At 37.7% G+C, this 72,089-nt stretch overlaps 1 pseudogene; it reads right to left on the minus strand.

Annotated features, from left to right (window-relative positions):
* Nucleotides 1–20,165: 20,165 nt before the first annotated feature.
* Nucleotides 20,166–42,462, minus strand: LOC124958205 (homeobox protein B-H1-like; annotated as a pseudogene).
* Between the last annotated feature and the right edge of the window lie 29,627 nt (nt 42,463–72,089).

A 72,089-nucleotide genomic window follows, 5' to 3' on the forward strand; every position in this document is an offset into this window, starting at 1 on the left:
TAGAGACTCTATCAGAGAATGGACTTATTATAAGAACAAGTGGATACCTTGCAAGAACTTTTGGGACTGGGATGCGTTTATTCCCTGAGAGCTGCTTTGTGTTACCCGTATTGTAACTCCATTGGGACGTATATTGTTTCTGTATTTAATATGGCTATAAGGTTCCTCTTCTGTTTATAGATTTGTCAAACAGTGGGCAAGCTTAGGAGCTATGGTGGTACCCCTCTGCCTTGGCCTTCTTCTCTTCATTCGTTTTGGCATGCATCTGCAAGCTAGCCAATAGAGAGATCAAATTATTTTTCATCAGGCCGTGACCGCCCTAAAGGCCGACAGCCCCCCATTAGTATGGCTCTTGATGCTGGATCGGTAGTCAAAGACGGGTAATGAAGGAGGTGGCTGTGTACCGACCTAAGACAGGAGCTGCAGCATGCTCTTCAGGCTCTGATGACGGGTAAGGACATATGCTGACCACTCAGCCTAAGACAGACACGGTCCCGAGCCTTAGTTTAATATTAAAGAAGGGGGATCTGTGGGGGTTCCCGGGACCCCCAGCCTTGGGCATGGTCAAGATGGCGCCTGACGCTGAGCCAAAAGCGGCCAGCTATACAGTAAACAACCAGCGAATTCCAATGATTGGCTAGTTAACGATGTGACTAGAGCATGCCCCCCTCGTGTACCCATCCTGTGCCTGCAGCTGTCCGCGTTTATCTCGTGTACTCTCCCCTGATTGATTGAAGTGTATATAAGCCTGGTGGGTGGGAGAGCGAGGGGGGAACGGAACGGATGGGGAACGGAACGGACGGAGCGGAAGCGGCGGCGGCGGTGGTGACAGCGGCGGCAGCAGCAGCGGCTGGAGCTGAGCTGGAAGGAGGGAGTACGCGGGAGTGGAAGAAGCTGGGAAAAGGGAAGCTGGGAGTGCGCAGAAGCTAGGGGTAAGAGAAGTGTAGGAAAGGAACTGTGCACAATAAACTTCCAAAGCTTCAGACATTTGTCGTGTCTCTCTCTGCGGCCAGAGGGGACCCGATACTGTATGGTGATACAAATATTGAAATGTATTAAAAAGGGACAAGTGAATTTCATAAGATATTAGAACATTTCCTTCTAAATATAAGAAGGAAAACTGAGTAGAAAATCTAGAATGCTTCTCAGGACATATTTAACAATTCGGAGTGTGAGAAACGAATTCAAATTTGCAGATGAATTTCAAATGCATACATACTAACCATAGATTTTTAAATTCTCAATTATCTTTCAGGAAATTTAGAATCAGCAATTTTTTAATTTTACTTTTTAATATACTGCAATTTTTGTGAAGTGCTGTTCTCTTTAGTGATTTATAGGAGAATGCCAAAGTTTAAAATGCTCAGCATGTAGTTGCTAAACAGAATGGATAAATGTGTGAATAAGCTCAACCTTGCTGGACATGTGGTATATAGTTCAAATTTGCATCAATATTCCTATAATTCACCTTGCAAGATTACACGTGATCCTGGCTCAAGCTGTCATACCATTTTGCTCTCCCCACCTGTTCAAGGACAGCACTCCTGCAGCTGTAGTCCCACTGCATCATCAGTCATTCCATCTTTACTGTACTTTCCCAAGATCATACAAACATACCATAGTATATCTCACTTTAAATAAAACTGAACCTTATATTTCCTTATAACTGCCATGCTGTTTCCCTGCTCCCATTTACTCTACAAATCCACAATGAATGTATTGGTTTCTACTTATTATCTCTTAAACTCACACCAGTAAGGCTTTTTGCCCAAAAACCAGTCATTGTGAAAGTCACAGATGACTCTCATGTGGTAAGTGCAATTTTCATTCTCAGGTAGTATCCTACTCAAATAAGCAAAACAATTGGCACAGTTGATTTACCTTCCTCTTGAAATATTTTCCCACTTACTGATCTTTATGTGTTCTCTTTTCCGCTGTTCAGATGCTTTATCTCATGACTCATTCTTCGTTCCTTCTTCTCCTGACTTCCCAGCTTTGGTCGGCCATGGTCCCAGTCCTCTGAACCATCTTTTACACATGTTCCCATCCTAGGTAAGAGTGTGACCTCTCTTGATTAAGTAACATTTAGGTTTTTAATCTGATGACAACTAAATATAAATCTTCAACCCAGAGCTCTCTCCTGAATTCTCTCTCACCAAAGGGTGTTTACCATGTCAAAATTACGACAGTTCCATTCTTCAGTTAATCAGGTTCCAAACCACCCAGTCCTCCCTGACCTTCATCTTGCTCTGATACTCCACTTTCTGTTCATCTTCCTCTCCTATCAATTGCCATCCATGAGGTTTAAACTTTTCAAAGCTCTTAATCTGGGCTTTGCAATAGTCTCCATCTGCTTTCCCTATTGCTACCTTGTTCCATCCTCTCCATTCTCCTCAAGGAAGCCAGAATGATTCTCTTTAAAGAATAAGTCAAATCATATAACAATTATCTCAGGCCACTCCAATGTCTCCCACCTCTAATAATTTAGGAAACTTACAACAACCTACAAGATTCTGCATGATGTAATTCCCTGAGAACTCACAGATACCATCTCCTACTAATTCTTTACTCACTTTGCTCCAGTCATGAGGCCCAACTTTATATTCAGCAAACATGCTGAATCTACTTCTGACTCAGGGCCTTTGCATTTGCTGTGCCCTTTGATACAACAATATTTTCCTAAAGTGTTTGGTTTTTTTTTTTTTGTCACTTTCTTTCTGTCAATGTTTCTGAACAAATGTGACATTATTAGTGAAGTCTTACTGTAGCATCTGAGAATAATATGCTATAGTTCTCTCTTCTTCTTTACCATTACTAGCTTCTCTTCACAGCATCCATTACATCTCGTGTATCATATACTCATGTGTTTACCCCTTCTGTCTGCCTCCCTAACATACAATGTATAGGCTGATGACTGTTCACCCTTTGTTTCATTGCTGTATGCTCAGTGCCTGAAACAGTGAATAGTGCATACTAAATGTCCATTAAAGATACTTGAACTTTGCATGTTATGAATAAGTAAAATGAAAAAAGAACTTTGTGGCACAGTGCAAGAGCCATCAATCAATATTTAAAAATTCTATAATGAAATTTTTTTGTGGGACAGATTTTCCACCAGCAATGTAGCAATATAACAATATAGCTATCAAAATTTTCACATCCACTTACCATGTCTATGAGGACAAAACTTGAGATTTTGGGGTATTATTCACCACCTCACTCTACACAATTCTCTGATTCTAAACCAGGATTAACTACAGAAAAATTGCTGTGAAAATCAACATGGTTCTTCAGTATTTGGAGTTTATGAATATCTTGAAAAGAGCATTAACTGACAATTGCTATGAATTTATTTACTGTGTATGCAGTAGTTTTGAATTCCCTCCTACTTTCTTGTGTTTGTGATTTTACTATTGTGCACCCATATTTGCTGGAAATTTCTCTACAAAGACATCCAGGTTTCAAGATGACCTCCACCCTTCCACCTGGTGATATCATTCACCTCCATGTCTATATTACAGTGTTTATCCCAGAGGACTGAATCTGATTTTTCCTGGAACTCTAGGAAATATATCAAAAGGATAGCTTGGGATGCAAACATTCAGGCTACATGCACACATGGGGGTGTAGATGCCTCTGAAACACTAGGCAGGAAGACCTTATTTGTTTATTAATCCCCTATCCAGTGCCCACAAGATACTGTCTATTCTTTCAGTTAATGACTTTCCTCAAGGCATTTCTGATTCCCAGATTATAGGGGAGCAGTTTCTTTTCTGGTTCAGCACATAGCCCAAGTAAGAGATTTAGCCCATCACCCCTCTCTCTACCTCTTCCTTCATATTTCATACACAGAAACACTAACAAAACCCTTGGACATACTTCCATCCGGGTGTTTTGGCAATCCCCCTACCTTTACTTTCCTGGGTGGATGTACTTTCTTCGTGGCTATTTTCAAATGATTTTCCTACTTTTTTTGCAGTCTCCTTCACTCTTTAGAATGGTATTTTAACATTTTTTTAGTTTTTATTTTTGAAATTTAAACTACATTTCTATCTCCTTAAACACTTATCATTTCTTTAAGGTGAAAATATTAGAAATCCTTCTTCCTAGCTTTTTGAAATAGAGTCTATTATTGTCATCTATAGTCAACCTTCTTGTGCAATGCAATTGCACACCAGAAATCCCTGCCCCTATCTGACAGCAATTTAATACCCATTCATCAGCCTTTCCCCTCCCTCTCTCCCACCCACTCCCAACACTTATGGTGGCCACCATTCTACCCTTGACTTCTGTGCAATCAACTTTTTAGATTTCATGTATGAGTGAAATCATTCAGTACTTGTCTTTTGTGCCAGTCTATTTCCCTTAATAGTAATCTCCAGTGTCATCTATGATGCAGAAGGCAAGATTTCATTATTTTTATGACTGAATATTATTCCATTATGCATATATGCCCCATTTTATCCTCTCAGAAGTTGATGGGCACTTTGGTTGTTTCCATTTTTTGGCTATTCTGAATACCGAGTGCTGTGGTAGCATGGAACAGCAGATAATGCTTTGAAATTTTGATTTTTATTTCCTTTGATATATACTGAGTAGTGATATTGCAAGATCATATGGTGGTTCTATTTATAATTTTCCCATATTGTTATTGGTGCATTCTAATTATGCATAATGGTTGGATTTGTTGCTATAAATGTGTACATGTATGTGATATAAAAATATTATTTGGCCAATATCATTCCCAAGTGTTTCCCATTTTCCTCCCCTCCTCCCTTCCCCTAGTTGTTTTCCTCTACTGATATCCCTTTGATATCCAGGATATATTCCCACCTTTCTTTTTCTTTTTCCTCTCTAGCTCCCACATATGACAGAAAGCATGTGAATCTTGACTTTATGAGTTTGGTTTATTTCGCTTAAGCATAATGTTCTCAAGCACCATTCAGATTCCTGTAAGTGACATAATTTTATTCTTCTTCATAGATGAATGAAATTTTATTATGCATATATTTCCATGTTCTTTAACCGTTCATCCTTTGACAGACAACTATGCCGGTTCCATAGTTTGGCTATTTTAAATCATGCTCTATAAACATAGGTGGGCATGTATCACTATGGTATGTTGACTTTGATCTTTAGGATAAATACTGAAGAGTGGGTGGTGTAGGTGGGTCATATGGTGGTTCCATTTCTAGTGTTTTGGGGGAACCTCCATACTGACAACCAGAATGGTTGTACTAGTAGTGTAAAAGTGTTCCATTTCTTATTGTTTTTATGCTTGATGTTTGCCATTGTAACTGGTGTGAGATGAAATCTCAGTATACTTTTGATTTGCATTTCCCTAATCACTAGAGTTGTTGAACATTTTAAAATATATTTTTAATGTGTTTGTTATCCATTTGTTTTTCTTTTTTGGAGAAATGTTCATTTACACATTTACTATTATTTGTATTTTTTGGTGTTAAGTTTTTAAAATTCTTTATATGTTCTGGATATAAATTCTCTGTCAAAAGAGTGGCTGGCAAAGATTTCCTACCATTCTTAGCTTCTTTCTTCACATCCTTTACTTGCTGTGCAGAAGCTTTTGCATTCAATGCCATTCCACTTATTAATTCTTCATATTATTTCTAGAGATTTAGAAGTACTATTGAGGAAATTGTCTGCACCTGTATACAGGAATACTGACCCTATGTTTTCTTCATGGAATTGCATAAATTCTGGTCTAATTTCTAGGTCTTTGATTAATTTTGAGTTAATTTTTTTTTGCAGAGTGAGAGACTTAAGGATCTAATATAATTTTTCTAAATACAGATTACCAGTTTTTCCAGCACCATTTGTTAAAGAGACTGTCTTTCTCTAATACATGTTTTTTGGCACCTTTGTCAAGAATCAGCTCACTGTAGATGTGTGGATTTGTTTCTGTGTCTTCTCTTCTGTCTCATTGATCTAGGTATGTGTTTTTATGCCAGTGCCATGCAGTTTTCGTTACTGTGACTGTGTAGTGTAATTTGAAGTGATGTATTGTGATCCCTCCATCATTGCTTTTTTGGTTTAGAATTGCTTAGGCTTTTCTGGCTCTTCTGTTTTTCCCAATGACTTCAAGACTGCTTTTCTCTAGTTCTGTGAATGTCATAATTTTAATAGGGATTTCATTGAATTTGTATATTGCTTTAGGTAATATGTTCTTTTAATGATATTTCTAATTCTAGTTATTAAAGGAAACTGCATACTGTTTTCCATGATGGGTGTACTAATTTACATTTCCACTGACAGCGTGAAAGGACTCCTTTTTCTTCACATCTTCACCAGCACTGTTATATTCTGTCCTTTTGATAATAGCCATTTTTATTGGAGTGAGATAGTATTTCATTGTAGTTTTGATTTGCCTTTCTCTGGTGTTTAGTGATATCAGGTATTTTTTCTCGGACCTGTTGACCACTTGTGCATTTTCTTAAAGAAATATATTGTTAGGTCTATTGCCCATTTTAATCAGTTATTTATTAATTTATTGCTATTTAGATTTTTAGTGTTTTATCTATTCTGGATATTAACCTCTGTCATATATATATATATATATATATATATATATATATATGTATATATATATTTATAGTTTGGAAATATTTTCTCTCATTGAATAGGTTGTCTCTTTATTGTGTTGACTTTTTTTTATCATGTAGAACATTTTGGTTTGATACAATTCCATTTGTCTACTTTTGCTTTTGTTTCCTGTGCTTTTGGTATTTTTTTTCCAAAAGTTTCCTTGCTCATTCCAGTGTCCTGAAACATTTCCCCATTTTTTTCTAGTTGTTTCATATTTTCACAAGCTGTGTTTAAGATTTTAATCTGCTTTGTGCTGATTATTTCACCAGTGAGGGATAGGAATGGGTTCATCCTTCTGCACATGGATTCAATTTTTCCAGTACCTTTTATTAAAAAGACTAGTCTTTTTCCAATGCATCAACTGAGTACCCTTGATGAAAATCAGTTGGCTGTAGATGGTTGGATTTACCTTTAGGGTCTCTATTTTGTTCTGTTGATCAGTTTGTCTGCTTTTATGCCAAGATCATGTAGTTTTGTTTTCTCCACTTTTGTGGAATATTTTGAAGTCAAGTAGTATTAACCTCCTGCTTTGTTCTTTGAAAGATAGGTTTGACTAGTCAGAGCTTTTTTTCCTGGTTTCATACAGATTTTGTGATTTTGTTTTAATTTGTTAGAAATGACATTGAATTTGTAAATTACTTTGGGTAGAATGGACATTTTAACAATATTGGTACTTCCAATCCATATAAATGGGATATCTATCCATTTTATCTTTTTTTTTCATTTCCTTTTATTAACAACTTATGATTTTCATTGTGGGCATCTTTCAGAAGACAGCTAAACTTATTCCTAGGCATTTTGTTTTACTTAATGTGTTGTAGCTATTATAAATGATGTTTTCTTGACTTCTATTTCAGATAATTCATATTGGCATATCTCAGTGATAATCATTCTTACATGTTGATATTGTGTATGCAACCTTGCAGAATTCAATCCCCTGTTTTTCTTATTTATTTCTAGTTGAATTGTATTGTTGTCAGAAAAGAAATTCAATCTAATTTTATTTTTTTAAAAATGTATTAAACCTTGATTTGCAGTCTATCAAATGATCTAGAGGATGTTCCATGTGATGATAAGAATGCAGATTCTGCAGCTGTTGGATGGAATGCTTTGTAGCTATTCATTAGGTCCATTTGGTCTAGGGTGCAATTGAACTTTGCCATTTCTTTGTTGATTCTTTTTGGATGCTGAAAATGTGGTGCTAAAGTCCCTAGTTATTATTGTATTGAAATCTATCTTTCCATAGAGGTCTACAGAGATTTGAGTGCTCCCTGTGGGTGTGTATGTTTGGGAATATCCTTTTTATTTTACTTTTTTTGTTCAATTGACCTTTTTATCATTATATAATAACCTGTCTCATCTAATTATATTGAATTTAAAGTATATTTTGTGTGAGATATGCATGGTTACCCCTGCTTTTTTCTATGCCATTGGCATAGATAACTGTGGGGGTTCCTGGGACCCCCAGCCTTGGGCATGGTCAAGATGGCGCCTGACGCTGAGCCAAAAGCGGCCAGCTATACAGTAAACAACCAGCGAATTCCAATGATTGGCTAGTTAACGATGTGACTAGAGCATGCCCCCCTCGTGTACCCATCCTATGCTTGCAGCTGTCTGCGTTTATCTCGTGTACTCTCCCCTGATTGGTTGAAGTGTATATAAGCCTGGTGGGTGGGAGAGCGAGGGGGGAGAAGCTGAGGAAGAGGCAGAAGCGGCGGGGATGGAAGAAGCGGAAGAAGCGGCGGCGGCGGCAGAGGCTGGAGCTGAGCTGGAAGCTGGGAGTACGCGGGAGCTGGAAGAAGCTGGGAGAAGGGAAGCTGGGAGTGCGCAGAAGCTAGGGGTAAGAGAAGCGTAGGAGAGGGACTGTGCACAATAAACTTCCAAAGCTTCAAGACATTTGTCGTGTCTCTCTCTGCGGCCAGAGGGGACGCGATAACTGGTGCCGAAACCCGGGAAGATGAAGCCTTATAAAAGAAAACAAGGTAAGATATTTGAAAAAAAATTTTTTTGTATACAAGTTAAACCGGTTATAAAAAAAAGGGTGTCAGGATGCGCCATTGGTGGTCCTGGGGACACGCGGAGTGCGGTCCGGTTGAAAGGTATCGGGATCCTGACGCGTAGAACGCGGGTATCGGGACGCGCCATCAGCGGTCCTGACGCGTAGAACGCGGGTTGAAGGGTATCGGGATCCTGACGCGTAGAACGCAGGTCGGGGGGTATCGGGACACGCCATTAGCGGTCCTGACGCGTGGAACGCGGTCTAATTAAAGTGAAAGTAGAAACACGTTTGAAGCGGTCCAATTAGGTAGTACGTGAAAAGCCGCTATAAAAATTTTAATGCGCACTTGATAGTTTTCCTTTCAGTAATCTCGTTGCTCCTGGCAGCTAGGCCACTGTTTGTTATTGTAATTGCCATAACTAAAGCTATTCAAATTAGTAACAATGGGGTCTGAATGCAGCAACCCCTCAGGGAACCATTAAAAAACAATGGGACGCCATTAAAAGGAAAAAAAAAAAAAAAAAAAAAAAAAAAAAAAAAAAAACACAGCTAAAGTAAAAAAAGCTGCTTAGTGTGCCACAAGGGGGATCTTCATGAACAGGATCTAATAGTAACAGAAAAGAACGCTTAAAGAGAATGAAGTGAGGAAAAATTGAGTGGTGGTGACCTAGAAAATAATTGCTCAAAAAATCTAAGAACAAGGGAAAAAAGGGAATTAAGTCTAACACAAAGAACCCCCAAAAGGAATAACCAAGTGGTAGTGAAAACTTAGGAACAAGGGGAAAAGGTAGGAGAAACCTAAGCCTAATAGAAAGAGCTTCAAAATCTGTCGAACCTGCCCGTATTTGAGGAGCAAATGGAGATACCATCAACCATTAGAAAAAACGTTAAAGAGGCAGTTAAGACTATGCAGAGCAGTGTTATTTGGAGAACAATGGCTAATTGGAGAGCTCAGCTGTTGAAACTGCTTGCAGAAACATAGTGGCAAGGTTTCCCGATAGAAATGTTAATAGGAGAAGGCCAATACGTTTCAATAGATGCACAAAATCAGCAGCAAGGAGATAATGCCCTAACAAAAGATAAGAGATAACTATAGTAAAATCTGTTACACCTTATGCCCCAGGGTTATGTCTAAGATGCAGAAGAGGAAGTCATCGGAATAGTGCCTGTCAGCCTATTAGAGATAGGGAGGATAATTTCCTAGGGTCGAATCCTGAACTTCAAAAAAACGGGAGACAGGGCCCTCCCCGGGGCCCGCAACAAATATACGGGGTAATTCAACAAGTTCCCCGACGGTGGTATCCTCCCACAGAGAAGGGGAGCGCAGAGCCACCTCAGGAAGTGCCGGATTGGACATCTGTGCCACCTCCAGACTCATACTAACCCCAGATATGGGGGTGCAGATGATTGATACTGATTGGCATGAAAAAATCCCACAGAACAGTGTAGGACTATTACTAGGTAGAGGTTCCTCAATGCTAAAAGGACTCATAGTACACCCAGGGGTTATTGATCCTGATTTCACTGGACAAATAAAAGCCTTGGTCTCTTCACCAAAAGGAATTACGGTCATCTCTCCAGGGGATCGCATTGCACAAATGCTTATATTGCCCAGTCGACATTCCTTGTGGCCCAGTGAAAATACAAATAAAAGACAAGGAGGTTTTGGATCAACAGGAACCACTTTAATAAACCTTACTATGGATATGGGACAGAGGCCCCTCCTAAAATTAAGAGTGGGAAATATGGAATTTACAGGTTTATTAGATACGGGAGCAGACAAAAGTATTATTAGCGCAATGGTCTGGCCAAAGCACTGGCCATTGATCACAGCAGCTCAGAGCTTGAGAGGCTTAGGAGTAGCAGAAAGCCCCAAAGTGCTTCCTCATTATCATGGAAAGATACAGAGGGACACACAGGAATATTTCAGCCATATGTCTGTAATGTTCCTATTAGCCTATGGGGACGAGACGTCCTGCAGCAAATGGATATGAAACTCACCACTGACCAGATTTACCAAGGGACTCCTGTAAGAAATATGTTACAAAATATGAATTATGATGATAAAAAAGGATTAGGAAGACATAGCCAAGGATCTACCCAACCACTGCCTTTACTTCCACCAAAAAATGATTCTCGTGGATTGGGTTTTTCCTAGGGGCCACTGATAAACCATCAATCCCTATAATATGGAAAGATGATAAGCCTCGCTGGATTCCACAGTGGCCCCTAACAAAAGAAAAGCTAGAGGCAGCTCATAAGTTAGTACAAGAGCAGGTACAAGCAGGTCATTTACAACATTCTACCTCTCCTTGGAATACTCCAATATTCTTAACAAAGAAAAAATCAGGAAAATGGAGGTTATTACATGATTTAAGAGCCATAAACGAACAAATGTACCCTATGGGACCCATCCAATGTGGACTCCCTCTTGTCACTGCACTACCAAAAAATTGGCCTACTATTATTCTGGATTTAAAGGATTGCTTTTTCTCTATACCCTTACACAAAAATGATTGTTGGAGATTTGCTTTTACTTTGCCCTCTCTTAATCACACTCAGCCTGACCAGAGATTCGAATGGACTGTGTTGCCTCAAGGTATGGCTAACAGTCCTACTATATGTCAAATATACGTAGATAAAGCATTAACAACTACTAGATAAAAGTTTAAGAGATTGTTGATTTATCATTATATGGATGACATACTTATTTGCCATCCAGAAAAAGAAGTTTTGTTAGAAGCATTACAATTTATAACTCAAGCATTAGAAAAGAGAGGACTAACGATAGCCCCTGAAAAATTACAATTAGAGGAGATCCAAGAATATCTGGGTACAAGGCTCACTGCTACTACAGTCAGACCAATAAGGTTGACCATCAGGACAGATCAATTGAATACCTTGAATGATCTTCAGAAACTCTTAGGTGACATTAACTGGATCAGATCCTATTTAAAATTATCCACAGGGGAATTAAAACCTTTATTCGATATATTAAAAGGTAATCCTGACTTGAATTCCCCTAGGAAACTTACTCCCGAAGCACGGATATCCTTACAGCTAGTAGAGAATAGACTTCAGCAGTGTTACGTTGATCGTTGTGATCCTACTCAACCATTAAGTTTAATCATAATCTCAGAGAAGCATACCCCTTTTGGCATAGTTTGGCAAGGAGGACCTCTGCAAAGTGTAAATCTCCCTAGCTCTCCGGCTAAAACATTGCAATCATATCCCCAAGCTATTGCCCAGGTAATATTCAAGGGAATAGAATCTTGCATTACTGTTTTTGGAATCCATCCGTCTATTATTATAACTCCTTATTCCACTCAGCAAATTAAATGGCTAATTAATAATGATGATGATTGGTCAGTATTATATTGTTCCACTTCAGCTCAGTTCGATAACCATTATCCCCAACATCCCTGGATTCAATTCTGTAAAAATACTCCCATAGTTTTTCCAAAAGTGACTAGTGTCCAGCCTCTTAAAGACTGTGTAACCATTTTTACTGATGGCTCCAAAAATGGAGTAGGTGCAGTACTTATCGGTAAACAACTTCACACCATAATAGTTCCACCCAACTCCGCACAGGTTACTGAACTTGCAACTGTAATATTAGCCTTTAAATTAGCAGATAATCAGCCATTCAATCTTTTATCTGATAGCTTATATATCGTTAACGCTTTACAGGTTCTTGAAACGGTACCCCATATTTCTTCCATGTCCACGGTAGCTTCTTACTTTACTACGCTACAAAACCTTATCCTACAGTGTAAACATCTATTCTATGTAGGACATATTAGAGCTCATTCTAATTTACCAGGACCTTTGGCCAATGCTAATGACTTGGTAGATATGGCCACCAAATCAATTTTTGTTTTTTCCATAGAGGAACAGGCAAAACTCTTTCATGAAAAATTTCATGTAAATTCCACTACTTTGAGCAGAAAATTTCCTATATCTAAATGTATGGCTCGACAAATAGTAAAAAATTGTCAACATTGTGCTCCTTTAATCCCAGTACAATCCTTTGGAGTTAACCCTAGGGGACTGCTGCCTGGTCATATTTGGCAGATGGATGTAACCCATATTTCTGAATTTGGTACTGTTAAGTATGTACATGTGTCAGTAGACACTGCTTCAGGGGTCATTATGGCTTCCGCTCATTCTGGAGAAAAGGTAATAGATGTCATTCAACACTGCCTACAAGCATTTGCTGGCTGGGGCATACCTAAAGTTATTAAAACAGATAATGGTCCTGCTTATACTTCCAAAAGCTTCCGGTTGTTTTTACAATCATTTAACATCCAATCAGTCACTGGCATCCCCTATAATCCTCAGGGACAAGGCATTGTGGAAAGAGCACATCTTACTTTAAAAAATTGTCTAAATAAACAAAAAGGGGGAATAGGAGCCTCCTACAAGTCTCCTAAAGATAAACTTAATTTAGTTCTTTTCATTCTAAATTTCTTAACTCTGGATAGGGACGGCCATTCTGCAGCTGATTGACATTATAATCCCCATAATACTCCTCAAGTATGGGCAAAATGGAAAGATATCCTGACAGGTTGTTGGAAAGGACCGGATCCAGTCCTTCGTTGGGTCCGAGGGTCTGTTTGTATTTTCCCACAGGATCAACAGACTCCAGTCTGGATTCCAGAAAGGCTAATCAGAGTTTTACAGCATGCAAGTGATGCTGTTCCTCCTCGCAGTAGCGAGTCTGAGCCTTCCTCCAATAACAAAAACTCAGACGGAAAGGCAAACCCGGAACCTATGGGCCATTGTTAGCCTGGCCATATTTTTCATTTCTGACTAACATATTTCTTATCCTTCCTTTTCTTGCTTTTCACCAATTTCTCTACAAGTCTGTCAATTCTACTGATGATTTTTCAGGTCGTGCTGTTTTTGGTGACAAGGATATTTCTAGCCTTTCTTTGCTTTAACAGGAGGAATTTCTGCACTTTGCCGTTGGAATCATACTACAAATCGGACCCAGAGTAGAGCAACTCGTTCTGCTGACCCTAGCTGTGATATTGCTTTTCCTCCCACGTCAGCTTGTGTATTTCCTCCCTGTTATGTTTCTGCCAACTAACATTTCTAATAACACCTCTTAACTGTTCACTAACTGTGTGCTATCTCTCACAATGCTGGAATGGTTCTTTTGTCATCCGTGCAATTTGCACATTTCTATCTTCCTACCAGTCCTAGTTTCTGTTGCAGATATAGAATTGCCAGTGCTATTATCAAGAAACAGAAGAGGCTTTGACATTGCAACAGCCATGATCATTGCCACCACAGTCCTTGCAGTAGCAGCATTGACACAACCATAACAACGATCATTCGGCCGAGAATGCAGCTGCAGCCTTACAGACCATAGAGACTCTATCAGAGAATGGACTCATTATAAGAACAAGTGGATACCCTGCAAGAACTTTTGGGACTGGGATGCATTTATTCCCTGAGAGCTGCTTTGTTTTACCCATATTGTAACTCTATTGGGATGTATATTGTTTCTGTATTTAATATGGCTATATGGTTTTTCTTCTGTTTATAGATTTGTCAAACAGCGGGCAAGCTTAGGAGCTATGGTGGTACTCCTCTGCCTTGGCCTTCTTCTCTTTATTCGTTTTGGCATGCATCTACGAGCTAGCCAATAGAGAGATCAAATTATTTTTCATCAGGCCATGACCGCCCTAAAGGCCGACAGCCCCCCATTAGTATGGCTCTTGATGCTGGACCGGTAGTCAAGGACGGGTAATGAAGGAGGTGGCTGTGTACCGACCTAAGACAGGAGCTGCAGCATGCTCTGCAGGCTCTGATGACGGGTAAGGACATATGCTGACCACTCAGCCTAAGACAGACACGGTCCCGAGCCTTAGTTTAATATTAAAGAAGGGGGATCTGTGGGGGTTCCCGGGACCCCCAGCCTTGGGCATGGTCAAGATGGCGCCTGACGCTGAGCCAAAAGTGGCCAGTTATACAGTAAACAACCAGCGAATTCCAATGATTGGCTAGTTAACGATGTGACTAGAGCATGCCCCCCTCGTGTACCCATCCTATGCTTGCAGCTGTCCGCATTTATCTCGTGTACTCTCCCCTGATTGGTTGAAGTGTATATAAGCCTGGTGGGTGGGAGAGCGAGGGGGGAGAAACTGAGGAAGAGGCAGAAGCGGCGGGGACGGAAGAAGCGGAAGAAGCGGCGGCAGCGGCAGAGGCTGGAGCTGAGCTGGAAGCTGGGAGTACGCGGGAGCTGGAAGAAGCTGGGAGAAGGGAAGCTGGGAGTGCGCAGAAGCTAGGGGTAAGAGAAGCGTAGGAGAGGAACTGTGCACAATAAACTTCCAAAGCTTCAAGACATTTGTCGTGTCTCTCTCTGCGGCCAGAGGGGACGCGATAGATAACCTTATTCTGCCCCTTCATTTTCAATCTGTGCATATCTTTCAAGGTGAAACAAATATAGTTGAGACTTGCTTTTTTATTTATTTATTCACTTTATGCCTTTTAATTGGAGAACTAAGTCAATTTACATTTAAGGTTTTCATCAATAGGTAAAGTCTTACTACAGTTATTTTGTAATTAATTTCTAGTTTATCATAATCCTTCCCCCCCTCACTATCTTATAGTCCTCATTTTTGGTTAAGTGATTTACTCTGGTCATGCATTTTTATTCATTGCAAAAACACCTTTCAATTTTAACAAGCTATTTTGAAGTAATAGAATTTAACAAGGCCATAAAGATTAAAAAAAAAGGAAAATACATTAATAAAAACTCCATAGTTACACTGTATTTCCCCCCATTTTGATTTTTGATGTCACATTTTATATCTCTTTATATTGTCTATCACCTATTATATAAACATAGTCATTACTTTTAGTTTTTGGTGCTTTTAGTCTTTTTCCTAAACATATGAAAGGTTCCATACTATATTTACATAGAAGAGCTTTGAATTTTTAGTGTTTTATGCAATTCAATAATTTTTTACTGAGCAATGTGTTTTTTTTTTTTTTTTAGTTTGAAGAAATCACTTCAATATTTGTGTGAGTGTGTGTGTGTGTGTGTGTGTGTGTGTGTGTGTGTGTATGGGCAGGTTTGTAGATACATTCTCTCAGTTCTTGTTTGTCTGGGAATGTCCTTTTTCCTCCTTCTTTTCTAAAGGATAGCTTTTCTCAGTATAGTACTATTAGTTGTTCAGATTTTTCCCTTTAAATGTTTGAATATCTGATGCCACTCTCTTCTGGCTTACAAGCTTTTGTTGAGAAGTCTAGTTTCAGGAAAATTGGGAAACACTTATGTTTATTTGTTCTTTTTATCTTGTAGTTTTTCTTCAAGTTAGTTATTCATTGCTGTGACCACGATATCTGAGAAAAACAACTTAAAGGGGAAAAGATTTATTAGGATTCACTGTTTTAGAGGTCTCTGTCCATGTTCAATTGGCTCCAATGCTTTGGACCTGGAGCTTTGCCTAGCATCGTGGTGGAAGTATGTGGTAGAGTAAAGTTGCTCACCTCATGGCAGCTAGGAAGCAGAGAGAGGAAGGCCCAGAAGAAAATACCTTTCCAGGCCATGCCCCCAAGGATCCACTTCCTTTAACTTGTTCCATCTTCTATAGTTTCCATGATCTCTCAGTAGTGTCATCAAATTATTAATTTATTAATGTATTAACCCACTAATGAGGTTAAAGTTCTCATGATCCAATCATTTCATAAAGATCCCACCTCTGAACATTTCCACACTGGGGTCCACACCATCAACACACCAACGCTTGGGGTCACATTCCATGATCCAAATCATAACACTTCAAGAATCTTCTCTTTCACATGTAAGATCTTGATTATAAGATGTTGTAGTTGTACACACGGTTGAGGTAAGTTGAACTAGCGGCTTTTTATCTTCATATACTTGGATACACGTATTGTTCTCTAGGTTTTGGGAGTTTTCTGTTATAATCACTTTGCAGAAGCTGTGTATCCTTTGGGTATGCTCCATTCTCTTGAACCCCAATAATCTGAATATTTGCTTTTTAAATGTTGCTCCAAAGTTCCCATAAACTTTCTTCATTCTTCTTCATTCCTCTATTTTTTTCTTCTTTGTATATTTCACTAACCTTTATTCAAGCTCACTAATTCTCTTTTCTGTTTAGTCTATTCTGTTCTCTTTTTAATTTTGGTGAGTGCATTTTTCACTTTCAGGATTTCTGTACTTTATGATTACTTTAAACTTTTCATTAAGTTTCCCCATTGAAGTATGGAATCATTTCTCCGTGTTTTCTTTAAGCTCATTGCATTTCCTATAATAACAAAACATTTTAAATTCTCTACCCAATTTCACACATGTTGGTTACTATTATATGGCTGATTTTGGTGGCTTATTTGACTGTTAGATGAGGTGATGTTTCCCCGAACATTCTTGATACTTATTGGAGTTTTACTTCATCTGAGCATTGAGGGATTAGATATTTAGTTTAGTCTTTGTAACCTCAGTGTTTGTACCTGTCTTTTCACAAATTCTAAGCAGGATGCTGATTTTCTCTGAACCTGTAGTCATTTCCACTATTTAAGCACTAGATGGTGGCCTATATCTGGGTTTTCTGAGTCTGCTATTACTGTTTTGTTGCTGTTTCAGCACTAGATGGCAATCCAAGTCCAGGTTCATCCCAATCTGCAGTTGCTATTTTGTTGAGCATGAACTAGGGAAATACCTAAAGTGTAGTCTGTCCTTACGAACCTCTCTGAAACGGAGTATGCCTCATCCAGTCACCAGCCTGTGACTGAGAATTCTGTCCAGTCATGGGAAAAATTAATCCGGAGTAACCGGCCCCAAGCTCCTACGCCACAACTCTGATTCAAATTGCCATAATGTCATGTCGAATCCTGAGTCTACCTCTCCAAAGAAGCACTGACATAGCACTAAGGCCCACACTACTCTGAGCTATCTACCATTGAATTTAACTTGTTGCTCAAGACTGATATAACCAGCCACAGGTGTTGAGGACTATGCCATGCGGACTATGCCAAGATGGTGCCTGGCAGCCAGCCAGAAGTTGTTTTGATCACATTGGCGGTGAGGAAGTCGGTTAACATAGACACAGTCAAGTGCTTTATCATTGGCCGTATTCAAGTAAGTCCACGCACACAACACGTACACATGTGTTCCCGAGTGCTCCTGCTCCTGCCTGCTCATTTTGACCTTTGCCATGATTGGGCAGTTGGCTCCTTGCCTGATCTCGCTTAACTGGCGTGGCCCTACCCTCTGCCTCTTGGAGGGAATATAAGTGGGCAGTAGGCAGAAGGCAGAAAGCAGCAGCAGCAGTAGGCAGAAAGCAGCAGGCAGGTGGCAGATCGCAGAGCGAAGGACTAAGAATGTGCCTCTAGGCCGCAGTACTCCGGACGCACCACTAAGAAGCACCTCTGATAGATAGCACCTTTAGCACGCACCTCTAGCATGCACCTTTAGTTTGCAGGATGCAGGATGCACCTCTAAGAAGAAGCAGCAGAACTCTAAGAAGAAGTAGATCTCTGAAAGCGTAGCAAGTCTCTTTTCCTCTAAGCAGTCTTTCTCCCTCTCAAAGCCTTTCTTCCTCTAAAATCAAGCAAGCCTCTTTTCCTCTATAATCTAGAGAATAAGCAAGCAAACAAGGAAGCAGCACAGTAATAGAAATAGTTTATTTCCAGTCCACCTCTGATAAATACCCGCAAGACTGTTGCTGCAGGAGGTAACAAATGCTCATGGGATTGTTGCTGTGGGTGGCGACAACAGGTGATACTGCCTCTGCCTGAATCTGGACTGTTCCATAGGCTTCATTCACGGGAACTGGCTGGGAATAGGAAGCTATTAGATCTTTCCAATACTAGGTATTGATACCACTCTTTACCGGTGACGAGTCCTGCTTCCTCAGGTGTTGAAGTATAACGCCGGAGAAGCACGCCGAGGCAAATGTAGAGTGGAAAATGCAGCTTTATTAAAGAAAAGTAAAAGCAGACTTCTCCCTGGCGGAAGAAGGGGACCCAAAGGCGGAATCCATGGGATGAGCAAGTCTTGTCCTTTTTATGGGTTTTATTCTCCCATTCTTTCTTCCTTATCTCTTCCCTTCCTGCCTACCAGATTAGGTCTGGTTTTGCAGGTGAGATGTAAAAAGTGAGAAGGGGATGGGGCAGGGGGAAGGTCAAAGTGATTCAGACAGGCAAGGGCCCAGGGGGCATTAATCAGCATCTTCCTGCCTGTAGTCTCTGACAAGAGCAGGTAAATTTGGTTATCAATGGGTTCTGCAGGTCCATGACATTCCATTCTCCCATGGCAGTCTCCAACTTCCAGAGGCAGATGACTTTATGGCCTCCATTTTCTTGATCTGACCCGATTTCCTATTTCTACACTAACTGCCTGTCCCCAATTCTGGCTTCAGTATCATCAATATATCACTGAGTGACAAGGGCAAGTCATGTGCCTACTACTTTGTGTTACTCCCAGTAAATGGTGTTTTGCTCTGCACCATGCTGCCCACTTTTGGGAACTATTGGTGAAGACAGTTCCTTGGCCACCAAGGCTGATAATCAAGTTGGATTACACCAGTGTCATAGCCTCAAAGACCACACAGCCTACAAAGTGCAAGCAGAAAAACATTGTAGCTCTCTGTGTTGCAGGCTGAAATCCAAATTCACCTCACTAGCATGCAAATCTCTACCTGATGCCAAAGCCAGTGTAGAGGTTCCATGTTCAAGCACTGTCCTGGGTATAGTAACCTTTGTTTTCTGAGAGATACTGGGTCTCACTGCAGTAAATCGGACATTGAGTTCCTTTGTGGCAGTGTGTTAGCATCCCTGCCCTGGTATCCAGTGGGTGGAGCATTATTCCCTCCTCTGCTGCCCAAAATTGGAGGAGGAGTGGTAAAGGCAGCTCTTTCTATGCGAAGCTAAAGTAGTTCTAGCGGCTCTGTCTGTGAGTGGTGGCCTTGGGGCAGGAGTTGTGGGGCTCTGCCCAGCTCTGGCTTTCACCTTGCAGGCCTAGTGTTAAATTTCAATTCTGAGCCCTGAACTTGCTCCCTTCTCCCTCCTTCAAGCAGGGGACATCTCTCTCCACAACTCCTACACAACTCTTCCTAGCACAGACTTCTGGGCTGTTCAGAAAAATACAGTACCCATTCTCCCCAGAATAACCTATGCGGTCTGTTAGAAACAGCACTGTGCCCAAGTCCGAATCTTAAATGAAGACCTAGAGGTGTTGTTTTATGCATTTTAAAAATAGACCATTTCACTGCGGCAGTGTGTGCACCATGGGCTCAGCTCTCTCCAGCTTTGTTCAGGACTTGGGAGACTGAATTTGAGTCAATAACCAAGTATCACACGGGAAACACCGAGAAGGGAAAGTCCTTCCTCTCTGAGTGAGTTGGACTCTAAGAAGACTAAATGCTAGGTGCGAGTAGCTGTTGCACAGGTAGTCTTAACTTCCTCCCATCTTCATCCTGGCACTTTGGTTAGCCCACCGCCCAAGACCCTAACTCTTAAAAAAGAGCCCTTGAACTGAATTAAACCTGACGGAAAGTGAAGAACAGGGTCCAGAAACGGAAAGATTTTAGGACTGGCTTGGTGTCTGGCGACTTTCCCGACCCCTTTGTGTCCCACGTGTAATCTTGGGTCCGCGCCGCCGTAAGGGTCGCCTGCGGGAGCCCACAGGCAGTTTCTCTCCGCTCTCTGGTGGTGAATCCCGCAGCTGGAAAGGAAGGGGTAAGCAGACACCTGGGCACCAGGAGTGGGCAGTCCGTGCACGCCCGCGCCCCTCTGAAGCGGGGGGGGGGGGGGGGGGCACACTACAATGCCAATCACTCCTGAACCCCTTCCAAGCTGGGGACCCCTGGTGATTCCAGGTTCTTGGATGTGGGGCATAGAATGGGGTCAAGTAGAAGGACCCAAGAAGGGGCACAAAGGGGATCCCGGCAGCGGCCGACAGAGGGAAGAAGGCGACAGTGACTGTGGCCTGGTAGAGGACAGTTGGATGTAGAGTAGGAGGGAAAAGTTTGGAAGGGCAGCGTGCCGGGGCCTGGCGGTCAGGGACTTCCTCTCGCGCCGCTGCCGCCGCAGGCTCGCGCCGCTGCCTCCGCAGGCTCCCGCCGCTGCACGGGGCGTCCCAGATTGGGGTGCGTCATCGGCCCCGGGGTTGGGCTTCCTCCACTTGGTCCTGAGGTTCTGGCCAGATTTTGACCTGTGTCTCAGGGAGGCTGAGCGAAAGCGCTAGGTTCAGACGCTCGCACACCGACAGGTAGCGGGTGGTTCAGAACTTGTTCTCCAAGGCCACCAGCGGCTCCTAGATGAAGGCGCTGCGCGCTCTCCGCGGCTTGGTGCAGCTGGGCTCAGCGCGCCAGCGCAGGAACCTCTGGGAGCCCGGGGAACCGGGGGAGCCGGGGGAGCCAGAGGAGCCGGGTCAGCGGGTGAGACCGCCTTCGCCGTCTGCTTTGCTCTCTCCAGCCGCCAACACCGCCGCCCGGACCTCGAGGAAGAGCGCGGGGTTCACCTGAGCGCGAGCCGGTCCCGAGTCCTCTGCGTCCTCCTCTTCCTCTTCGGCCTCTGAACCCTCCAGTGGGGACGCCCGACCAGCACCTTGGCCCACAGTATATTACGACCTCGAGTGCGTTTAGTGCAGCGCTTCCTTGGTCCCTAGAAGCCTATTTTGGTGCGGGACTCCAAGGGTCTCCTGGTGTCTGACCAGGTTTCCAGGGCGGGCGTCATTCCCAGCTTCGATCGATGCCAAACTTTCCTTGACTTCTCTGGGAGCTAGGCTAGGCGCGCAGAGGGGAGCGTAGTGTGGGTGAACTTCTGCGGATCCAGGATGTCCAGGACCAAGAAGGGGATCTTGTGGTGGGAGGGAGAGCCGCCTTGGCCCCGTGGTCCTGCCAAGCCTGCACAACCGCCGCCTGCGGGCCGCCTGGCGGTGCCGGGTCCGGGGTGGTGGTGCTCCGGCTTGCCTTGGCTGTAGTTCAGTCGCAGATCTCTCCCGAGATATTATTTTAAACGCAAATTCTTTTTAATTTCTTCATTAAAATATTTTTTACTTTTGCATTTGCACAGTCATTATTGATGGAACAAATTGAAGTCAAAGAAAATTGGAATATTTTTGTCGGGTTCATTTTCTAGTGTTTTTTATTATTTCATTACAGACAAACATAACATTGGAGTTCATTTTGACATAATTATACAAACATGGAATATAATTTGTTTCAATTCAGTCTCTCGTACCTCCCTTCTTCTCCCTGTTCCCTTTCCTCTACTGATTTTTCTTCTATTTATTTATAATTTGCTTTTAAATTAGCTTGGTTCATTTAAAAATATAACGCGGTTCTTTTTTTTTAATGTGGGAAGAATGGTTTTGAACAGCATGTTATGTAGCTAATATTGTACAAAACATCAAGAAAAATTCAAATTTTTTCAGTGACCATTTTATTCAGAACATTTATGTGACTGAGAACAAATTAGAATTCCAGAATAAACTGGGAGAATAAACTGAGAGACTCATGAGTAATGAGTCAATTACTCATTACACCTAGAGGCTGCTTGAAACCCCTGGATTACAACGATAGAACACTCTTACATACCAGACGTAACAAGATAATGTGATCACTAAAGTTACATATTGATAAGAAAAATGAATCATCCCTATTACTATATATTCACCACAAACCAACAACATAGTTTACAAATGTTCTAATTCCCACAGAAGTAACAATTGCATCTCCTTAATTCTAAAAATTAAGTAAAATTAGCTTTCCTTAGATCTTTTTATAACCTTTGAAATGTACTAATTTTATTTTTAGTGAACCAAAGAATCTCAGATACTCTTTTAGTTCTCATTTAAAATTTTTGCTCCACAAAAGACATCAAACTAAAGGAATAAGTTACACCTTTAATTAAAGTATGTTGTTAACTTAAAAGCATGGTTTATGCCAGCATGGTGTTAACCCATGAACTTTAGAAGAACTGACAAAATAATGAAAGTATAAATTCCTGAGAAGATTACAAAGTATAGAGTGCAATTTTAGCGTCTCCTAACTATCCTGTATTATACTTTATTAGTAAATCACTGATCATACACATTATTTAAATTTTCTAATATCAATGAATGTATTTTCTGAACAGAAAATGTTTTGCTCTTCCATGAGATTATTTTTCCTTCAAATGAGGCAGAATCATTATCTTATAACTATAAATCATGTATCATATGCATTTTGCTATCTATCACCATAATAATAATTTTAGATATATTTAGTATAGGAAATAAACTGACACTTCAAGGAGAAATTTAGTCAAACATTATTTCAATATTTGGATTTTAAAATGAATTTCAAAATCTTGCCCAAATAATTTAGAATTTAATTTTATGAGGTCTTTAGATTTAGATTATTCATAGATTCCACATATAGTTTCCTAAATATGGTGGGAGATAGGTTCATTGATATGGTTCATTTTTTCCCCCAGGAAAGGAAAATTTAGCAATATAATTATTTTATAGTTGATTTTAGCATCATATTTAAAAATTATTTGCCTGGGAGACTGGGAACTCTGGCCACTTCCTCTTGCTCTTGGCTCCTTGGCTCAAAATGTGGGTGATTTTTCTTTGTCATGCACTCTTGCCATGATGTCCTAGTCCCACATTAGTCCAAAACAAGTGATCAAGGACTGAAACTTCTAAACAATAAGTCAAAATAAGTCTTTTCTCATTACAGGGTAATTATCTCAGGTATTATATTAAATGGAAAGCAGTTATTTTTAATTATTATAATAATACTTAAACATTACATTTCTTTGAACACTAGAAAAATGTTATACAATTTCATTTCCATGACTTCTTTTCTTAAATACATGGTGATTTAAATTACTGAAGGTATGCACTTTTTATTTAGTCAATATGAAGACTTTTTCCTGTGTCTATACTTTTTCATAGTTAATTTGATGTGACTCAGAATGAATTTCTTTAGATTTTTTCATCTTTGAGGCTCACCAAATTCCTTATTTTTTATTTTGCCAAAATTGGAAGGTTTTCAGTCACTATTTCTTTAAATACTTTCTCTACTTCACACTCCTTCTTCCCTTTTAGGACTTCATGAGTTCTTATTTCTTGCACAAATCTCTGAGGCTCTCTATTAATCATTTCTTATATTATTTTTGGATCCCTTTTGTTTAGTTTTGAAAACTTTTTTGAATTCCCTCATTTACTTCTCTGTCATCTCCAATGTGTTGTTGAGACTTATCTAGTGAGTTTCCAAATTTTGCTTGCATTTTTCAGTTCTGATTTTTCACATGGTTGTTTGTATCAACTAGTTCTTTGCTTAGACTTTCTATATTTCTATTTGTTTTAAGAGTATGATTGCTTACTGGGATATTTTTATAGTAGCAGCTTTAAAGTCTTTGTCAAATAATTCCAATATCTATGCCATATCAACATTGAAATTTATTGATTATCCTTTTCTCACGTAGACTGAGGTTTTTCTCATTCTTTCAGGTTTGTCCATTTATTTTCAATATTATATTATGAGATTCTAGGTCATCATTTAAGTCTGTAAAGAGTGGGACAGTTTTCTTTTAGGAGACATTTGACCACTTCTCAATCTTTCTTATTCGGTTACTATTAGGCTTAGGCACACTAATCACAGGGATGAACCCAGGAGTTCACAAACAACTTCACAGAATAGTTTCATGGTTTCTTTCCTTTCTATAGACTCCTTAGAACTTTATGGTCTCCAGGAGTCTTCATTTAGTCCCCTGTTCAGAAATCTAGAGCTTTTATAACCCCACTCCACTGTATATTTCTTCAAATTTTCTGTAAATGAAGACAAGCAGCAAGAAGTCAGAAAGCAAAACAAAATAATAGCTCCCCGAATCAGAGGGAATGAGCGCACTCCCTGGTGTTGGGCTCCTGCAGTGGCCTACTGCAGCCTCTGCCAATGGCTCCCAGCAGACTGCCTGGGCACTGAGAGTGAGTGTGGAGGAAGACAACGGAATAAAGAATTCCTGTGCTCTCTCTAATACTAGGTATTCTTCTTGTGCTCCTCAAACCAGAGTTAGAGGACTCTTGTCTGTGTGTGTGTGAGTGTCCACTGTTCTTCACGCTGTACTGAAACCAGGGAACAGGATACAGAAGAAAGAATGAAAGAAAAAAAGATGATATTTCAAACACTGGTTTCTTTTTTCTGGTATATTTATATTATTTACTTTCCACATCATCAAATTTCTAGTCCTTACATTTTATCAAGGATGTATATTTTAATTCAGAAAGAAAGAATACTTGTGTTGCAGTTTGACCTCTTAGTCTGTTTCTGCCTTCAGTAACTTGTCCCTTTTCTCTGAAAAATTCATGCCCTGCGCTCCTCTTTTGCTTCCTTCTTTCCCACAAGAAAACAAAAAGAACACACTTAACAGTTAATCTTTTCTTATTCTGAAAGATTTTCTCAAGATTTGTGCTAATATTAATGTAGTAGCACCATTTTTAACATGAAGTAATAAACCTTTTAAGTTTTCTAGTCCAGGTAACTCACTAAACTAATTGGCAAATATATGTTCAAAATTACATTTTATACATTAATTTAAAATTGTTAATATTCGTAGCAGTAACATCCAAATACTAACTCTACTAACCAAGCTATCTGCTAGCAATCACTGCTACTTTTCTGGTCCTTCACTGTCAATAGAAATAGATTTTATATTTAAATAACATTTTTTGTGATATCTTTGAATGAATTTTTCTTAAATATGAAACGTTTCAGCTTACAGATACTAGTATAAATTTTACCTTGAACTTTGATTTTACTGAAATCAAACAGGTATTAACATTTGGTTATATTTTCTTCAGATCTTTCTGTTTTACTTTGAGAAGAAAGAAACCATATCAGGAATATCCAAAGTTTCATCTTTCTTTTTCTTCCCTTCCTCTCTAGAATTAATCACTATCCTACAATCAGGGTTGACTATTTCCATGTATATGTTTATACTTTCAACTTTTATGTGTGTTTGAGTATGTGCAAATAACATGTGATATATGTTGTGTAGTATATATTCAGGGTACTATAACATATACACTATGTATAAATATTTGATATATTTCTAAGTTATAAACAAATGTTATACATAACCATATAGAACATATAGACATGCATAATTGTATATATTAGTATTATCTATGTTTTAAGGTTTTACAGAAAAGGTTTTTACTATAAATCTTTTACAATTTATTACTCAATCATTTTGTCTTGGGTATTGATTTTTTATTCCTGTAAATCTAGTTTTTAAATTTTATATGATATAGGGAGTTTCCCCATGTATAAGCAGCATTTAACCATTCTTCTACTGAGTGGTTTTTTTTTTTTTGCTAATAAAAGTGGTATTATGTTGACTATTCTTATAAGCATCTCCATGTTCACATAAGTAAGGGTTTCCCAAAAGAATATTTAGAAAGAAATGTAATTACTGTGTAATTTCACATCTCTAACTTTTAAGGTATTACCAAGTTGATCTTCAGAACAGTTGTCCTGGTTTATTATATTCATATACATTGCATAAATATTTTAAATAAAATATTAATTTTCATTTGCTGTGTATATTATGTACTTTTCTAGAACATTTGTTTTATAAATGTTTTGTGTTTTTAAAGTTTTAATATAACTGCAGGGGTTGATAAAAAACAGAATTTATTTATGGAGGAAATTGCTTAAATTGTGTCACGTGGATGGATAAAATGGGAGAAAGCGACAGAGCTAGAAACAGAGGAATCCCAGCCACTCCAAGGTAGTGTTTATTTTATAGTGCTTGTGTAATTATTCCCTGTAACTTGCAATTCTCTTTTTTAAAAACATACGTACAGAATCTTTTACTCTATTAATGATGTATTCTTCATATTAAATCAATAAAAATCTGCCTTTCTCTCTTCCTCTCTTCTACTTCCTCTTAGGCACATCCACTCCTTCCCCTCATTATGCAAATACATTCCTTTTAATATATGTTTTATTGCAAAGCTATCTGTTCCTTTTTGGAAATTCTCATGGTTTCAGTTTCTACAAGTACTTCAAAGTCAAGTTTTATTATTCAGTAACCCAATGGTTAAAATTTCATTATGTGTGTATTTTCTAAACAACTGATAGTTGTTCTGTCTTTTAGGAAGTTGTTCTTTTATGAAGTCTTTTCACTTCATAAAAAGGGAACCTTTTTTCTCCCGAATATTTTAAACTTTTGCCCCAGAATTTGTAAGTTAAGAGTTTTTCTTTCTGATCTCAGAAGCTATCAGCACATAGCTTCTTTCACTGTATTAAGCTGAGAAGCTATTTTATTCAAATTTTATCTTCAGTCAGCATTATCCAAAAAGTAATCGTTAAATAGTTGCTCCTGGACTGAGGGGTGTAGCTCTCTGGTAAAGCACTATCTTAACTTGTTTGAGGTCTTGGTTTCAATCCCTGCAAATACATACCTGATGCGCGGCGGCCGGAGCCACGGCGGCGGCGGCGCGGCGGGATGCCTGGGGCCCGGCACTCAGGCGCAGAAGTCGCGCGGGGTGAGCGCAGAGTCCTGCCGCAGGCGCTCGCCGTCCCTGCCGCCCCTGGCCCGCGCCGCCTGGGCGAGCGTCGCTGTCGCCCTGCGCGCAGGTGAGCAGGGACGGGTGGGCTGCAAAGGGCCTGCGGGGCTTCCGAGGGCCCCTACGGTGCTCCAGGCAGCGCGGCCGGCGGGCGGGACGGGCCGGCGCAGGCGGCGCCTCGGGCCTCCGTGGTCGCGGGCTGGAAGGTTTAGTGTACCTACTGGGCCGGTTGTTGCATCTTTAGATTTACGGGCAGTGCAGGCGAAAAGCTGGTAGGAGGGCACTGGGCACAACTGCCCTAAGTTTACCCGGTGTTTCTGTGTAGCATAGCCAGTAGCGACTGGACAAGCTACTTATTAACTGCCTTTTAAATGCGTTTTCAATTAATGTGTACCAGTGCAAGTTAGTGCAACAGAGTGTCTTAAAAATCGTTGAATATAAAGGCTTGAGGTAACCTGGGTGCAGTGGCGCACACCTGTGTTCCCAGCGAGGATTCTAACGTCCAAGGCAGCCTCAACAACTTAGGGAAATTCTGCCTCAAAATAAAAAATAAATAAAAAGGAAAAAAAAAAAAAGATGTAATACACATTCCTTATAAAGTCAGGATTTCTTAGTAGATAGTTGTTTTTATAATGCAATAGTTATGCTATTCATCAAAATTGTGTATTGAATACCTTCTTAAAATAGTGTCTAAATGAATCCTACTTATAGAATAAAATTTATTTTTAATTTTAGAGATGGGTCTGCTGTGGAAATTTTGTAAATCTGCTGTTGGTTGCTGGAATTATAAAAAAATATTTTTCCTTAACATAAAATTAGAGTAAAATGACATGGTAAGCTGTTCCTTTTATTTACAAAGAAACTTTTAATACTGTCAATATTCTTAACTATGTACTCATCTTTTGATGCAGTTAGCGAATATATGAAACTAAATTTTAAGAAGAAAGAAAAATCATTAATTTACTGTATGGAAATTGTAGCAAATCTAGTTACTGACCATATTTTTTGATAGCAGCTTGAAACTGAGGTAAGAAAAACAACAGTTATTGCCTTACTGTGCTTTTCATTTATCTTGGTGTGACTGTGAACAAGTTCTATTTTCATGAGCAAGTTTGAAATCTTAACATCTTTTTTGAGAAAATTCTGTCTAGTCGGAATATTATTTGAGCCACATACATAATTTCAAATTTTCTAATACATTTGACAAAAGGAAAAAGAAACAAATGAACTTAATTACAGCATTTTATATAAGACAATATGAAATATTGCACATTATGTAGTTAATGTAAAATTATTCCTTAACTATTTTATAATCTTTTGGGAAGTACTAAGTTTTTGAAATCCATTGAATGTTTTTACATTTATATCACATCTCAATTTATATTAGCTACATTTTCACAAAGTGGTCAATTTATTTTCTTCCTAGTGGATAATAGTAAGTATACTAAATATGACTTTTTGGCTCTTATTAGTGGTTTCACTTGCTTTAAATGTCTGAAACTGCCTTGTCTTTCTTCATTGTTCAGGGAAGGTTGTAACAGTCTCATATGAAGAATGGAGCAGAAAAATACAAGACAACTTTGAAAAACTGTTTCATGTTTCAGAAGATCCTTCTGATTCTAATGAGAAGCATCCAAATCTAGTTCACAAAGGAGTCATATACAAAGATAGTTACCGAGCTTCAAGTCCTTGGTGTGACTACCAGCTCAGGCCTAATTTTACCATAGCAATTGTTGTAGTAAGTGAATTGTTTGTTATGTCAGAGTAGTAGTAGGTTTTACTTAATTTGTTATTATTGTTTTCATTGAACTGCTGAAAAGGATATTGCTTACTAACTAGTTTTATATGGTCTTTTCTAATTAAAAAGGTATGCTTATCACCTTTAACATTTAACATTCAGTATCAAAAACTAGAAAACAATGAAAGATAACCAACAAAATGCTTCCCAATGCATTTGTCATATTCTGAATACACTGAGAAAATCTTTGTGCAAGACACTGTGCTAAATAGATTTTATTGTTTAATCCAAATCCAGCTGTTTCAATGAGCCCCCAGACCCCACCCAGTTGCCCTGAAAACTAAAGATGTCTGCATTTCCAATCATCTGTGGCACAACCAGTGCCTCAGCAAGCTATTGGGAAGCTCTGAACTAGTGAAATACCATGAATAGCTTAAATTCATATGCTATTTTCTTTGTTGTATTGCTCTTATTAGTTCCATATAGCCAAGGATTCTAGAGTCTGTCCTTTTTTAATTCTGCTTCAATTTAATTAGTTTAAACTATGAGGGCAGTAAAATAGAGGTTTGTGTTTATCCTTGCCTACGGAGCTGTTTCCACTTTGTCAAAAAGATGACTAAACATGGTATTATAAATTACAGTAGAATGAAAAACACAAAGGTACACGGGACAGCTTTGGTTCACTGTGCATTTGATTTCATTTAATCATGGACATTATCTCTAGGTCGATCATCAAAATTAATGCAGATTCTTCTCTCCTTCTTCCCCATATCACAAGTAACTTTACACTCTCCTGTATTTTATTATGATCCCAAAAGCAGAAAGTGGGTTCAGATATGCCTTAAAGGAAACTATTGTAAATATTCTAAAGAATCAATTAGATGAGTTTAAGTGAGCTCTGTATTCATTATACCTGTGGCGACTTCCTCTTGCAACTAGTACTTTCTTGAAGCATACTCATGTACTTTCCTGACTGGTACTTGAAGTGTACTCATACACTTCCCTAACTTCTAAGGCCAAGAACGGTGCTTCCAAGTCAGTCTCATGGGAATTAGACCTGGTTGGGCATCTGCTCTCAAATTCTGCCCACACTGCATTTTTAAATAATATTCATTCTTTTCCAAGTTGATGATTTGTATATGTGGGTGGAAACTAATTCTTCTGTGATCTGAAAAAGTTGTATATTTGTTTTTGACTTCCATTAGGCCCCTGAGCTCTTTACTACAGAAAAAGCATGGAAAGCATTGGAGATTGCAGAAAAATAATTACTTGGTCCTCTTGGCATGAAAACTTTAGATCCAGAGTAAGTTGGAATATAAGTATTAAGAATGTTGTCGATATTATATTTATTCCAGATATATTAACATCAACCATTTTTTCTTACCAATATCATCTTCAGAATTTCACTGTTTTTGAAAGCATTATCTGTACCTTTATTAAGCATCAGTACTCAAAATGCCTGTATTATTCTAATTTCAGTAATCAATTAGAGTTTTAGTTTATAAAACATATCATGAATATTTCCTGTTGTATATTTTCTGATCATGAAAGTAGTAAAGGATTATTATAAACATTAGAAGTTACAGATAGATATAAAGAAAAACAAAATTACTTTAAACCCCTTTATCTAGAAATAAGCATCATTAGCATCTGATCCATCTGTGCATTTTTGTACAAGTTTGGAGCATACACACATATACCTAGGAGAATTTATATAAAACATTACATGGGGTCAATCCCCAACACCACACAAAAAATTCATTCTCTTGCTGCATTTCTTTACCCTGAAATTCTATTCCCTCAAAGACAGTCTTTATTTTTTATGTTGTTTCTACTAATAGTTGCTTCCACATTTCTAAAAAATGTATGTATATGCAACTGTTTTATGATATTTTAAGTATTCGGTTTTATTCACTTCTAGTGATGACAGGTAAGGATTTAATTCTCTTCTCAACATCAGTCCTATCTATCCTTTCTATGTAATTGTACTACTCTTTTTACTAATATCCCCAAATAATTTCATTTTTTTTTACAGTTGTGGGTTTATGCCATAGTGTATTTCTTGTCTTTTCCAGCTTTGCTTTTTCTTGAGTTTCTCATTACCTTTCTGTTTTTCCTCTACAATTTTTCTTTAAAGTTTGATACGTGTTTTCAACTTGCTTTCTGTATCAATTGCTGACAGAACTTCACCTTTTTAGAATTTTCCTACTTTACCTTGTACTCACTTCCATCATGAGGTGCAAAATTTTGTATGTATGCTCTTATCTACATTCTGAGATTTTCATATTTTCAGAGTAGTTAAGAACCACTGATCAAAACTAAAACACAAACTTTACTCATTTGGCCACATCTGTCTTACTTAAAAAAAAAGAACTTTCTTTTTAAATTAAATCAAGTATAAGCATCTCTTGTACTATCTGTTGCAATAATTTTGTAATATTGTTTGCTGTCTGTTATAAATTCTACATACCATCAATATTTATATTATATTGCTATTTGTACTCTGATAATAGGCCAAATTGTAATTTTTAAGTAACTTCATGGAGAAGTTTAAAAAACAACCTTTCTAATCTATAATCAATAAAACCTTATTTAATATTTAATAATTTAAATTATTATATGACCATTTCAATTATTATTTACATATAGAGACCTTTTGAAATACTTGACTTCAAACCAGTGTTTAGTGTCAAGCTAACTCCTGGAAGGCAAGATACCTGAATATTTGATATTTTATATATTATTCAGTCTTTGTTAATCATTCCTAAACACATTTTTTTGATGGTTGCTTGTAAAGTTTATTGACAACTGTTTTTTCTCAACACACAAAATGGCACTTGAACCACAAAAAACGTGTTCAAACAAAGAAGACAGTTAAGAAAAACATTTCTTTCCCCAAGTCCACTCCAGAACAAACAGTGCAAGATGGGAAAGGGGCCTAAAGACATTGTTAAAATCCTCTGAACTCAGTGTATTCTAATTTAAGGTTAAATTATGTTTTAATGATGAACTTATTCTATAAATTGGAAGACAAAATGATTATTTATCTTTGCTATTGAAATGTTTCTAATGCTTTCTTTTTGATATCTGAGCTGCTTTTATTCAACTTAAGTTCCAGTCATTTTGCAGTGATATGGTTTACTGTGGAATAGATGACAATGCTGTAGACAATGGCAACTACAGTCTTCCTAGAGGTTTCAGTTATCACCAAGGACCTGTAAGAATTTCATTTCTCTGAGTTTTCAGTTTGAATTATTTTTCAAATAGTTTTAGATATTCACAGTTCATTTTCTTTCCTTTACTTTCTTTTTTTTCCCTTTTTTTATATTTATTTTTATTGTAAACAAATGGGATACATGTTGATTCTCTGTTTGTACATGGAGTGAAGGCATACCATTTATGTAATCATACATTTACATAGGGTAATGTTGTTGATTCATTCTGTTATTTTTCCCCCTATCCTCCCACTCCTCCCACCCGTCTTTTCCCTCTATATAATCCCTCCTTCCTCCATTCTTGCCCCCCCCATTATGTGTCATCATTCACTTATCAGCCAGATCATTCTTCCTTTGGTTTTTTGAGATTGGCTTATCTCACTTAGCATGATATTCTCCAGTTTCATCCATTTGCCTGCAAATGCCATAATTTTATTATTCTTTATGACTGAGTAATATTCCATTGTATAAATACACCACAGTTTCTTTATCCATTCATCAACTGAAGGGCATCTAGGTTGGTTCCACAATCTGGCTATTGTGAATTGAGCAGCAATGAACATCTTTGTAGAATTCTGCTTTTAAGTCTTTTGGGTATAGGCCGAGGAGTGGGATAGCTGGATCAAATGGTGGTTTCATTCCAAGCTTTCTGAGGAATCTCCATACTGCTTTCCAGAGTGGCTGCACTAATTTGCAAATCATCTTTCTTTAGAAGTGACTATGGCCTGTTGGGTATTTTCTTCATGCAAAGTTATATTTTTCCAGATTGATGGGTTTAGAGACTAGCGCAAAGACTAGTTTTTGTTTAAAAATGTTCTTTCCTGACATTATGTTCATCTTGAGAGGTAAGTTGTCAAGGGCATGTTAAATTGTATAACAGGTATATAGTCAGTTCTTTCAATATTAGTAAGCTACCTTTCCTTAGGATTCATTTCTGTGTGCTCCAGGTATCTCAATGAAACTTGAAATCTTTACTCTTTAACGTGACAGAATCCATTGTGGAATTTTTACCTTCCCTTATTACTTTAGATTGTAAGTTATTGAAAGCTGAGGATTTGATATCGTATGATTTGTACAAATGGAATAGTCTTTGATTTTCAAAATTTAGCTGGTATTTTTAGAATGTGCTTAGCAAAAAATAAATACAAAAACCAAAAATATTCAGACCAGGCCTTTTGAACTAATTGATTTAAATATATATGTATATATATATATATATAAATATTTATATAATATTATATATAACATATATTATTAACTGATTTATATATATATATGTAAAATTTCCTTTGTCCTAATTACTAACAGATTAACAATGTCAGTTCTATGTTTCTCTAAAATGGTACAAATTCCATCAAGTTTATCCTATTCTCAAATTCTAGATTATGCCATCATCTTATTGTTCAGACTAATTATGCATAACTGGCATTAATTTTATCTCCTCTCTTACAAGAACATAAGGGACTTCAATCTGTAACTGCAAACATTGCATCAAATTGGTTTTCATTAGCTTAAGTATAGTCACAGAAAGCCCAGCTCTGTCATTGCCTGCACTGTTAGTTCTTGCACTTATTTTCTCTTTGTTCCCTTTAAAAGTAAGACCATTTGGCATGCATAGGGTCATTCTGCTTTTACCTGTGATCTCATCACTTCAGATCTCTTATGAAACCTTGTTCCAGTAATTAAGTATCTTCTCTTGGTATTCCACTTTCTCTTTTCCATTAACCTACAAAGATATCTGTCAACGCATTCTAAAACAAAATCCCTTCATACAGTTATTAACTCAAACCTGGTCCTGTCTCACTTATTAGCACATGTCTCCTTCAGGAGTAATCTCTTCCTTCTTTCTCCATTTTTGACCACCTACTTAGTCATTACCACCTTCATTTAGCTTTGGCTCTTACCACCCTGGATAAACCACTCAACAAGATTTCTCCTGTCCAGACCCCATGACTTCCCTTCAGTTCTCTTCTTTGATTTGGCTATTGTTTTTGACAGTGTTGCTTTCCTGTATTCATGAGAAACCTTATGGTACCAATACCATTAGTTTTCACTTGTTTACATGGCAGTACTAAATATAATAATAAGAAGGAATATTTATTGAAACCTTAATCATGTTGTAGGCATTATTCAAATGTATGTATGTAAAATAACTCATTTAATCCAAACAACTATATAAAATTGCTGCTGTTATTATCACCACCACCACCACATTACGGTTGTTATCCACTCCTCCATTTACTCGCTCTGTGACCATGGGAAGTTACTTAACTTCTGTAAACCTTGGTTTTCTCATCTGTGTAATGAGTGAGGTGGGATTGTTTAGAGGACTGAGATATTAGTATATGTTACAAAGACAAGATAATAACTCAGATATGAGCTATCATTAATTTTCTCCATTTTATAAACAAAGTTAAGAAGGTGAAGTAACTTGTACAAAGTCAAACAACAAGTAATCTGGTTCAGCATTTACTAAGATCCAGGCAGTCAGGTCCTCCAGGCTGTGCTCTTAACTACACTATTAACTCTTTCTCTGGCTTTTATTTCTGGCACTTAACTATGCTTGTTCTCTGAAAATGTGGTGGTTTTTGTTTGTTTCTTTAGTGTTTTTGTTTTGCAGTTCTGAGTACTGAACCCAGGGCCACACATACATCTGGTAAGCATTCTACCAGTTTTAAAGGTTTTTTTTGAGACAAGATCTTTCAACTTTTCCAGGCAGGCCTTGACATTGTGATTCTCTTGCCTTAGCCTCCTGAGTAACTGGGGTTACAGATGTGTACCATGACACCTGTTTGCCTCTCTTCTAATATAGGTGTTTAGTGCTGTACATTTCCCATTAAGTATTAGATTACCATATCTCACAAATTCTGATACATCATATATTTATTTTCATTCAGTAGAATATTCTTTCTTAAAAAAAATTATTTGTTCTTTGTAGTTATGTATAACAGTAGAATGTATTTTGACATATTATACATCCATGGAGAGTATACTTTGCCATTCCTGTAGTTGTACATGATATGGAGTTACACTATTTGTTTGTTCATATATGAACATAGGACAGTAATGTCTAATTCATTTTGCTGTCATTCCTATTCCAGTCCTCCTCCTCTTCCCTTCATTCCCCTTTGTCTAATCCAATGACCTTCTTATTCCACCCCCTTATCTTCTGTTAGTATATTAGAGAACATTTGGTCTTTGGTTTTTTTGGGTGGAGGGATTGTCTTATTCACTTAGCATGATAGTCTCCAGTTCATGTTTTATGGTGTTGCCTTTTTCTAGTCATTGAATTTTTCTTTAATAGTAGGACCTGCATCTAGGGAACATTGTTGAAGTTCTCTGCCTACACATTCACGTAACTGCTATAGTTTTTGTTGTAATATTTATTAGAGTTTTTTCTTACCACCTTATTATCTCACCAACTCCCTACTCTTCATTTTTCAGAATTTTCTTATATATTCCCAACTATTTGTTTTTAAGTATTTTTCAAATCCCAAAACTATTAGCTTTTTCACTAATACTGCACTGTTAAGTACATTTGCTAAGAACTAACATAATTTTATGTAAAAACATATACTATGTGTTTTTTGTTGATTTTTTTTTCATTTATTTTGATTCAGTGTGCACAAATGGGGTACAACTGTTGTTTCTCTGGTTGTACACAAAGTAGAGTTGCACAATTTGTGTAATCATACATGTACATAGGGTAATGATGTTTGTTTCATCCTCAGCTTATCAGAGAGATCTTTTAGCCTTTGGTTTTTGGGATTGGTTTATCTCACTTAGCATGGTATTCTCCAATTGCATCCATTTACCTGCAAATGCCATAATTTTATTCTTATTTTTTAAATACTTTTAGTTATAGATGGACACATGCCTTTATTTATTTATGTGGTGCTGAGAATTGAACCCAGTGCCTCACACATGCTAGGCAAGCGCTCTGCCACTGAGCCACAACCCCAGCCCCCATAATTTAATTCTTTATGGCTGAGTAATATTCCATTGTTTATATATACCACAGTTTCTTTATCCATTCATCAATTGAAAGGCATCTAGGTTGGTTACACAATCTAGCTATTGTGAACTGAGCAGCTATGAACATTGTTGTGGCTGTATCTCTATAGTATGCTGATTTTAAGTCCTTTGGGTATAGGCCAAGGAGTGGGATAGCTGGGTCAAATGGTGGTTCCATTTCAAGTTTTCTAAGGAATCTCCATACTGCTTTCCAGAGTGGCTGCACTAATTTGCAACCCCACCAGCAATGTATGAGTGTACCTTTCTCCCCACATCCTCGCCAACACCTGTTGTTGCTTGTGTTCTTGATAATCGCCATTCTAATTGGGGTGAGATGGAATCTTAGGGTAGTTTTGATTTGCATTTGTCTTATTACTAGAGATGTTGAACATTTTTTCATATATCTGTTGATTGCTTGTAGAATCTTCTGTTAAGTGTCTGCTCATTTCCTTAGCAAATTTGTTGACTGGGTTATTTTTATTTTTGGTGTAAAGTTTTTTAAGTTCTTTATAGATTCTGGGGATAAGTGCTCTATCTGAAGTTGTGTGGCAAAGATTTTCTCCCATTCAGAACATTCTCTCTTTACATTGTTGATAGTTTCCTTTGCTGAATGAGTTTGGAAGGGTCCCCTCCTCTTCTGTTTCCTGGAATACTTTGAGGAGTATTGAAATGAGCTCTTCTTTGAAGGTCTTGTAGAACTTGGCTGAGAATCCATCTGGTCCCAGACTTTTCTTTGTTGGTAGGCTTTTGATGACTTCTTCTATTTCATTGCTTGAAATTGATCTATTTAAATTGTGTATGTCCTCCTGATTCAGTGTGGGTGGATCTGTCTCTAGAAACCTGTTAATGTCTTCGAGATTTTCTATTTTGTTGGAGTATAGATTTTCAAAATAGCATCTAATTATGTTTTGTAGTTCAATAGTGTCTGTAGTGATATTTCCTTTTTCATCCTGAATTTTAATAATTTGAGTTTTCTCTCTCCTTCTCTTTGTTAGTGTGGCTATGCGTTTATCAATTTTCTTTATATTTTCAAAGAACCAACTTTTTATTTTGTCAATATTTTTGATTGTTTCTTTTGTTTCAATTTCATTGATTTTAGCTCTGATTTTGACTATTTTCTATCTTCTACTACTTTTGGTGTTGATCTATTCTTTTTCTAGAGCTTTGAGCTGTAATGTTAGGTTGTTTATTTGTTGACTTTTTCTTCTTTTATTGAATGTGCTGTATGCAATGTATTTTCCTCTTAGTACTGCTTTCATAGTGTCCCAGAGATTTTCATATGTTATATCTTTGTTCTCGTTTACCTCTAAGAATTTTTTTTATTTCCTCCCTGATGTCTTCTGTTATCCATGAATCATTCAATAGCATATTATTTAATCTCCAGGTGTTGTAGTAGTATGTTTTTTATTTTGTCATTCATTTCTAATTCCATTCCATTATGATGATAGAAATACAATGTAGTGTCTATCTTATTATATGGTCTGTTTTAGAGAAGGATCCACGTATTGTTGAGAAGAAAGTGCATTCGCTCATTGATGGATGAAATATTCTATATATTTCTGTTAAGTCTAAATTATTGATTGTGTTATTGAGAGCTATGTTTTCTTGGTTCAATTTCTGTTTGGAAGATCTGTCCAGTGGTGAGAGAGGTGTGTTAAAGTCACCTAGTATTATTGTGTTGTGGTCTATTTGATTTCTGGAATTGAGAAGGTTTTGTTTGACGTACATGGATGAACCATTGTTGGGGACATAAATATTTATGATTGTTATGTCTTGCTGATTTATGCTTCCCTTAAGCAGTATGAAATGTCCTTCTTTGTCCCTTCTAACTAATTTTGGATAAAAGTCTGCTTTATCTAGTATGAGGATGGATAGCCCTGCTTTTTTACTGAGTCCATGTGCGTGGTATGTTTTTTCCTGTCCTTTCATCTTTAGTCTGTGGGTATCTTTTTCATTTTTTCTATTTTTAAATTCATTTTTTATTGTAAACAAATGGAATACATCTTGTTTCTCTGTTTGTACATGAAGTAGAGGCATAGCATTTGTGCAATACATTTACCTAGGGTAATAGTTTTTGATTCATTCTGTTATTTTTTTCTCTGCTCCCATCCCTCCCATCCCTCTTATTCCTCTATAGAGTCCCTCCTTCCTCCATTTTTGCCCCCTTCCCACCCCTATATGTGTCATCATCTGCTTATCAGTGAGATCATTTCTTCCTTTGTTTTTTTGAGATTGGTTTATCTCACTTAGCATGATATTCTCCAATTTCATCCATTTGCCTGCAAATGCCATAATTTTATTCTTTATGGCTGAGTAATATTCCATTGTATATATATATATATACCACAGTTTCTTTATCCATTCATCAATTGAGGGGCATGTAGGTTGGTTCCACAATCTGGCTATTGTGAATTGAGCAGCTTTGAACATTGTTGTGGCTGTATCTCTGTAGTGTGCTGATTTTAAGTCCTTTGGGTATGGGCCAAGGAGTGGAATAGCTGGGTCAAATGGTGGTTCCATTCCAAGCTTTCAGAGGAATCTCCATACTGCTTTTCAGAGTGGCTGCACAATTTGCAACCCCACCAGCTATGTATGAGTGTACCTTTTCCCCTCATCCTCTTCAACACCTATTGTTGCTTGTATTCTTGATAATTGCCATTCTAATTGGGGTGAGATGGAATCTTAGGGTAGTTTTGATTTGCATTTATTTGTCTTATTACTAGAGATGTTGAACATTTTTTCATATGTTTGTTGATTGCTTGTAGATCTTCTTCTGTGAAGTCTCTGTTCATATCCTTAGCCCATTTGTTGATTGGGTTATTTGTATTCTTCATGTAGTTTTTTGAGTTCTTTATATATTCTGGAAATTAGTGCTCTATCTGAAGTATGAGTGACAAAGATTTTCTCCCACTCTGTAGGCTCTGTCTTCACATTGCTGATTGTTTTCTTTGCTCAGAGAAAGCTATTTACTTTGAATCTATCCCAGTTGTTGATTCTTGCTTTTATTTCTTGTGCTATGGGAGTCCTGTTAAGGAAGTCTGATCCCAAGCCAACAAGTTGAAGATTTGGACCTACTTTTTCTTCTATAAGATGCAGAGTCTCTGGTCTGATTTTAAGGTCCTTGATCCACTGTGAGTTGATTTTTGTGCAGGGTGAGAGATAGGGGTTTAGTTTCATTCTGTTGCATATGAATTTCCAGTTTTCCCAGCACCATTTGTTGAAGAGGCTATCTTTTCTCCATTGCATAATTTTGCACCTTTGTCTAGTATGAGAAAATTGTATTTATTTGGGTTTGTGTCCATGTCCTCTATTCTGTACCATTGATCTGCCTGTCTATTTTGGTGCCAATACCATGACGCTTTTGTTACTATTGCTTTGTAGTAGAGTTGAAGGTCTGTTATTGCGATACCTCCTGTTTCATTTTTCCTGTGAAGGATTGCTTTAGCTATTCTGGGTTTATTATTCTTCCAAATGAATTTCATGATTGCTTGCTCTATTTCTGTAAGGTATGTCATTGGGATTTTATTTGGAATTGCATTGAATCTGTATAGCACTTTTGGTAGTATGGCCATTTTGACAATATTGATTCTGCCTATCCAAGAACATGGGAGATATTTCCATCTAAGGTTTTCTCTAATTTTTTTCTTTAGTGTTCTGTAGTTCTCATTGTAGAGGTCTTTCACCTCTTTGGTTAGATTGATTCCCAAGTATTTTATTTTTTTCAAAGCTATTGCGAATGGGGTAGTTTTTCTAACTTCTCTTTCTGAAGATTCATCAGTTATGTATAAAAATGCATTGGATTTATGAGCATTAATCTTATATCCTGCTACTTTACTGAATTCACTTATGAGATCTAAAAGTTTTCTGGTGGAATTTCCTGGTTCCTCTAAATATAAAATCATGTCATCAGGAAATAGGGGTAGTTTGAGTTCTTCTTTTCCTATTTGTAGTCCTTTAATTTCCTTGGTCTGTCTAATTGCTCTGGCTAGAGTTTCAAGGATGATGTTGAGTAGAAGTGGTGAAAGAGAGCATCCCTGCCTTATTCCAGTTTTTAGGGGGAATGCTTTCAGTTTTTCACCATTTAGAATGATTTTGGCCATGAGCTTAGCATAGATGGCCTTTACAATGTTAAGGAATGTTCCCACTATCCCTATTTTTTCTAGCATTTTGAGCATGATGGGATACTGTATTTTATCAAATGCTTTTTCTGCATCTATCGAAATAATCGTGTGATTCTTGACTTTATGTCTGTTGATATGGTGAATTACATTTATTGTTTTCTGGATGTTGAACCAACCTTGCATCCCTGGGATATAACCCACTTGATGGTGGTACACTATCTTTTTAATATATTTTTGTGTGTGATTTGCTAAGATTTTGTTGAGAATTTTTGCATCAATGTTCACTAAGGATATTGGTCTGAAATTTTCTTTCCTCGATGTGTCTCTGTCTGGTTTAGGTATCAGGGTGATATTGGCTTCATAGAATGAGTTTGGGAGGGTTCCCCCCTCTTCTCTTTCATGAAATACTTTGTTTTTCATTTCTTCCTCATGGAATATTTTGCTGAGAATGTTCTGTAATGCCGGCTTTCTTTTTGTAAATTCTTTTAGCTTTTGTTCATCATGGAAGGATTTTATTTCGTCATCTAATCTTAAGGTAAGTTTTGCTGGGTATAAGATTCTTGGTTGGCATCCATTTTCTTTCAGGACTTGAAAAATGTTGTTACAGGCCCTTGTAGCTTTTAGGGTCTGGATTGAAAAATCTGCTGGTATCCGTATTGTTTTCCCTCTGAATGTAATTTGATTCTTTTCTCTCGCAGCCTTTAAAATTCCGTCTTTATTTTGTATGTTAGTTATTTTCATTATAATATGCCTTGGTGTGGGTCTATTGTAATTTTGTGTATTTGGAGTTCTATAAGCCTCTTGTACTTGATTTTCCATTTCATTCTTCTGATTGGGAAATTTTCTGATATTATTTCATTGAATAGATTGTTCATTCCATTGGTTTGTTTCTCTAAGCCTTCCTCAATCCCGATAATTCTTAAATTTGGCCTTTCATGATATCCCATAGTTCTTGTAGATTCTATTCATGATTTCTTACCGTCTTCTCTGTTTGGCCAACTTTGTTTTCAAGATTAAATATTTTTGTTCGATGTCTGAGGTTCTGTCTTCCAGGTGTTCTATTCTATTGGTTATGCTTTCTACGAAGTTTTTAATTTGGTTTATTGTTGCCTTCATTTCAAGGATTTCTGTTTGTTTGTTTTTTTCAGTATGTCTAACTCTTTATTGAAATGATCTCTTATTTCTTGTATTTGCTCCTTTAACTGTTGATTGGTGCAATCATTCAATGCCTGCATTTGCCCTTTCATCTCATCCTTCAATGCCTGCATTTGCTCTTTCATCTCATCCTTCAATGCCTGCATTTGCTCTTTCATCTCCTCGTTTGATTCCCTGATCATTTTGATTATGTACATTCTGAACTCCCTTTCTGACATTTTTCTGCCATCCTGTCATTGGATATTATTGCTATACCATATAGGCTTTTTTGGGACATTTTCTTCTCTTGTTTTCTCATATTGTTCAGGTATCTACCCATCTAGTAGTGAAACTGTGGGATATTGCAGATTTCCTGTATTGACTAATATTGTCTCTGTAGATTTCCAATAACTCACCTCTTAGCCTTCAGTAGCCTGAAGTCTTGGAGGAACTTTATAATGCGGTGCTCCACTAGGAAGTTGGACTTCTTGGGGTGGTGGCCTTCAGGCGGGGTATTATTTCTGGTTACTCTGAGTTGGTCCTGAGTCTCTCAATACCTCCTCTTCTTCACTCCTGGGTCTTGTCAAAGGTCCTCTAGCCTCCTGTAGGTGTCTCAGGAAGTGAGTTGCCCTTCCAATGATGATTCCCACGCCCTCAGGAATAATTCAAAATGCCTGCACCAGCCTATAAAGAAGTCTCTGGCTAACTCCGTAATGGCGACAAACCTTGGCATGGTAGTCGGGCGGGTTTGTTCAGTGGTGGCGTCTATCTTTGGCCTGGTGGTTGGGCAGGTTGGCTACCTGCTGCCCAGCTCTGCAAGGCAGGTGGGTTGGGGGCGCCCCTGCTACCTCCGCCATGCAAGCGGCCTGTCTCACCCGCCAGCTCGCTGCGCGTCTGCGACCAACCAGTGATGGCACTGACCTAGGTGCAGGGGTCAGGCGGAGTTGCTCAGTTATGATGTCTGTCCTTGGCCTGCTGGCTGGGTGGGATAGCTGCCTGCTGCTTACCTCCGCAATGTAGGCGGCCTGACTCAGTCGCCAGCCGGCTCCACGACTGCGACCAACCAGTGATGGCACCGACCTAGAGTCTGTGGGCATCTTTTTCTATGAGGTGAGTCTCTTGCAGGCAGCAGATTGTTCGGTCTTTCTTTTTAATCCAATCTGCCAGTCTATGTCTTTTGATTGATGAGTTCAGGCCATTAACATTCAGGGTTATTATTGAGATATAATTTGTATTCCCAGTCGTTTGGCTTATTTTTGGTTTTTAACTTGACTTGGTTTCTCCTTTGATTGACTTTTCCTTTAGGGTAGTTCCTCCCTTTACTGACTAGGTTGTTTTTAATTTCTTCCTCATAGAATATTTTGCTGAGAATGTTCTGTAGTGCTGGCTTTCTATTTGTAAATTCTTTTAGCTTTTGTTTATCATGGAAGGATTTTATTTCATTGTCAAATCTGAAGGTAAATTTGCTGGGTATAAGGTTCTTGGTTGGCATCTATTTTCTTTCAGAGCTTGAAAAATGTTCCAGGCCCTTCTAGTTTTTAGAGTCTGGGTTGAGAAATCTGCTGATATCCATATTGGTTTTCCCCTGAGTAATTTGATTTTTTTTCTCTTGCAACCTTTAAAATTCTGTCTTTATTTTGTATGTTAGGTATTCTCATTATAATGTGCCTTGGTGTGTATCTCTTGTACTTTTGTACTTTTGGTGTTCTGTAAGTCTCTTGTATTTGATTTTTCTTTTCATTCTTCAGATTTGGGAAATTTTATGATATTATTTCATTGAATAGATTATTCATTCCTTTGGTTTGTATCTCTGTGCCTTCCTCAATCCCAATAATTCTTAAATTTGGTCTTTTCATGATATCCCATAATTCTTGGAAGTTCCATTCATGATTTCTTACCATCTTCTCTGTTTGGTCAACTTTGTTTTCAAGATTAAATATTTTTGTTCGATGTCTGAGGTTCTGTCTTCCAGGTGTTCTAGCCTATTGGTTATGCTTTCTATGGAGTTTTTAATTTGGTTCACTGTTGCCTTCATTTTAAGGATTTCTGTTTTGTTTTGTTTTTTCTTTCAGAATCTCTATCTCTTTTGAAATGATTCATTGCTTCCTGCATTTGCTATTTTAACTCTTGATTGGTGCAATCATTTAATGCCTGCATTTGCTCTCTTATCTCATTATTTGCTTCTCTGATCATTTTAATTATGTACATTCTGAACTCCCTTTCAGACATTTCTTCTGCCATGCTGTCATTGAATTTTATTGATGTAGCATCTAGATTGGTTTGGGACTCTTTCTTCCCTTGTTTTCTCATATTGGTCATGTATCTTCCCCTCTAGGAGTGTGAATCTGAGGTATTGCAGTTTCCCCCCATAGACTTATAGTGTCCCTGCAGGTTTTCAATACCTCACCTTGAAGTGAGAGATCAATATTCGGAGTATACCATACAAGCAATATGCATCCTTAACTTAAATCGTCCCTTCTAAGATATTAACCATATTGTCTTAATAAACGGAGTATGAGTTGAATTATTATCTACAGCTTAGCCAATAGGTTTGGAATAAGGACCACAATTTGGTGGACAAAGAGGATGGTAGGATATAACATTAATGATCTAAGAAGTGTGTCTATGGAGGTACTATGTCATAGGAGTAGTGAAAGTGGAATTAAAAGAAATTGGTTGTTAGCATGTGAAAAGGGAGAGAGAATCTCCAAGGAGACAGATTGGAGAAAAATAGAGGATGAGAAAAATATTAATAAAAATAGGAATAATAGTAATTATAATAGAAATAATTATAATATTACTACTAATAAAAAATCTACAATAAAACTATACAGTACTGTTCAAACCTAATCTTCAGTAGCCTGATGTGTTGGAGGAACTTGATAATTCAGTGATCCAAGAAGGGTGCTGCCCCTCTAGGGATAGTGGCCTCCAGGTGGGGTATAATCCCTGCTAGTGGGCAGAGATGCCTCCGTGTGTTGACAGACAGTCAACTGCAGCATAGGCGCTAAATCATGAACTGGGGCAGGGCTGGTCTGGGCCTGGTTCTCTGGGCTGGGACTCCCAGGTGGGGAAGTCTTGTGCAGAAGCACTGGGCTGGGCCTGGGTCTCCTGGTTTGGTTTTTTTTTTTTTGGTTGCTTTTGCTTGCTGCAATTGTTCCTAATTTTTATGTTTTAGTTCTGATCTGTTTTGGTTCAACCAATAGCCTATTAGTCAGAATAAGAAATTCAAATATGATGTTGAGAAGGTACTTGTGAAAATATGTATGAAAACATAAATATATAGATACATATATATACATATATATGTATATGTATATTGTGTATGTTTTGAACTAGGGAAAGGTTAATGATAGTCATCTGCATACACTTTAATTAAATTTGGTGATGAATGTATAAATTATGTAGGAATATATAATGATATATATACAAATGTATAATAGAGAATTGAATGTATGACAAAATACACATAAAATTCATACTATAATATATGCTTTTATGTAAAATTGTTTAGGTATAGGATAAAACATATAGGAATATATAATAATATATATGCAGATATATCATTGATAATTGAACACAGAACTCAAAATACACATGAATATTCATATGATTATATATACTGATATGTATAATTAGGTTTAGGTATAAGGGTAATGTTTAGTACTAAATTTTGGTCTGGATTAGGTAGAGGGTTAGAGAATGAATATGTATATCAGGAAACATGAATATTTGTAAGAATGTATGCTTGAAATTATGTATCAAATCTGATATAAGCATATGTTTTGAAATAGGGAAGAGTTTTATGTGAGTGTTATGAATACACTTTTAAAAATTTGGAGATGAATGGATAAATTATATATATGAATATATAATATATGTAAATATAACATTGATAATTGAATAAGTGTACATAAATGTTCATATTACTGTATATGCTTTAATATAAAATGAAGTTTAGATATAGAGGTAAGGTTATAGTTATTATTACACTATGGGATGCATTAAGATTAAGGTTAGGGAATGAATAGTATATCAGCAATGTGAATATTCATAAGAATATGCATGAAAATATGTATGAAAACACAAGCACATGTTATAGAAATAGGGAAGGGTTTATTATGAGTCATGAATACACTTTTTAAAATTGGGAATGCATAGATAAATTATAGAAATATATGATATATATACAAATGTACCATTTATAATTGAAAATAAAAATATGAATGTTCATATGATTATATATGCTTATATGTAAAATTAGGTTTAGGTATATGCATAAGTTTAGGTTTAGTTTGAAATTTTAGGTTGGGTCAGGATAAGGGAAAGAATATATAGGGGAAAATGAATATTCATAAGAATGTACTTTGAAAATATGAATATATATGTATTGAAATAGGGTATTCTTTAATGTGACACTTATAAATGCACATTTTATATGCTTTCCTATTAAATTCTGTTTAGGTATGGGGTAAGGATTGGTTTCATTTTAAATGTGGGGTCAGATTAGGGTTAGGGCTAGGGAAAGAAAATATATATGGAACTTGAATATTCATAAGTATGTATACATGAAAATATGCATGAAATTTATATGAATTGAAGGGTTCTGAAAAAAGAAATGGTTTAATGTTATTATTACAAATACCCTTTTTCATGTACAGATGCATGGATAAATTATATATATGAATAAATAACGATATATATGCAAATATACAATTGCTAATTGTATATATAAATGAAAATATACATGAATATTAAATTACTATATGTGCTTTCCTGTAAAATTTGATTTAGCTATTGGGAAATATATAGGGTTAGTACTAAATTTCAGGAGGGGTTAGTGTTAGGGTTAGGGAATGAATATGTATGTTGGGTACTTGAATATTCATAAGAATGTGCACATAAAAATAAGTATGAAAATGTATATAAATACGTGCATTCTGAAAAAGGAATGGTTTGATTTGTATAAATACCCTTTTTAAATTTGCAGATGCATGGATAAATTATATATGCAAATATATCATTTTTAATTAAATATATAAGTGGAAACACACATTATATGAAATTACTCCATCTGTTTCCTGTGAAGTTGGCTATCATATAGAGATAAGGAGAAGGATAGTATTAAATTTAGGGTCAGGTTAGCATTAGGGTTAGGGAATGATTATGTATATCAGGGAACTTGAATAGTCATAAAAATGTACATGTGAAAATATGGATAAAAATGTATATGAATATATAGTTTATGAAAAAATGAATAATTTAATGTGATTCATAGAAATACCCTTTTTTAATTTGTGAAAGTATTGTGGAATTATATATATGAATATTTAACATGATATATGCAAATATACCATTGAATATTGAATAAACAAGTGAAAATGCAATGAATGTCAAATTACTATGTGTATTTTCCTGTATAATTCTTTTTAGTATAGGGTAAAAATAGGGAGAGTATAAAAATTTTAGGTTGTGTAGGAAGGTTAGGGAATGAATACTTAAATCAGGAAACTAGAATATTCATAAGAATGCACACCGAAACTATACATGAAAATATGTATAAATACATAGATTCTGAAAAAAGGAACAGTTTAATGTGATTTGTATAAATAAGTTTTTTAAATTTGTGAATGCAATGTTCAATTATATATATATAACAATATATGCAAATATACCACTGATTTTTGTATATATAAGTGGAAATACACATGAATATCAAATATGCTATATAATTTCCTGTAAAATTGAATTTAGGTAAAGTTATAAAGTTAGAGTTAATGTAAAAATTTTCATTCAGATTAGGATTAGGGAATGAAAATGTATATCAGGAAACTTAAATATTCTTAAGAATATAGATGTGAAAATATGTACAAAAATGTATATAAATACATAGGTTCTGAAGAAGGGAACCATGGTACCATCTCCAAAAATGTAAGCAATTTTGCCATCCTTGGACAATCAAAAATGCTCAAAGAACACTGTTGAGAATTGACATTTAACAAGACAAGTAGACGAGAGGTGATATGACCCATTGCAAATCCATCTTTTGGACAGACGACGAGGAATAGGCATGTTGAAGAACTGAGTTTCTCTGGATGCATTCACTCTCCTCACCCATGCCTGCATCATTCCACACCCCTTATTTGCCACTGAGTGCCAGGGTGGGAGAGTTGTGGCTGGAAGTAGGAAGAGTGCCAGCTGCCTGACCCACCTGATGTCTGCGTTTCAAACCTGGTTTTAGTGTTTGATTCAACCCAGTGAACAACTATAGGACCTGCCTGCACGGAGACCTCTGTACCTACACAGAGGGCTGAATTAAAGAATAGGGAGACTACCTGGAAAGCCTCCAGTAGCCTTAACCTCCTTGTAATGGGTGTACTTACTGGTCACATCCAGAGTAGAGTGAACCACATGCTCCTCAGAGGAGGCTGGACTCAGTGGATGCTAGAGGGAGTCAGGCAAGTCATGACAACTGGAATGAGCCAAATACACCTCATGCAATGAGTCTGTCAGCACTTCATTCATGTCTTGCTGCTCTTGCAGCTCCATGCTGAGCCCAGGTGTGTAAGTGCAGAATGCCAAAAAAGGAAGGATTGGACTTTCCAGCTGCTCACCTGGTCTTGATTGAAAACTTCAAGGAAAAGGTCTAGAAGGCAGAGTGGCTATCCCTTCAAAGCAGAGGAACAAATTGATCCCCTTTGGTTCTAGTAGATTTGACTTTCATGGAAGTTTGATAAGGGGGTGGAGTGTGGGAGAGGGCAGTAGATCCTCTGTTCACTGGTAAGGTGACACTGCTGACAAGGAAGGAGACTCAGTTTTTCCTGTGTGGTTCAGGCATGTCATGCCACAATGTCAGCCATAATGGTTGGTACTGCCCCACTGTCTTTTGCTCCACTTTCTTTGCAGTGTTCTGATAAATAAGGGTTCCTGGGGCATTATGGATTCCAAAAGATGTTGGGCATTCAGGCCTTGCTCTTTAATATTTTTATTTACTATGACTTTGGTTTGGTCACATTTCTTGTTATGGAATTCTAGCCAACAAACTCAGGCCACACTTGGCAGAAAAGAATATGCATCTTCTCCTAACTACCTTGCACAGGAGAGTTCCTTCACTGTAAGTGAAGGAAACCTGCTTGTTGTATAACACCATGGGATTGATGATCTCTAAGTGATAATAGGTAAAAAATAATGGAAGGTGGAAACCAAGAAAAGAATCAAAAGGGTTCTTTTTTCTATTTTCTATCAATAGGAAACCAGTAAAGATGACTATCTCTACTCCCCTAATTTTTATATTCAGATACATGTGATAATACTTGTAAGAGCCAAAATAAAAATAAAATCATCAAAGAATTATAGCAAAGATCCTAAAGATCCTAAGGTCAATTCATGTGACTTGTCTGACCCTAGAAAAGTAAAAGAGACATGAAGGACATTGCAGTCACTCAATGACTCTTTAATGTTTTCTCCCAAATTTCTGAAAGAATAAAGATGGTGAAATATTTAGCTTCAGATCCTGTTATCTGCAAATTCATTATCTGTCTCTGTTTCTTTTTTTTAAAGTTGATGGACCTTTATTTTTTGTTGTTATGCGGTACTGAGGATGGAACCCAGTGCCTCACATGTGCTAGGCAAGCACTCTACCACTGAGCTACAACCCCAACCCCTGTCTCTACTTCTTATAGCAGAATTTTTTCAGCTAAGTTTTATCAAACAAATTTTTATAGCAAGCACAATTACCAGTCACCAAGGGCACAAATAAATAAACACTCGAATTGACTTCCCCCAAATTAAACCCCACAGATGCCACCTCTCCTCTTCTGGTCTGGAAAGTAACTCAATGAACCATTACATAAAGTGCCAATCTAATATAAATCAAAATGAAATCTTTAAAGTTTTTCAAATTTTTCTTCTATTCAGACCTAATGTGGTGACTAGGGATGGTAGAGTGACTGCAAAGAGACTCAAGAGAATGCAAGCAGGTAGGCGATTAAATATCCTAAAATGTGATACTGGTGATGGTTGCATAGTTCCATATACCTGCTAAAATTATTGAATTCTACATTTACAAAAATGAGATTATTGTAAGTAATTTTGAAAGGAAATGTCAGATTTCTACTCCAACATGTAAAAAGCATGGGAGTCATTGCCTGTCCTCAAAAAGAAAAAGCTGAACAAACTGAAAATCAACAGCTCTTCTTGTATTGAAATAAAGTCCCATGAAAAACCACCCAGCCCAAATTTAAAAATCAGGTATAAACAGGGAATCACAGCCCACCAGCACTAGAAGCTGCTGGAATCAGCAAGTAGTAGAACACTTAAATGGTAACTGACAAATTTTAGAACATGAGGGAGGCCTGGCTTAAAAGTTGTAATTCCTCAGGGTTGAGGCTTAGGAGGATTCCCACACTTAACGAAAGTTTTAACTCTGGGAAACTATTATTCAATTTTTTGTCACCATGACAAATACCTAAGGAAAACAACTCAGAGGAGGTAAGATTTTTTTTTTGAATTATAGTTTCAGAGGTTTCAGTTCATGACTCCATTGCTTTGGACCTAAGGCAAAAGATAATGGTGGAAGGGTGTGGTGGAGGAAAGCTTCTCAACTCATGACCAGGAAGTGAGAAAGGGAAAGAGAAAGAGAGAAAGGGTGAGGGGACAAGAAATACACTGGACCTGCCTCCAGTGACCCTCTTCCTCAAAACCTGCCCCTTTGCCTACACTCACTTCCCCATAGTTGACTCAGCTGTCAGTAGATCTGTCCACTCACGAGATAAGAGTCCTCATGCTCCATAACTTCTCAAAGTCCCACTTCTTACCATTGCAGCATTGGGGACCCAGTCTTCATAACATCAGTCATTGGGGGGCATTCCCAATCCAAACCATAAGAAAACCCAAATAGGTTTTTATGATGAAGATCAGAAAAATTCCCAGAAGATTGATACTCAAAGATTAAAACTTGGTATAAAGCTACAGTAAGAAAAATGTTATAGAGATAACTCAACTGATCTTCAACAAACTTTAAAAGTCAATTTAATGGAGAAAGGAGAGTTCCTATAATAAATTGTGCTGTAACAACTAGACATCCACATGCAAAAAAGGAACCTAGAGGGAGGTCTCACACCTTCACATTATGAATCACAGATGTAAATGTGAGGTAAGAAAATTTAAGCAACATTTGCTTTGGTGCTTACTCTTAAGTTTATTACCAAAAGCACAATCCATGAAGGGAAAATATTGGCAAGTTGAACTTCACTGAAATAAAACCTTCTGCTCTGTGAAAAGTGCTTTTGAGAAAATGAACAAAGTCTACAGACTCGGAGAAAATCTTTACAAAATTCAAATTTCATGAATGTCTTATATCCAAAATATATAAATAACTTATTAAAACTCAACAGTATAAATGCAAATAACCCAATTAAAAATGGGTTATTGGGAAACCATTTGTGCTTTAAGGATTCTCAATGTCCACATGTAGGAGAAAGGTAAAATATGATTGGTTTGTAGGGCATTAAAGAGAAGTTGGTGGCATTGGCATGAGGCTATAAAACTGCTGAGACTTGCAGGTGAGAGGACCATATCTGTGGTGACATCCTGAAGAGACCAGGTGTCCTGTGGATCCAGCTGAAAGAGGCAGTTGGAGGGCAGGGCTCTGCACATTCCATGACATTGCCCACCTTCTAAATCTGTTAAACTGCCACCTGGCACACTCAGCCCTACCTCTTCAAAATCTGAGTCTGAGCTACATGCAGGGGCTTCAGGTCTGAGCTCTGGCATCTGGAGACTTGTTTTGGGGGTTAAGGACTCTCAAGAGTTTGGAGTGTTGATTAACTTTCCTCAACAGTAAGTTAATCATTACAGCTACTGTCATCCCTTAGTCCTGATAAATCCTATTTGATTTCATTTGTTTTTAACCTATTAAATGTTTGGTCTTCTTCTTTTTCATCCCTGACTGCATCTCCTCTGCCACAATGTCCTCATGGCAGTATCTGTCAGCTCTTCATCTGATCTAGGGGCAGAAATGAACCTCCTAGAAATCAAGCAGGAATTTCTCTCTCAGTCAGAAGACAGCAAATGGCATTTCCAACACCTCAAAGAGAAATTTTCTTACATCTAATTTTACAGCTTACTCCCTGGTCAACCAGCTGCAGAAATACCATATGTTGCAGATAGGTTTTCAGTCACCAAGGTAAGGTATGATCATGTTTCCTCTCTAAGAAAAAGATATTCTCCAGGAGTAAATCTCCTCTTTCTTTTCTCAAAATAAATACCATCATTAGCACATTTCTAGAAGTATAGGTATTGGTATTTTGCCTTCAATTTACCGACAATGGGATACTATGCACAAAGACTACAGCAACTTCTAGTTTACAGTAAAGTGTAGGGTGTGTATAAGGTTAATTCTCAGCTACTGGTTTCTGTTGGAGGCATGGGAATACATTTTCATCCTTAAGAGTAGCTCACGCCTTTTTAATTAGGATCCTCTCTGTACCATATCAGATCCTACAGACATATAACAACTGTATTGGTCTAAAGGTCTGGGACTAATGATCCTCCCTTCAGTTCAAACTTTTGTTGAGTACTAATTGGGACAGCACTTTTTTGTTATGCTGAGAACAAATGTGACAGTGCACAATACCTTATTTAAAGGAGCCAAAGAGTAGTCTGCTGGTATCCAGAAGTGACACCATGAAGACCAGGAACTCTGCTGGTGAGGACATAGGCTCTTCCTGGGACACAGGCTCTCCTTATGAAAGCAGGAGTGTCTTCTCCCTGTAGTGCAGTTCGTGTTTCTTAAACATTAGAGAATCTCTAGCACCCTCTGTGTCTGTCCCTAAGCTGGGAAACCTTCAGCGATGGAGATGGCCAGCAGGTCCAGAAGCTACTGTATGTTCTGAGGCCAAAGTGAGGCTGTGGGTAGGTGGAGGAGACCATCATCCCCAGGGAAACACAAGCTGTGCTGCAGGGCAGGCCCTCCCCTCCCACTGAGGCCTGGCAACAGAAACTCATTGACCTGTTCATTACAGTGGGCTGTTGGCACTAAAGGAATCATGAAAACAGGGACCTGTACTACTCACTATGGTTAGAAAGAAACTTGCCACCCCTGAGCTCAAATTTGCCTCCTTCAATTTTTTTTCAGAAATTAGTGGTATGGTTTTTAATGTGGAAAGAATACCAAAAAAAAAAAAAAAAAAAAAAAAAAAAAAAGCAAGTATAGAAGCCTTCTAAAGAATTTAAGAAATGAGGTTTGGAATGAGGCAGACTATATTTTATTAATAGCCTTGACTTGCATGGCCAAATCCTAAAGACTGTTGAGGGGTGATGGGGGATTTCTTAATCAAGAAACAAACAAAAACATTTACAAAGAGAAAGCTGGGACTAGATGGGACTCTGACCTTTGATAGAGGAACAGTGACCCAGAGCTAGCACAGCACATTTCTATATAGGTTTTATTATCAAAAGGTAATTTATGGAAAAATTTCTACACAGCAGGAAGATTTGAAGGTCACACCACTTGAAAGATATTATCTTGTTATTCACAAAATTCCCTGTCCCTGGCTGCTGGTGTCTGAGTTCAAGGTCAAGACTTTGCACAGAACTTCCTCAGCAGGGTATTACCATAGCTCCTGGGCAATCTTGTCTTACACCTTTGCACAGAAAGTTCCCAGGGCAAAGTGCAGCCACAGCTCTGGGCAGTTAAAGACCGTGGTCCAAGTCACCACTCTCCACAGTTAATGTATTTTCTCAGAATTATAAGTATCAGGAAGAAATTTGAAGCTGAAAAAAGAAAAATATCCCAAAGAACCTGTTGGGTTAACTGTGTGTAGCATAAGAGCACCAATCCAGGGTTTTGTGTTTTCTGCCCCTCAATTTCCTAGTCTGACCATGTGGTATATAATCATACTGACATCTTTGAGTTGTAATGTGCTTATGTGTTAATCATTATAAAGATCTTATGTCAGTACCTGGCATAGAGTAAACACCAATAGTTCTTTGTTCTTGTACTTCTCTTTTAACACAAACTTTATTAGTGCTGGACATAGTTGTTTAAGGCACTTATAGTCATAAGCCTTATACTTTACCCAACAGTATCCAGATAATGATTTTTTATCTTGGAGAGGTTTGTTTTTTCTTGAAATTCTGAGCACAAGGGAACCTTCAACCCTGTAGTCCTTTGGGGCCTTCCTGAGTGTACAAGGAATCAGTGCTTCATTCCCAGCTTAGTATTTCACTTAAGCAGCTGTAGCTATGGTAATTAAAGTGGCCTAGGATTCAGAGAGAGAAGTGATTCTGACTGTTAATTCATTGAATTACCCTCCCATGATATTTCCTTTGGCTTTGAACTTCTCTTTTGTCATCTATAAATTGAGGATAATCAAATATGATGTACTTGGGGGAGATTTCAAGAGGTGGAGGTCTCTACAGAAAGCCTGGGACTGAAGTTTCTGTTATCCTTGGTAGGGCCTCCCTACTCATGTCCCACAGCAACATGTCCAGGTGTCCACTAAGGAAGGCATATCTGTCTCTTCTCAGAATGTGAAAAGGACAAAGACATCATTGATTCTGTGTTGGAGGAGAAATTTTAGTTCAAGGATAGGAAGTTGGCAGAGAGGCTGATACTAATTGAGAAGCTCAGATAAGGGGGTTGTGTGTAGTGCAGGCAGGTGGGAAGGTGTGTGAGTCAAGTGTGGCAGCTCAGCTGAGGGAACTAAGAGCTTATTTGAGCAAGAAGAGCACAAAGTCCTTTGGCAGGTACATGCCTCAAAATTATTTATAAAACAATTAGGCAACAAATAATATTGTACTTGATGATCTAAAGATGTTATGAAAATCTTCATTTCCACTTTTTCAAAATTCAGTGAACTAAAATAATCTCCAAATATAAAATTAGGCAAGTTTTTAAGTGAGCAAGCTAGTTGTGTGACCTTCCATGTAGCCACAATGTTGTGCAAATGCCACCTCATCTACTCTTAATCCCAATCACCTCACTAAGGTTTGGTAACTTTTCACTCAGAAGAGTGCTGACTGCTTGAGTCTGTCAGACTCTTCATCTTTTATTGTTCCAGTTAACCCCAGCTGTGTGGATTAGGACACATTTACATGTGTGGCTTACAATCCATCCAGGCACAATGCACTATGTGTATTTCCACTTGGAAATGTCCTTGTCAAAATGAGAAATGAAGGTGCATCTTTCTGAAGGAGATTCTGGAAGACACCTGACTCTGATTAGAGAATGTCTAAGAAGATGTCTAGGAATCTTACACAGCACTTTCTCATACAGAGGAGGCCTTTGTTTCTCCTTATTTTTCCTTTTGCCATAGGCTATGGGAATTCCATTTTGAGAGATCCTTGGGCATCTTCTCACCAAAATCTCTGTCAAAGCCTAGACAATCTATTGTGCAATTCTGTAGTCTTAAATTTCTCTCTATTCCACTTCAGAGAATCTAGTATAATACTTCAAGATCAGGCCCAGGAGTGTGCCAGTTAAGGAAGAAATCACAACAGTGGAGAGATGTGTCATTTCTACTGAACCAGTATCTGAAGGGCCTTCTTACCCAGGAAGACTCTGACAGCAACTAGGGGCAGGACCTCCATGAGCTACTGGCTGAGGGACACAGGTTGGAAGAGTGGCTTGTCCTCAAGCAGTCCATGTAAAGTCACCAGAGGCTCTGATTACACTGAGCTGCTCCAAGGTTCCTGTATCTCAGGATGCTCCATGCACCAAGTGATCTTTTGACCAGCCCTTCTGTTTTCTATGTCAAACTTAGGGTATGGCAATATCAGGACTGCCTGAGTGGAAACACAGAAGAAAAATACAGAGCATGAAAAGTAATAGCAGTCCAACAATGTCCTTTCTCCCTGATTAAAAATAACCTCAGGATGAAGGTGCAGCATCTACCTAATATTTAAGTAGAGGAGGGGGATGTGACAGAAGACCCCGTGTTAAACTGATGTCACTCTGGACTTGAAGTGAGTGTCCCAGCCTCCACCCTGACTGCTTGGTTTACTATGGGCCAGGGATCATTTTTTAAATTAGCTTACCTTCACAAGCAACTCAAGTGCTCTTTCATAATGAAACACTGCTTTTCAAATTACATGACCTTATAGTCTTATCCTAAAATTCCTTTGCCTGGTATTGCTAAGGATTTGCGTTTTACAACGATTAATGTGGTCAATAAAAACAGCATTATGAAGTGTTATCTTTGTTTGGGGGGGGTAGCGGGGATTGAACTCAGGGGCACTTGACCACTGAACCCCATCTTCAGCCCTGTTTTATATTTTATTTAGAGACAGGGTCTCACTGAGATGCTTAGTGCCTTGCTTTGCTAAGGCTGACTCTGAACTCGCCAACTTCCTGCCTCAGCCTCCTAAACTGCTGGGATTACAGGCATGTGCCACTATGCCCTGCCTACACATATAAGCCACAGAGTTTTTTTGTTTCTTTTGTTTTTCTTTTTTTAAATAGATTCCTGCTTGGTGACAAGTTAACACTCCCACTAACATGAAACAATTTAAAATGGACATTAAAAAAATGGCTATCCTGTCTCCAAGAAAGCATACAAACTTCTCCAAGAAATATACAGTAAGACCTGTCTGGCAAGTACAAAATCCACAGACAGTAGAATCTGATACTTTGTACACCTGCAGAGATACACATCTGAATAACAGGGCTCCCAAATCAAAAGGCTGCTGCGGTATATCTTGGGTATCCAACAAGCTTCCACCCAAACAAAACGATTCCTGCTAATGCTGCACAACAGTGATTGTGAGCTGGGCTGGGTGTGCAGCAGGGTGCTACAAGCCAGATGCCAAGGCTTGCCTGCCCAGGAGGCATGGGCCCTTACTGGAGAGGTGTCATGATCATCTGGAGTGGGTGGGAGGGTGGGACAGGACTGAGCTCAAGAGAGGAAAGCACCTTTCTCCCGTGAATCCCTCTGCCTGAGGTCACAGCTCTGAGCATCTAGTCCTCCAAGCTCACACTGTCAGTTTCACAGATGTTTTTCATGTTTTACATGAACAATAGCAATCTTTTAATAAAAATTAGCTTTCCACAGAAAAGTTCTCTAATTGAATAAAAGTATACAGATGCTAGAATTATCATAGGTTGAAATATACAGAAATACTTCTGTATACCCAAATTTTGGCAAAGATCAAGGACAGAAAACCCAAGGGGGCAGGTCTTATACTTAATTCTGCAAAATAGGGAAACCATCCTGTGGGCTTTGCTGAAGACCAGGGAAGTGATGCCTATGACACCCATCCCACCTCAGTCTTTAAGGGAGGCCTTGTGATCTTGTAATATACCCTCTTTTTCTAAAAAGTAAAAAAAGAAAATCCATGAAACATAAAAATATTTGATTTTGTGTTGTTTTTCTAAGCTAAGCATACATCTTTCAGTACTTGTAAGAAGGCTGCATCATGTTTGGCAAATGCATCACGATCAGCGAAGCAGCCACTGAGCAGAGTCTACAGCCACACCTGTCCACCTGGATGTAACATTAACCCCCTTGATGCTCTTCAGCAGAACCAGGTTCTCATCTGCAGATTGGGTGGACTCTAGTGCCAGGGAGACACAACAGTAAATTTTAAAGGACAGTCAATTCCAGAGGAGGGCAAGGGAGAAATGGGATTGCATTGTCTAAAGTTCTGGACACCCTCACATTCTTTAGTGCCAATCACTTTAGTTTCTGAAAAATTTTAAGTGAAAAGATAAATGCTTCCTACTGTGCTCATAAGACATGAACTAAAGGTTACTTGGTAGTCAATGGCAACTGCCTTACTGTTAGGTTTCACATCAACAACGTGGAAGAAGTACAGCAGTGATCTTTAGGAGTTCAGATTAGCATAAAATTGAACAAGAAGACAGTCTGGGTTTCAGGCTGTGACTAAAGTGTGCCTTCCCTTGTTTCCAGCCAAAAGAAATCAACTCTCAGTCACTGGATAATCACTGTGAGAGGTCTGTGAGAGGGAAAAATTCAATAGTACCAAAAGGAGGTTTACAAAAATAGATGTTATTTTGAGGAACAATACTGTAATTCTTTTCTCATTTCATTTTGGATTAATTGAACCTAATCATACAAAAGTAATACCAAATTCAAACTTGATATAGAAAAGAGAGATGAAATGAACTCAGCTAGATGCTAGATCTGGCAAAGTGTAAGAATGAAAAATTTTACACAGGGCACTTATTCACATCCACATGGAAAAGTCCTTTTCCTGAGAGCGCCTCCCCTTGGCACCAGTCGAGGCAGGCTCCAACCGATCTTGCATTTTTTTCAGTCACGTGTGCTGAGCTGGGTGACATGAATGAAGGTGAATCCAACTTTCAGTGACATTCCCTGTGTATCTGCCGAGGGATCAAGCTCTGTTTTGTGTATGCTGTAGCAATAGGTGTCACTGACTCCAATACCCTCTACTGTGTTCACGTTGTTTCCTTTAATTTCTTTGTGCTGATTTATGCTCAAATAATAGCTTTGTGTTCTTTTAGCTATTATATAATTATACCTTTTGTCTATGCTCTTCTGCAGCCAAGTTGCCACTCAAATTCCATTCAACATTTGGCAACCTTAAAAATCTCCCGTCTGTCACTGGACACGCACAAGTTGCACAAAATGGTCCCACAAAAAACAGACATGCACAATAAGTAACTGTGTATTTCAGAGCACATTTTTTTAAAAAAAATCCATGATCCATGTTTATAGCAGCTCAACTCACAATAGCTAAATAATGGAACTAACCTAGATGCCCTTCAACAGATAAATGGGTAAAGAAAATACGGTATATATACACAATGAAATATTACTCAGTCTTAAAGAAGAATGAAATGATGGCATTTTCTGGTAAATGGATGGAGTTGGAGAATATAATTCTAGGAAAAATAAGCCAATCCCAAAAAGCCAAAGGTGAATATTTCCTCTGATATGTGGATGCTAATTCACAATAAGGGGGCGGGGCTAGGGAAGAAAAGAGTTACTTTGGATTAGGTAGAGGGCAGTGAAAGGAGGGGAGAGAGAGGGGAGAAAGGTGGATAGTAGAAAGAATCTGACATTATTACCCTATGTACATATAGGACTAAATGACTGGTGTGATTCTACATCAAGTACAACTAACAAAATGAGAAATTATACTCCATTTATGTATGATATGTCAAAATGCATTCTGCTGCCATGTATAACTAACTAGAACAAATAAAAAAGTCATTTATCAAACATTAAAAGATAATACCAAATGACAAAAAATAGTGGTTCACTGTTCTTGGTTTTGTTTTTAAATTGCTATAGGGAACTATGGGTCTGTTTAATCTCTTTTTCTTATAGGTCCAAAGTGATCTTCACTAATATACTCATCATTGAAATTAAGCAAATAATTTTGTGTGCTAAGCATAAGTATAATAGTTTGTGTACTGTTATAAGAATGATAGCACTCCTAAAGTAACTTGTTCACTGTTGATTAATTGTTACCATTAATAGCCACACAGTAAAAATAGCATTTTGATTTTTTGCCTAGATTTGGAAGACATTTAATATAAGAGCTATATTATTCTATATTGTGTCTAACATTTTTTTTTCATCTTTGATGTTACTACAGATTTCCAGTTGTTCAAAAATAATTTAAGACTGCTAAACTACTTTAAAATTTAAATCCTTATTTTATTTACTTATTTATTTTTATTATTATTTTTATTTAGCTTTTAATTTTTTACAGACTGCATTTTGATTCATTTTACACAAATGGGGTACATAATTTCGTTTCTATGGTTGTACACAAGGTAGATTCATACCATTCGTGTAATCATACATGTACATAGGGCAATGATGTCTGTCTCATTCCACCATTTTCATACTCCCCTCCCTCTCATTTTCTTCTACATATTCTAAAGCTCCCCCATTATTCTCTCATTCCCAACCCCCACCCCCATTATATATCATCCTCCACTTATCAGGGAAAACATTCAGCCTTTGGTTTTTTGGTTTGGCTTATTTCACTTAGCATGATATTCTCCAATTCCATCCATTTATTTGCAAATGCCATAATATTATTCTTCTTTATGGCTGAATAGTATTCCATTGTGTATATATACCAGGGTTTCTTTATCCATTCATCGGTTGAAGGGCATCTAGGTTGGTTCCACGATCTAGTTATTGTGAACTGAGCTGCTGTAAACATTGATGTGGCTGTGTTACTGAAATTTGCTGATTTTAGGTCCTTTGGGTATAAACTGAGAAGTGGGATAACTGGGTCAAAAGGTGGGTTCATTCCAATTTTTCTGAGGATTCTCCACACTGCTTTCCAGAGTGGCTGCACCAATTTGCAACTCCACCAGCAATGTAAAAGTGTGCCTTTTCCCCCACATCCATGCAACATCTATTATTGTTTGTGTTCTTGATAAAAGCCATTCTAATTGAAGTAAGATGAAATCTTAGAGTTGTTTTAATTTGCATTTCTCTAATCACTAGAGATGTTGAACATTTTTTCATATATTTATTAATTACCTGTTTGTCTTCTTCTGTAAAGTGTCTGCCTAGGTCCTTGGCCCTTTTATTGATTGGGTTCTTTATATTTTTGTTGTAAAGTTTTGTAAGTTCTTTATAAATTTTGGAGATAAGTACTCTATCTGAAGTGCATGTGGAAAAGATTTTCTCCCACTCTGTCTGCTCTCTCTTCACATTCTTGATTGTATCCTTTGCTGGGAAAAAGCCTTTTAGTTTGAGTCCATCCCATTTATTGATTCTTGCTTTGATTTCTTGTGCTTTGGGTGTCTTATTGAGGAAGTCTGATCCTAGGCCAACATGATTAAGATTTAGGCCTACTTTGTCTTCTATTAGGTGCAGGGTCTCTGGTCTAATTCCTATGTTTTGATCTATTTCGAGTTGAGTTTGTGCAGGGTGAGAGGAGAGGTTTAATTTCATTTTACTGCATATGGATTTCCAGTTTTGCCAGCACTATTTGTTGACCAGGCTATCTTTTCTGTATGTTTTTTGTAGTTTTGGCTCCTTTGTCTAGTATGAGGTGACTGTATTTATGTGGTTTTGTCTCTGTGTCTTCTATTCTGTACCATTGGTCTACCTGTCTATTTTTGGTGCCAATACCATGCTGTTTTTGTTACTATTGCTCTGTATATAGTTCAATGTCTGGTATTGTGATAACTCCTGTTTCACTTTTTCTATTCAGGATTGTTTTGGCTATTCGAGGTCTCTTGTTCTTCCAGATGAAGTTCATGATTGCTTTCTCTAGTTCTATGAGGAATGTCATTGGGATTTTAATTGGAATTGCATTGAATCTGTATAGCACTTTAGGTAGTATGGCCATTTTTGACAATGTTAATTTGGCCTATCCAAGAACATGGGAGATCTTTCCATCTTCTAAGGTTTTCTTCAATTTTTTTCTTTAATGTTCTGTAGTTTTCATTGCAGATGTCTTTCACCTCTTTTGTTAGATTAATTCCCAATTATTTTATTTTTTTTGAGGCTACTGTGAATGGAGTGGTTTTCCTAATTTCTCTTTCAGAAGATTCATCACTTATGAATAGAAATGCATTAGACTTACGAGTATTGATTTTATATCCAGCTACTTTGCTGCATTCATTTAGTTCTAGAAGTTTTGTAGTGGAGTTTTTTTGGATCTTCTAAATATAGGATCATGTCATCAGCAAATAGTGACAGCTTTAGTTCTTCTTTTCCTATTTGTATCCCTTTAATTTCTTTGGTCTGTCTAATTGCTCTGGCAAGTGTTTCAAGGACGATGTTGAATAGAAGTGGTGAAAGAGGGCATCCCTGTCTTTTTCCAGTTTTTAGAGGGAATGCTTTCAGTTTTTCTCCATTAAGAATGATGTTGACTGTGGGCTTAGCATAGGTAGCCTTTACAATGTTGAGGTATGTTCCTACTATTACTATTTTTTCTAGTGTTTTAAGTATGAAGGGGTGCTGTATTTTATCAAATGCTTTCTCAGCATCGATTGAAATAATCATGTGATTCTTAACTTTAAGTCTATTGATGGGGTGAATTACATTTATTGGTTTCCGGATGTTGAAACCAACCTTGCATCCCTGGGATAAACCCCACTTGATCATGGTGCACTCTCTTTTTAATATATTTTTGTATTCAATTTGCCAGTATTTTGTTAAGGATTTTTGCATCTATGTTCATCAGGGATATTGGTCTAAAGTTTTCTTTCCTTGATATCTCTTTGTCTGGTTTTGGTATAAGAGTGATACTAGCCTCATAGAATTAATTTGGAAGGATTCCCTCTTTTTCTATTTCCTGAAATACTTTGAGGTGTATTGGTATCAGTACTTCTTTAAAGGTCTTGTAGAAATCGGCTGAGAATTCATCTGGTCCTGGGCTTTTCTTGATTGGTAGACTTTTGATAGCTTCTTCTATTTCAGTGCTTGAAATTGATCTGTTTAGATTGTGTCCGTCTCCCTGATTCAGTTTGGGAGGATCATATGTCTCTAAAAATTTGTCGATGTCTTTGATATTTTCAATTTTGTTGGAGTATAGATTTTCAAAGTAGCTTCTAATTATGTTATGTATTTCAATGGTGTCTGTTGTGATCTTTCCTTTTTCATCACTTATTCTAGTAATTTGAGTTTTCTCGCTCCTTCTCTTCATTAGTGTGGCTAGTGGTTAATCAATTTTGTTTACTCTTTCAAAGAACCAACTTTTTGTTTTGCCAATTTTTTGAATTGTTTCTCTTGTTTCAATTCCATTGATTTCAGCTCTGATTTTAGCTATTTCCTGTCTTCTACTACTTTTGGTGTTGATCTGTTCTTCTTTTTCTAGGGCTTTGAGGTGTAATGTTAGGTCATTTAGTTGTTGACTTTTTTTTTTTTAATGTATGAGCTCAATGCAATGAACTTTCCTTTTAGTACTGCTTTCACAGTGTCCCAGAGATTTTTATATGTTGTGTCGTTGTTCTCATTTACCTCTAAGATTTTTGTTATTTCTTCCCTGATGTCTTCTGATATCATTGCATCATTCAATAGCATATTATTTAGTCTCCAGGTATATGAGTAGTTTTTGTTTGTTATTTTATTAAATTCATTTCTAATTGCATTCCATTATGGTCTGATAGGATACAGGGTAGGATCTCTTTTGTTTTGTATTTACTAATGGCTTCTTTGTGGCATAGCATATGGTCTATTTTGGAGAAGGATCCTTGAGCTGCTGAGAAGAAAGTATATTCACTTGATGATGGATGAATTACTCTGTAAATATCATTGAATGTATTATTTAGTTCTATAGTTTCTTTGTTCAGTTTTTGTTTGGAGGATCTATCTAGTGTTGAGAGCAGTGTGTTAAAGTCCCCCACTATTAATGTGTTTTGATCTATTTGATTTTTAAAATTGAGAAGGGTTTGTTTGATATACATAGATGCTCCATTGTTTGGGGCATAAATATTTAAAAGTGTTATATATTGCTGTTTTATGCTTCCCTTAAGCACTGTGAAATGCCCTTCTTTATCCCTTCTGACTAACTTAGGTTTGAAGTCCACTTTATCTGATATGAGGATGGAGACCTCTGCTTTTTTACTGGGTCCATGTGCATGGTATGTTTTTCCCCATCTTTTCACCTTCAGTCTGTGGATGTCTTTTTCTATGAGATGGGTCTCTTGAAGGCAGCATATTGTTGGGTCTTTCTTTTTAATCCAATTTGCTAGTCTATGTCTTTTGATTATTGAATTTAGGCCATTGACATTCAAGGTTATTATTGAAATATGATTTGTATCCCTGCTCATTTTGGCTTATTTTTGGTTCTTTACTTGTCCTTCAATTGACTTTTCCTTTAGGGTAGTTCCTCCCTTTGCTGACTTGTATTGTTGTTTTTCACTTCCTCGTCCCAAAATATTTTGCTGAGAATGTTTTGTAGGGCAGGTTTTCTATTTGTAAATTCTTTTAACTTTTGTTTATCATGGAAAGATTTTATTTCATTGTCAAATCTGAGGGTTAGTTTTGCTGTGTATAGTATTCTTGGTTGGCATCTGTGTTCTTTCAGCTTGAAATATATTGTTCCAGGCCCTCTTGCTTTTAGAGTCTGGGTTGAGAAATCTGCTGATATCCATATTGGTTTCCCTTTATATATAATCTGATGCTTTTCTCTCACAGTCTTAAAAATCCTATCTTTATTTTGAATGTGAGATATTTTCATTATAATGTGTCTTGGTGTGGATCTGTTGTAGTTTTGTGCACCTGGTGTTCTGTAAGCCTCTTGTATTTGATTTTGCCTTCATTTTTCAATTTGGGAAATTTTCTGATATTATTTCATTGAACAGTTTGTTCATGCCTTTGTTTTGTATCTCTGTGCCTTCCTCAATCCCAATAATTTTTAAATTTGGTCTTTTTATGATATCCCATAATTCTTGGAGGTTCCGTTCATGACTTCGTAACATCTTCTCAGTTTGTTCAATTTTATTTTCAAGATTTCATGATTTTTCTTCATTGTCTGAGATTCTGTCTTCCACGTGATCTATTCTGTTGGGATGCTTTCTATTGTGTTTTTAATTTGGTTTATCATTTCTTTCATTTCAAGTATTTCTGTTTGTTTTTTTTTTTTTCCAGAATCTCAGTCTCTTTATTGAAGTGTTCGTTTGCTTCTTGCATTTTCTCTTTTAACTGTCTACTGGAATGGTCTTGCATTGCCTGCATTTGCTCTCTTATCTCGTTTTTTGCTTCATGGATCATTTTAATCATGCATATTCCAAACTCTTTTTCTGTCATTTCTACTGCCATGCTGTCATTGGAGTCTATCACAATAGTATCTTGGTTATTGGGGACACTTTCTTCCCCTGTTTTTTCATATTGTTTCTGTATATTCCCCTCTAGCAGTGAAATTCAGAGATACAGAAGTTTGCCCCCTGCAGGCCTATTATGACCCTGCACTTTTCCACTACCTCTCCTTTGAAGGAGAGATCAATACCAGTAGCACCCAATACAGAGAAAATGCAGCCCTGAACCAGATAGTCCCTATAAAGACTTTAACATTTTAAAAAATAATCAGGGTCAATTACTATTTATAATATTTCTAGTTGTGTACAAGAGGATAGGGAAAGGGTATAGAATATAAGTGAGCAAATAGGGGTACCTGTCAAAGGGCCTCCAGTCTCCTGTAGGTGTCTCAGGAAGGGAGCTGCCCTTCCAAGATGATGGCCACGCCCACAGGAATAATTCAATGTGCCTGTACCAACCTCCAAAGGAGCTGGGAAGCCCCAGGTAGGATGCACTGAGTCAGCACAGAGGCAGGCACAGTGTCCCTCAGCAGCAGGGGGGCAGGCAGGCAGGCAGGCTCAGCGCTGGACCGACCTTGGTGTGCAGGCGGGCTCAGTACAGGGCGACCTTGGTGTCGGGGGCGGGCTCAGCGCCGATGTCCGAACTTGGTGTTCTAAATTAACTTCTTAATGTTAAAGATAATGATTTTTGTGATTCTTTATAGTATATCTTGAACGTATTTTGAAGAATTAGAATTTAATCAAAGTGAAATTAAGTATAAGTGGAGATTTAGCATTTAAAATAAATATAAAATTATTTCAATTTCTAGTTGATTGTAGTATCATTAAATGTAATTTTTCCCTAATTTACACGACTATATAACATGGTATGATGCTAATACTCTAAAAACAGTAGATCTTAAAATATTTTTTTTCCTCTGGAGATTAGACATAAAATTTTGAACACCAGACTAGGTAGGTAATTTCCTCCTTCACCTTCTGGAGACATAGAGTCTTAGTTATTGCTGCAGTGTACACCTCGTGACATAATTGAAGGCTCTTATTTCTTGTGGTCATTCAGGCCATTATGATGTAACTAATTAATAACCTCACAGGTTGATAGTATTCTGGAAATTTCAACTTCACCTTAATGATCTTCTGTTCTCCATTTAATAATAACATGAATGATTGAAAGTCACTTAAATAATGTGCCTTTGTCCTTATCATTATTTCTATCTATAAGCAACCAAAGGCATCATTAACTCAAAGGTGGGAAATATAATAATTGAAGAAAAGATGAGATAATCACTTGGAAGTGCAATTAGATGAGATAGAAGTTGTTATATTTTTAAAAAACTGCTTAGAGACAAAACATACTGAGTTAGAATTAAAAGCCTTTTCTGAACAAAAGCCTGACATTACATGCAGTTCTATTTTCTAAAACAGAAGATGCAGTTTTACTTTGGAATATTTTACGTTTTCATTAATTACTTTTATGTACATGCTTTATTTCTTTTAATATATTTAGGTCTCCTTTCTAGACACTATTTAATTATATCAATTCAGATATTTAAAATATTTTTCCATTTTAATATATCTTAAATTAAGATGCATTTTTAAATTGGTAAATATTTAATGTAGTTTTTCTTTTCTGAAAAATTTCGTTGACTTGAAAGGTAGTATTGCAATAGATAGGAAAAATCAAGAAAGCTAAATCGCCCAATACACACATTCACTTAACAAATGTTTACAGATATGTCTTTTCTGTGAGGGATAAGATTGGCGCAGCTCTGGAGCAGGAACTGGAGGGCGCGGGACTTGACTGGAGCGCTGTGCCGCCTGGCTCTTGTACCCAGAGCGCCGGGGGCCCGGACCGGACTTCCCTGCACTCCAGCCCTGGGGACACCCCCGCTAGCGTCTGAAGCAGTTGGCTGCCCTCCCTGACCTGCGGCGGCCCGGGCGCCCCCGTATGTATTAAACCACTTTTAAAGAAACGAAACAAAACAAAACAAACAACTTCTTACAAATAAAACACAAAACACGTTTAGAAGTCATTCAACAATTATGCAGTAGCATTTAACTTCCAGCCATACACAATCAACTCCTTTTTTTCTAACGTTGCCACTTGCAGAACATTTGAGAATGAAAACTTCAAGTGTATTGTATCCTATAATGGGGTTTTTCTTCCTTCTTTTCCACTTTATCTTTTCAATTGCAAATGTAACACAGGCTACGTTTAAATAAAATTGTGCAAAATGAAAAGTAACTTTACCATCCCAAATGAGGAATAACAACCCCTGCCCTTAAAAGAAAAAACTCTTAAGAAACCTAATTTATGAATTAACTCAATTGTGTAGCTGTAGCATAGCTTTTAAAGGAAATTTGATTAGAAAATACTCTACATTTAAATACTCGGTTTTATCCATGCTCCAAACACAGAAACTTCAATAAATCCTCCTTGCTCTCTCAATTACTTTCAAACTCCTATGCTTAGCATTCGGTCTCCAGGCTGACCTTAATTTACCTTCTCAGCTGATCTTCAATTAATTCTTTATATGTATGCAGTGCACTCATCAAACTGAATATCGTATGAAGCTGCTCATGCTTTCTTAATCTGTTGAAATTCCCTGTCTTTCACTAATCATTCAAATGCACCACCTCTACAAAAAGGAATGGGATCCCTTGGGATTGCTCTTTCCCATGGAGGACTGCTCATTATACATATGAATACATAGTTGTAGGGAACATTCCTCAAGCTCATCTGACAGCAGTCACTGACACCATGGTCTAAGTAAGCCAAAGAGTCTGGATGGAGAAACTGAGATAATGGTAAAGACTTGCCATAGAATGAAGGTCTTTGTAGCTGCTGAGGCCAAGTTAAGAGCTGAGAGGAGGCCTCGCTTATCAAGCATCCCAGCAAGGCATGATGTGAGCTCACCCAAGCTGCCTTGCCTCATACGGTGTGCAGGAACTTACCATCCCCCCAGTCCTTTGTCTCAGACTTATTGCTGGGCAGAATTACTTAGGCATGCTTGGTTTGTTTACATTATCTCGATGTATATAGTTCACCTATAGGTTGATTCTGTTATGCTTTAACAGGTGTGTTAACCTGATTGGATAATGTGCCTATATATGTCCTGTACAATCCTAAGTAAAATTAAATCTGTGCCTTCGGAGCCTGGTCTCCAATGTCTGAGTGCACTGGGTAGGCATCATATGTCCTCACCCTCAGTGGACCCCTGTCTCCCAACATCTACACATAGTATTCACCTAAACAGCCAAGTGAACCTTTACCAAAGTGATACATTAAAGAGGTTCTTGCATTATATGTATGTTTGTAATTATGGTGATAGTTGCCCCTTAATAAAATTTACACTCAGAATGATCCATTTCCTTTACATTTTTCACCTTAGAGCTCCTACTTAGATATAACACACATTCATCTCACTGGACATAATAAAGATTAATATCATTGCGTCTTCTTTGGGAAACAAATTTATTAAAAAATCAATTCACCTGCACATTAGCATATGTCTTGGTTAGATGCTGTTAAAGTGGTACACAGAGTCTGCTTCTTACCAGAACTGGAACAGTGTGAAGGGGGTGTAGAATATTTTAAGATATCTACTGAAATGTGTCATTTTGACTTTAGAATAACTTATTAAAAACTTTATATAAAATTTTCATGTTCTGTTTTTAGTACTTGCCTTTTCTTTATTTGTTTCAGAAATATCTTTTTTGTGTGTGTGTGTATGTGTAGTGCTGGGGATTGAACCCAGGGCCTTGTGCTTGTAAGGCAAACACTGTACCAACTGAGCTATATCCCCAGCCCTAGAAATATTCTTTGAAATATTTGTCTAAAAGGATATTTTATGAAATAAAAATATACTAATTTCATAATTTCTGTATTTACCTGGCATATGGAAGCATTCTGAAACAATTTATTCACACAAAGTATATGATATTTGAAAATCATTTTAACTATCTCATTGACCTTTCATTTCCATTTATCTTCATTCTCAAAACTTTTGGTACTCACTTTGCTTTCTCACTCTTTGCAGCCTTAAAATTAAGAAGAAGCAGATTTTATAGTTTCTCTTCTATTTGTGACCTTTGGCTGTTTTCAACTAGTATGAGTGGAAGCAAGTGCATAAGTTGTCTCTTCAGAGTGGCAAGAACAGGAAAGCCATGGGGTTCTTTGCTATTTAGCATTTTGAAGTATTACTAGTATTTTAATTACTGAAGACCATCAATAGGAAAAAATTGCTATACTGAATTTGTTATTCTTCTGATTTTCTTTTCTTTTTAGATTTAGTCATGGTATTAGAGTGTGTATATTGGGCCATTCAGACTGAAGTAGAGTCATTTCTCCATGGGAACAAGCAAGGTAGTCAAATGATGAATCAGCTATGAAATGAGAAAAATAGTCATGTTCCAAAGTTAGTAAATCAGAAGTGCTATCACTGGATGTTTCCTGGGATGACAATCTGGAATATTGTAGATTCCTGAAGTGAAAATTGACATGACTGAGAACATTGTTGTTTAGGAGTGTTGGTTAGATACTTTAGTGATTCAGTTTACTCAGAACCTTAACTTTATTGGCACAATTCTCTAACCAAGCAAATGAAACTATTGCATCTGATTTAAATAATTTCAATATGTCATTGTCATTCTCAAAAATGAATCCTCTTAGTAAAATAAACTTATGGTTATCTATGTCCATTGAAAATATATTAATACATTTTTCTGTACCAATATCTAAGTATATAAAAGCATATCTATATTTGTATATGTTATATATGTGGTTTATAACCTAGTCCTAGATTATACTTTCCAAGAACCCTTCAAACCACAGTGAATCAGATCTAAGTGATGAAATTGCAGTTTTAACTTCAATTTTCTCCCATTTGAATACTTATTAATTAGTGTAGCATTGGAAGAGTTTTGACTATTTTTTCCCCATGGTATTATGGCTAAGAAATCTAAGGAAATAGAAGCCTTCCTCTCTTTCTACTGGAATTGCACCAAAAGTTAAAAATATGAAGAGTACCTGATAGAAACCCAACTATGCCTTATTCAACAGTTTCTTTTATAAAATTTTTTTTAGTTGTCAATGGACCTTTATTTATTTAATTAATTTATTTATATGTGGTGCTGAGAATCATTTCAAGTGCTCAATGTTCTAATTCAAAGCTATGAAAATTTTGGACCATAGCACCACTCACATCCATGCCTCACAATCCTACCCTGTGGTAGTAGGTACAGAACCAGTAAATATACTACAGCATGGTACAGAAACTTGTCTCTGATCACTACTCTCAAACGTGTGTGTGTATGCAGAATAAGAGAAAGGAATCTACAGGATTTCTTGTAGACTTTGAACTAAGTTATCCACTCAGATCCACAAAAAAAGGAGCAAAGTGTGGGTTTGTATCTTTCACAACATGGTCTTCACAGATACGAAAAACTGGCTTATTTGATGATCCAAAATGTATTAGTAGGGTCATCAATTTGGCTACACATTCCACGTGTGTGTGTGTGTGTGTGTGTGTGTGTGTGTGTGTACAGTGTGAAAAGAGTTCGGGGGTCAAAAAGTTAACTTTTTACTTTTGTTGTTGTTTTTAATATATATGACAGTAAGGTGTGTTTTTACATATTATACATACATGGGGTGCAACCCATCACAATTTTCTTGTGGTTGAACATGATGTGGAGTTACAGTGGTCATATATTCATACATAAGTATAGGAAGGTTATGTCCAATTCATTCTACTGTCTTTCCTAGTCCCATTCCCCCTCCCTTCCCTTCATTCTCCTTTGTCTAATCCAGTGAACTTCTATACTTCCCCTCCCTACCCTCTCTTGTTATGGGTTAGCAACCACATATCAGGGAGAACATCTGACCTTCAGTTTTTTGGGACTAGTTTATTTCACTTAACATAACATTCTCCAATTCCATCCATTTACCTGCAAATGCCATGATTTTATTCTTCTTTATAACTGAGTAATATTCCATTGTGTATATGAATATAACTCTACTTTTACACTAAAATTTTCAAATATGTGAGAATAGCTATATAGATAATGATGATGATAATGATGATGATGGGAGACAGGTACCAGGGATTGAACTCAGGGGCACTGAACCACTGAGTCACATCCTCAGCCCTATTTTGTGTCTTATTTAGAGACAGGGTCTCATTGAATTGCTTAGCACCTCACTTTTTTTTCCCCATAGAAAGCAGGAAAATAATTTATTCCAAAAGATGGCAGAAGTAAGAAATTCATCCTGAAGGTACGGCGTGGTGTAAATCAGCTGGGACAGGTCTCCTCTCTGAGCACACCCTGCTCCTCACACCCGGCGGAGCCGCACCTATCCTGCTGCGGTTTTTAAGCACACGGATGGCTCCTGTGCTTTGCGCAGGCAGGAGAGCTCCACATCTGCAGACTCCAAGGCAGAGGAGCTTTCCCCGGAGAAGAGCACCTTGTCTCTAGAAGAGCGTGGACACATAGAGCAGTCGGCACAGCTCAGACTGGGTAGGCACTTCTTCAGAGTGAAAAGGTGAAGGAAAAAAGACTGCACTGCAGGACAGGCTTCAGAGGAGGTGGGAAGTGTGGCCACAGGAGCCTGAGAAGGGAGTCCAGGAAGGAGGTCTGGGTGTGGAGGCAATATGCAGCTAGGAGGCATTCTCCTCACGAACACCATGACGGCTGCTGTGGAGCTGTCTTCCTCCTCCTCAAGGCCAGTGGAACCTCAGATACCAGATGGTTTCAATTTCCAACTGTGGTCCAAAGAAAGGTTTGAGCTGGGCCAGAATTGCAATCAGCCAAAAGAGCAGCATACTGAACAGGTCACCAACATGGTGGTGATGACTCCGCGGTGGGGCCCTGGGGATGAACCAGGGCACCAGGAAGCCCACAAATCCCCGGAACATGCTCAAGTCGATCGGAGGCACCTGAGGCTGTGGTATCCCAGGGTGGCCACGCGAGGCCTGCCCTGCCCTGCCCTGCTGGGCCCGCCTGCCCCAGCACCTCACTTTTGCTGAGACTGGCTATGAACTCACGATCCTCCTGCCTCAGTTTCCCAAGCTGCTGGATTCCAGGCATGTGCCACTGCATCCTGCTGCATAGATTGGTAAATAATATATTTTCTTTCATCTATGTAATACAATTTCAGGAAATGAAATGAATTAACTTTAAGCTTATTTTTTTCATTTAGTTAACCACTGTTAACTATATATTATCTACTGTGTTATCGGCACTGTGCAAGGAACTCAGAAGGCTCCTACCCTTGAGGGAAAAAGAGAAATTAACGTCTACTGAGACAGCTATATACTAGGCTCACTGAGGCACTTCAATGGCATCATCTCAATGAAGACTGACAACTCCAGGAAGTGGGCGTTGTCATTCCATTTCACAGGTGAAGAAGGAGACTCAGGAAGTTCCATAACTTGTCCAAGATCATTTGTAGTAGTGGGAGTCATATCCAGTCTAGTCCTCTCTGACCATACCATCTGGGTCTTTCCCACAAGAATGCAGTGGGGGCAGAAAATGGGCTCAGATGAACTAGTTGGTGGATAGCACAAGGCAGCAGATTATACAGAATGGACTGCATGATTAGGGCAGATGGGGTTGGGGAGGGAAAGGCTGCCTGAAGACTTCCTGAGAGAGGCAACAGGGGTGCAGAAGAATGTGCCACATGATGTTGACCTTGGGCAGGAGTGAATTTGAGGGAAGACAGCAGCAGACACTGTGCCCTGAGTCAGCTGAGTGGGCCTGGGACTGAGATATGGGAAGCCATACAGAGCTGTCTAGACTTCAGGAAGTGGCACTAGGAAACCACCCACTGGGTTTCCTTTATTCAAGTTGATTTTTAAGCATTTTTTTTAATTAGTAAAGAAACTATCCCATTCCTATTCACTGAACATCAACATAACTTTTTTATAATTATTAGTCACCAAGAGCCATCTGATTATTGTGTATCATGTAGAAATTAGTACAATGTAATGCACAAATATATAA

The sequence above is a fragment of the Sciurus carolinensis genome, chromosome 1 (genome assembly GCF_902686445.1).
Source record: "Sciurus carolinensis chromosome 1, mSciCar1.2, whole genome shotgun sequence".
Lineage (NCBI taxonomy): Eukaryota > Metazoa > Chordata > Mammalia > Rodentia > Sciuridae > Sciurus > Sciurus carolinensis.